Below are 72089 nucleotides of genomic sequence, written 5' to 3' on the forward strand. Positions count from 1 at the left end.
GTAACTTTTTCCAACAATGAACGCAGAAGAGAAGGTTGCTCCTTCTTACGAAGAACCGAAAGTATACTCTCTGAAGCAATACATTCATCTTCAAAGATCTTGTGCTTTGAACCTTTTGGATTGCTTGTGCCTTCACCTGGTTGCAAAATAGTTGCTGAGCCATTCAAGTCACTCTCAGAGGAGGAGCTCGAGATATGAACATGGGTGTTTTGTGTCCCTAATTCTTTATCCACTGAACTCTCCAAATGTCGGACATCTTGGGCAATGTCGTCAGCACTAGAATCAAGACTATCAGCAGCACAAAGAGGACTACATTGTAGCATATATGTTTTACTTCGAGAAATATCTATGAGGTAGTTTTTATTGCCCTCCATATCATAAGGACGATGATTTCCTGTAGGCTTCCATCGGTCCTAGTAGCTTTCACTCCAGAAAGGGCGTGTGAAGAAGGCAAAAACCCTTGTAGATATCCGTGACTACTGACAAGCGTGGTCTGGTGGAGAAGTATTAAAGTTTGAGATTTTTTGCTACAGCCATCAAGCTCCCACTCAAAGGTAACAGTGTGCTCCATAGGGAAGGCAATCTGAAGATGCAGAAAGGACAGGAGAGACGAAAAAGTGAAACAGAAAGGACAGGAGAGACGAAAATGTGAAATGAAAATATAAAAACGAAGGAACAGGTGGAGCAATCATGATTGAGAATGAAGGAGGTTGAAATGATAAAACAAGGTGGAGCAATCACGATTGAGAATGTAGGTGGTTGAAATGATAAAACAAGGTGGAGCAATCACGATTGAGAATGACCACGATAAAATTTTTTAATAAAAAATATACAAATATATATGTATCTACAAATATATAAAAAAATACACAAATATATACATTTATTGATTCTAAGTGTTATTTTAATAAAAAGCTTATCTCTTTGTAAATACACACACACACATGTTTATATTTATATTATTATACTGTATATATTCTAGGCTAAGAACCCCAGATGGGGATATATGTAAATACACATACACACATGTTTATATTTATATTATTATATTGTATATATTCTAGGCTAAGAATCCCCTGATGAGGATATATGTATTTTAGTGTGTGTGTGTGTATTTACAAAGAGACTAGTCTTTTACTTATTTTAGGATATACAAATATATTAGATTATATATCTAGTAGGCTACAGACACACCACACACATTTATTAACATCAATATATATATACATATTTAAATAGCCTAAACTATAAAATGTACGTGTGTACAATAAAACACATATAGCTTAATACATTTTTAGACATATATATATGTGTGTGTATATGTATCTATTTTTAGGCTAAGTATGTTTTAGGCCACACACACATATGTGGTGCTTAGTTTAAAGGGTACACGAAGAAAAGAGATATTTAGGGTACATGAAGGATACTTTCAACTCAGCAAGCAGGCAGACGAATGCAAGAGAAGAGGTGAGTTTTTTTTTCATTTCTCAATTTTTCTCTGTTCTTCTTTTCTGTGCGCCGGCAGAGCGGCTTCGTTGGAGGTGTACGTTGTAGCTTTCGTAGGCGGTGAGACGGTGTTGAGGACATCCAGTTTGTGGCGTAGGCGAAGACGATGTTGAGGAGGTCAAGTGTGAGGAGACGGGGGCAGCGCTGGCCGCAACGCCTCCATCGCCTCTCCTCCAGCATGTCCACTCCCCCGGCAGAGCCTGGGGATGGTCTGCGCCGCTAGACCATCCCCAGGCTCTGCCGGGGGAGTGGACATGCTGGAGGAGACTAGCGCAGACCATCCCCAGGCTCTGCCGGGGGAGTGGACATGCTAGAGGAGAGGCGATGGAGGCGTGTATGAGCAAATGTAGAGGAGGAGCCGGTGGCGTTTGAGGAGGTGGAGGTGGTGCAGGAGGTGGAGGCGAAGACGCAGGCGTCGCTGGACGTTTTGTTGAGGAGGCGGAGTTTGAGAAACAGCTGGAGAAGACGACGTTAATAGCTGGAGAAGACGACTGTTAAAAGCCATGCTCGTGCATTTCCACCCCCACGGGCAGAGCCGGGGGATGGTCTGCGCTAGCGCAGACCATCCCCCGCCGGCTCTGCCGGGGGGGGTGGAAATGCACGAGCATGGTCGCTTATCCTTACATTTGGAAGGTTTCGCTTACCCTTGCGTTTGGAAGGTTCTCTGCAGAATGCGAGCAACATTTTTTTCCAGTGATATTTTTTCTTATCTCTAGCGTATTCCGAAAACATTGATATTTTTCCTTATCTCTAGCGTATCTCTAGCGTATTCCTTATCTCTAGCATAGGCGGGTATCTCTCCTTATCTCTAGCGTAGGCGGGTAACAATGGTTGAGAACTCTCCTTATCTCTTGCATTTGGAAGGTTGCTCTCTCGAATGCAGGTGTAGGGGCTATTGGAGCCCAATATTGTGCGTTGGTGCTCTAGATAAAGAGGGCACACATTGCCTGGGGTGGACGCATCAAGATGTACATAGGAGAGGGGAGGTGGGTGGGTGGGCACCTAAAGGAACCTAAATGTTAGGTACCTTATGTTTACCTTTTCCTATAAACATTAAGTACTTTAGTTCTACCACAACCTTTAGCCATATAATATATACATAGCATAGAGGTCATGTGAATTTATACACAACATAGAATTTTTTAACTCACATTCAAATGTTAGATACCTTAGGCTTACCTTTACGTCCATTGAAATGTTAGATACCTTAGGCTTACCTTTACGTCCTTAGGCTTAGCACCTTTACTCCCATTCAAATATTAGATACATTAGGCTTACCTTTACTTCTCCCAATAGGAATAGGAAACTTTAAAGCACAAGCTCACACAACAGAGAGTCGTGTAAGTCCCATTTGAATGGTGCATTTCTTGTATGCATTTATCATTGCTTGAACATATGGCACAATGAATTTGAGCTCACATTTGGCTATGGATCATCGTAATGATGATGACGAAGAAATGGGCAGACGAGTTCGGGTGCATTTCTCAGTAGAAGTAAGGCTTGCATAATGGTTCTTGCACCTGCACGTCCTTCTACGCTTATATCATGGTCCTCTCGGACGAAACACTGCAATGGGTTTGCATCACTGCTACCATGAACAGCCAATATATATTAGCTCCTTCAATGGCTCTTGTATTAAGCTAGGAATCTCAGTTTTATTGGTTTCTCCTCAAATGTGCACTCTAACCAGAAGAGCCCATTTTGCAACTCTAGCTCTTCAATATAATCCGTGGCTTCACTTCATGTCTATGCTATTCTCTCTCTCCCCACACACACACACACACACTAGTAGGAGATGTTTGTGTGTGAGGTTGATGTTTTCCTATATACATGAAGTAGGGTTTATGTGTGATTCAGCTCAAACTTTTTGCTACTCATATTCAGGGCAAAAGAAAGGAAGATGGCTCCAAGAAAAGTAGGAAAACAACAGGCAAAGACTAAGAAAGGTATATAATGTGAATAGCCAAGATTCTATTGAGATTGTGCTTTATTGTTTTAGATATGCTTACTTGGGCTTGGTGTGTGTGTCTTACAGACAACAGGGGATACTCACTAAGATCTGGGCGTGTTTGTTTGACTCTTAGTGAGGAAGCTCAATCACGGACACCTTTGTCCTCACATGTATCTCCTGTTAGAGAGGAAACAGAAGCGCATAATTCTCTTGGTCATGAGGAAGATGTGCTTGTGTTGGAGAACGAAATGAGCTCACCTCCTCCAACTCACACGGAGATTCCTGAATCTAGTACTGGTCAAGGGGAGACCCATAGAAGGCTTCTTGGAAAATCTATTGAATTGGGATTGCTTGGTGATGTATTCACTAAGTTTTTTGTGCAACGCAATTCCTCTACCCCATTGGTCCCTTTATGCAGGCTGATTCCAAATGAATCCATCCGTACAGTTTCTACCCAACTTGAGGTGTTTCGTGATTCTTTTGACTGCCATGGTTATGTCGAAGCATCTCCTCCTTTTTTAGTTTCACTTACACGTCCAAGAAGCTCTATGTATTTTGCGGTCACACAAATAGACTTGCAAGAATGGGGACCAAACTGGGTGGTACAACATGACAGATTTGAGGATGAAATCAGAGGAACTGAGTGGGAGGATCTCAGTGGTGGTAAGAAGTTTCTTGTATGGGATGGCAATCATCGTGTGAAGGCATGGATGTCTCGATTGCGCAAAGGTATGTTCTTTTGAATGTCATAGAGTGATTTTATGCAACATTAAAAGTAATATATTGTAATGTCTTTATTTTGCTTTCTCTAGCTTGGTCTCATAGCCCCTCATGCCATGTCCGGGTCAAATGTCAATTTTTGGTTGTGGACAAGAAGCAAGAAGGAGAATTGCTATTGGCTTTGCGATCTCAAAATGAGTAAGTGATCTCTCTCTACTTAATTATGGACATTGTGAAGTCATAGTTAAGTTCTTAGCTCATTGTGACTCTTTACAACACCGATTGGTGCGCACTAGTGTTACACCCACATTGTCACATGAGATCTTCATGTTTCAACGATTTGGAATGGCGGACAAATCATCCATATTGGACTACCTTGGTGAAGACGTAAGGAGGTGGGATTTAATGGAGCTTAGTTTGGAGCGACGAAGTGGAGAGCAATGGTACAATGCTCCAGCTACAATCTTGGCACAGCTTGTGTGGAAGGTAGTGTTTGCATTTTCCATCTTTTATTAATAAACGGATTATCAATGTTTTTTAATCGTGTGAGTGATAATGAGTCCTTTTCGTTATACATAGACACCGTTTGAAAATGCGGTGAAGCAAGCTATATCATGCATTGATAGACATGCCATGGGGTTGCAAGAATATGAGACAAAATGTGAGAAAGCCAGACGTGGTGTAGAGCAAACATTTCGAGATAGAGCGTACAAGATGCTCATAATTGCAAACCCATCCAATGGTGATGCATTCTTTCAACTCGTATATAACTATGATTGGTCCAAGAAGGGATTGGTTGCTCTGACCAAAGAAAAGCTCTACACAGTCGCCATATCTCGGATTTCAACTCAAAGGTATGTCATAAACTAACCTTAATATCTAATCTCTTATGGTTTTGGTATGATGCTGAAATAGGAAGACGGAATTGCTTCAAATGCTTATGACCGGGAGGGCAAAGGACAAGGTAATTTCAGAGATGTTTGGGGATAACAAAAAGACGTTGCTGCATATGAAGAAAGAGTTGTATTGGGAAGAGCTAATAGGGGAGGCAGACTCTATTTTGGAGGGTTTATTGGTATATGATGATGTTGTCTACATCCCACCATTTATGCAATGGGTGCAAGAGGAGCGATCGAAACACATACCATGGGCCTTCCATGAGGTGTGGGCAAAGATTGGAAAAGTAAAGGAAGGCCAAAAAGCAACCTGAGGTGGAGAATGCCGCAAAGAGGGTTGTCTATAGGTATATATTTCCTAATGCCATTACATTTTTGTAGAAAATACATATACGCTTTTTAAAAAATATTTTAGTACTGTTTGTTTTATTTTGGACATGTAGGTGGGTGCAGCTACTCATTGGCCAAGGTCTAATGGACGAAGAGACGGAAGCAACCAAAGAATGGGTAGATCCGAATTCCTCGGAAACAATGTACCCGAAGGAATGGGTTGAGAGAGGGGTTTCTGATTGGGAATTTAAGAGATGTCCTTGGTGGTTGGACTATCCTCTAAATCATGTGCCTCCAAGTGAGGAGCTCCTAGAAAAAGGTACTTTTTTGCTTTCTACTGAATTATATGCATGTAAATGTAAATGTATATGTTTATGTAAACCTTCCTACCTATACATATGTAAACTATCCATATGGTCAGAGCATGTTTGGGTTAGAAATTAGCGCCCAACGTCTAGATTTTTCAAGTCTCTTGGTACCTAAGAGGCCATGGAAAATATGGGTCTTCCCTATCATACGATCGTTTCCAAACATGCTCCTATGGGGACTAAACTTTGCAAGCATGTGGGAGGGGGGTGCCTACCCCCATATGCTTGCAAAGTTTGGTCCCCATCGGAGTATGTTTGGGTTAGTTAATTAGTGCCCGGTGTACGGATTTTTCAAGTCTCTTGGTGCTTAAGAGGCCATGGAAAATCCGGGTCTTCCCCATACCATCATACCTAAACATGCTCCAATGGGAACCAAGCTTTGCATGCATGTGGGGGAACCCACCCGCACATGCTTGCAAAGTTTGGTCATGATTGGAGCTTGTTTAGGTTAGTATTTAGCACGCCCAGTGTGGATTTTTCAAGTCTCTAGGTGTTTAAGAGGCCAAGGAAAATCCGGGTCTTTCCCATACCATCCTACCCAAACAAGCTCCTATGGGGACCAAACTTTGCAAGCATGTGGGAGGGGCCCACCCCCACATACTTGCAAAGTTTGGTACTCATCGAAGCATGTTTGGTTTAATAATTAGCGCCCAGTGCGGATTTTTCAAGTCTCTTGTTGGTGCTTAAGAGGCTATGGAAAATCCGGGTCTTCCCCATACTATCATACCCAAACATGCTCCGATGGGAACCAAACTTTACAAGCCTGTGGGAGGGCCCATCCCCACATGCTTGCAAAGTTTGGTCATGATCGGAGCATGTTTGGGTTAGTAATTAGTGACCGGATTCTTCAAGTCTCTTGGTGCTTAAGAGGCCATGGAAAATCCGGGCCTTCCACACACCATCGTACACAAACATGCTCCCATGGGGACCAAACTTTGCAAGAATATGGGGGGGTCCTACCCCCATATGCTTGCAAAGTTTGGTCTCCACTATCAAAGCATGTTTGGGTTAGTAATTAGCGCCCAGTGGAGATTTTTCAAGTCTCTTGGTGCTTAAGAGGCCATGGCAAATCCAGGTCTTCCTTATACCATCGTACCCAAACATGCTCCGATGGGGACCAAACTTTGCAAGCATGTGAAGGGTACCCTTCCCCACATGCTTGCAATGTTGATATATCGATCTCCTCTAGTGAGGCGGTGGCCACTGATGACCCGCGTGGGGGATAGGCCCCACACTCACACCACTGGCATGGTTGGTGAGATCATGGGAGATATGCGGCCAGTGGGATGACAGGCTGTGTGACAGCCATTCTAGAGACTGGCATAGTTATAGCGCCAGCTCATTTTAGTCAGGTTCACACTATAGAGAACCCGTGTATGTATTGGTTGAGTACCTTTCATATTGTGTGTACTCTTATCTTGTATATGGTGTGTTGAGTGTTGAGTAGAGAAGAAGAAGATTTTCAGCCTCTCACCTTGTGTGTTCTCTATTAGGGTTTTGTGAGTGTGTGTGTGCTTGCAAGAGCTCAAGCTCTCTTCCCCCTGCATCTTTTCATGGTATCAAAGCCTGGTTCGTGCTAAGGGCTGAGCTGCAAGCAAGAGAACTACAGGAAGCGGTACGAGGGTAAGAGCTTCAACTACTCTTCCCTATTGTGTTGGTGACTACACCCTTGTCGGGAGCTCTACGAGAGGCACCGGCAAACGGTCTCTGATTGAGGAGCTTTCTTTGCGGGAGTAAAGCTATAGGGAAACTATACAGTCCTATCGGACTACATTTTTTGGGCCGAAAACGCATTTCGGGCGCGTCTGGACCTCCGTTTTTCAGAAAGCATGCGATTTCGAGCACTGCGGGTAAGTCATCGATTCTCTGCAGAACTCTGTTTTAAGAACTGCAGGAAGACAGATTGACTGTGCATACACTGTGGGTGCTGCAAAGAGGTCTACAGTTGCCATTGGGTGTATGTATGCACATTGAAGTCACTGGTTGTGACATTTGAGAGTACTACAGTAGTGCTTTGCAGAAAATACAGCAGTTTGTGCAGAAAAACCAGAGTGCAGTTTCTGGTAAAATTGTGTGTTTGGTAAGATGTCTAATGATGGCATAACACAGATTGTGGCCTGAGAAGCTGGATAAGAATAACTTCCATGCTTGGAGGTTCAAGTTGACGAATTTCCTGATGGGAAAAGGCTATTGGGACTACATAGAAGGTGAGCATGAAGAGGCACCGAAGATACTGGATATAAATCCGACTGCTGCAGATGTGAAAGAGTTTAAAGATTGGAACCAAGGAGCGAGGAAGGTTATGTATTGGCTTTCCATTAGTATACAGGACACCATGATTGGGCACATTCAGGATGCCAAGTCCCCCAAGGAGGCGTGGGACACCTTGGTAAAGCTCTATGAAACAAATACCAAGGCACGTAAGATATAGTTGAAGAATGAACTTCATACTGTGGAGAAAAAGAGCATGTCTGAATGACTATGCGCTGAAGAGATAAAGGGTATTGTGGAATCCCTTGCATCTATTGGTGTGTCAGTAGATGATGATGACAAGGTGGAAGTCTGTCTACGTGGTCTCGGGCCACAATACAAGGCGTTCAAGACGTCCATTCAGACTCGGGAAAACATTCCCAACTTTATAGATTTGGTGTCTATGCTGATTATCAAAGAGAAGAGCTTGGGTGAAGACCAACAGTCTTCATAAAGCAAAAACAGCTCAGAGCAACAGGCCTTCTACATGAGTTCAGGAAGAGGATGAGGTAGAGGAGGCCGTGGACGTGGTCAAGGAGGTGGCCAAACAGGTAATCAGAATTATGGCCAGCAGCAGCAGCAACAACAACAGTCCCAGAATCAACAACAACAACAACAACACGTAGGTGGAAGAGGCAAATTCAAAGCAGGGGAGTCAAAGAGGCCGTGGAAATTGGCAAAGGCAATATAATGATGCACGTGAATGCTATTATTGTGGTAAGCCTGGACATGTGCAGTCAGAATGTTATAAGAAGCAGGCTGACATGCAAAATGGGAAAGTGCAGCAAAACAACTATGCATCCTCAAGCAAAAATAATGAGGATAATGAAAGGTTGTTTGTTATGCAGCGTGTTGTGAATGCCATGTCTGAAAATGTTGATGCAGCACAAAAAGATAATGTATGGTATGTGGATTCAGGCGCTTAGAACCACATGACGAGTCATGGGAAGTGGTTCAAGGAGATGAAAAACCCGAAAAGACCACGTTTTGTGGAAACAGGGGATGACACTGCTCATCCAATTGCCCACGTTGGAGATGTGCCATTGTCTATGCAGGATGGCAAAGTGAAGTACCTTGCACATGTACTTCATGTACCGAACATAACAAAGAATCTGGTTTCAGTTGGCCAGATGATTGAGCAGGGTTTGCAGGTTCGGTTTAACCCTGATGGTTGTTATGTCGAAGACTTCAAAGACAAGTGCAGGTTGGTTGCAAAAGGTAACAGAGTGGGCAGAATGTTTACATTGAATGTAGACATGCCTGAAATGAGTGCTGCGATGTTTGCAAATGGTTCAGGAATTGTTGCAGACACAGACATTTGGCATAAAAGGATTGGTCATGTGAATGTGCAGAGATTGAAGACTATGCAAACAAAAGGAATTGTGACAGGGCTGCCAAAATTTAAAGTGGAGGCAGATTCTTCAAGTCTTTTGATGCTTAAGAGGCCATGGAAAATCCAAGACCTCCACACACCATCGTACCAAACATGCTCCGATATGGGGACCAGACTTTGTAGGCATGTGGGGGGGGCACCCCCACATGCTTGCAAAGTCTGGTCCCCATTGGAGCATGTTTGGGTTAGTATCCTGGTGCTTAGGATATGAAAAATCCGGGTCTTCCACATACCATCATACACAAACATGCTCCAATGGGGACCAAACTTTGCAAGCATGTGGAGGGATCTCACCCCCACATCCTTGCAAAGTTTGGTCCCCATCGGAGCATGTTTGGGCACCCACCAGTGCGGATATTTCAAGTCTCTTGGTGCTTAAGAGGCCATGGAAAATCCGGGTCTTCCCCATACCAGCATACCCGAACATGCTCCGATGGGGACCAAACTTTGCAAGCATGTGTGGGAGGGCTACCCACCTCCACATGCTTTGCAAAGTTTGGTCAAAATCATAGCATCTTTGGGTTAGTAACTAGTGCCTGGTGCAGATTTTTATAGTCTCTTGGTGCCTACGAGGCCATGGGAGATCTAGGTGTTCCCCATAGCATCATTTCAAAACATGCTCCTATGGGGACCAAACTTTGCAAGCATGTGGGGGGGTTCACCCCCAGATGTTTGCAAAGTTTGGTCATGATCGGAGCATGTTTGGGTGAGTAATTAGTGCCCGGTGTGCGGAGTTTTCAAGTCTCTTGGTGCTTGAGGCCATGGAAAATCCTGGTCTTCCCCATACCATCGTACCCAAACATGCTCCGATGGGGACCAAACTTTGCAAGCATGTGGTGGGCCCACCCCCACGTGCTTGCAAAGTTTGTTCATAATCAAAGCATGTTTGGGTTAGAAATTGGCGCCCGCCGGTGTGTGGATTTTTCAAGTCTCTTAGTGCCTTAGAGCCCATGGAAAATCTGGGTTTTTCCCTACGATCGTTTCCAAACATGCTCCTATGGGGACCAAACTTTGCAAACATGTGGGAGGGGGGTGCACAGATTTTTCAAGTCTCGTGGTGCTTAAGAGGCCATGGAAAATCCGGGTCTTCCACATACCATCATTCCTAAACATGCTCCAATGGGAACCAAACTTTGCAAGCATGTGGGGGAACCAGTCCCCACATGCTTGCAAAGTTTGGTCACAATCCGAGCATGTTTGGGTTAGTAATTAGAGTCCGGTGTGCGGATTTTTCATGTCTCTTAAGAGGCCATGGAAATTCGGGTGTTCCCCATACCATCGTTTCCAAACATGCTCCAATGGGGAGAAAACTTTGCAACCATGTGGGGGGCCCACCCCCACACGCTTGCAAGGTTTGGAGCATGTTTTCGTTACGCCCAGTGTGGATTTTTCAAGTCTTGGTGTTTAAGAGGCCACCCCCACACGCTTGCAAGGTTTGGAGCATGTTTTCGTTACGCCCAGTGTGGATTTTTCAAGTCTTGGTGTTTAAGAGGCCATGGAAAATGCAGATCTTTCCCATACCATTGTACCCAAATAAGCTCCTATGGGGACCAAACTTTGCAAGCATGTGGGGGGGGCCATCTGCACATACTTGCAAAGTCTGATACTCATCGGAGCATATTTGGTTTAGTAATTAGCGCCCAGTGCGGATTTTTCAAGTCTCTTGTTGGTGCTTAAGAGGCCATGGAAAATCCGGGTCTTCCCCATACCATCGTACCCAAACGTGCTCCGATGGGGACCAAACTTTGCCAGCGTGTGGGGGGGCCCACCCCCACATGCTTGCAAAGTTTGGTCATGATCGGAGCATGTTTGGGTTAGTAATTAGCACCCTGTGAGGATTCTTCAAGTTCTGTTGGTGCTTAAGAGGCCATGGAAAATCCGGGTCTTCCACACACAATCATACCCGATGGGGAATAAACTTTGCAAGAAGGTGGGGGGGGCCACCCCCACATGCTTGCAAAGTCTAGTCCCCACCATCGGAGCATGTTTGGGTTAGTAAATAGCGCCCAATGAGGATTTTAGAAGTCTCCTTGTGCTTAAGAGGATATGAAAAATCTGTGTCTTCCACATACCATCGTACCCAAACATGCTCCGACGGGGACCAAACTTTGTAAGCATGTGGGGGGGGGTCCCACCCCCACATGCTTGCAAAGTAATTAGGAACCAGTACGGATTTTTTAAGTCTCTTATTGCTTAAGAGGCCATGGAAAATCCGGGTCTTCCCCATACCGTCATACCCAAACATGCTTCGATGGGGACCAAACTTAGCAACCAGTGCGGATTTTTTAAGTCTCTTATTGCTTAAGAGGCCATGGAAAATCCGGGTCTTCCCCATACCGTCATACCCAAACATGCTTTGATGGGGACCAAACTTTGCAAGCATGTGGGGGGTACGCACCCCCACATGCTTGAAAAGTTAGGTCAAAATCAAAGCATGTTTGTGTTAGTAACTAGTGCCCGGTGGGGATTTTTATAGTCTCTTGGTGCCTAAGAGGCGATGGAAAATCCGGGTCTTCCCTATACGATCATTTCCAAACATGCTCGTATGGGGACCAAACTTTGCAAGCATGTGGAGGGGCCCACCCCCACATGCTTGCAAAGTTTGATCATGATCGGGGCATGTTTGGGTTAGTAATTAGCGCCCGGTGTGGATTTTTCAAGTCGCTTGGTGCTTAAGAGGCCATAGAAAATCTAGGTCTTCCCGATACTATCGTACCCAAACATGCTCCGATGGGGACCAAACTTTGCAAGCATGTGGCGGGGCCCACTCCCACATGCTTGCAAAGTTTGGTCATAGATAGGAGCATGTTTGGGTTAGTAATTAGCGCCCGGTTCAGATTTTTCAAGTCTCTTGGTGCTTAAAAGGCTTTGGAAAATCCGAGTCTTTCCCATACCATCGTACCCAAAAATGCTCCAATGGGGACCAAACTTTGCAAGCATGTGGCAGGCGGCGCACCCCTACATGCTTGCAAAGTTTGGTCATGATCGGAGAATGTTTAAGTTAGTAATTATCATCCCGTGCGGATTTTTCAAGTCGCTTGGTGCTTAAGAGGCCATGGAAAATCTGGGTCTTCCCCTTACCATCGTATCCAAACATGCTCCGATGGGGACCAAACTTTGCAAGCATGTGGCGGGGCCCACCCCCACATGCTTGCAAAGTTTGGGTTCGTAATTAGTGCCCGGTTCAGATTTTTCAAGTCTCTTGGTGCTTAAAAGGCCTTGGAAAATCCGAGTCTTCCCCATACCAACGTACCCAAACATGCTCTGATTGGGAACCAAACTTTGCAAGCATGTGGTGGGGCAAACCCGAACATGCTTACAAAGTCTAGTCCCCATTGGAGCATGTTTGGGTAAGTAATTAGCGCCGAGTGCGGATTTTTATAGTCTTGTGGTACTTAGAGGATATGAAAAATTCGGGTCTTCCAATATCATCGTACCCAAACATGCTCCGATGGGGACCAAACTTTGCAAGCATGTGGGGGGGTCCAAACCCCACATCCTTGCAAAGTTTGGTACCCATCGAAGCATGTTTAGGTTAGTAATTAGTGCCCAGTGCGGATATTTCAAGTCTCTTGGTGCTTAAGAGGCCATGAAATATCCGGGTCTTCCCCATACCAGCGTACCCAAACATGCTCTGATGGGGACCAAACTTTGCAAGCATGTGGGGGGTACCCACCTCCAGATGCTTGCAAACTTTGGTCAAAATCCGAGCATGTTTGGGTTAGTAACTAGTGCCTGCTCTCTGCGGATTTTCATGGAAAATCCAGGTGTTCCCCATAGCATCGTTTCCAAACATGCTCCTATGGGGACCCAACTTTGCAAGCATGTGGGGGGGTTCACCCCTACATGCTTGCAAAGTTTGGTCATGATCGAAGCATGTTTGGGTAAGTAATTAGCGCCTGGTGCGGATTTTTCATCAAGTCTCTTGGTGCTTAAGAGGCCATGGAAAATCCGGGTCTTCCCCATACCATCGTACCCAAACATGCTCCGATGGGGACCAAACTTTGCAAGCATGTGGTGGGGCCCAGCCCCACATGCTTGCAAAGTTTGGTCACAATCAAAGCATGTCTGGGTTAAAAATTATCGCTCGGTGTGCGGATTTTTCAAGTGTGCCTAAGAGGCCATGGAAAATCCGGGTCTTCCTCGTCGTACGATCGTTTCTAAACATGCTCCTATGGGGACCAAACTTTGCAAGCATGTGGGAGGGGGGTGCCCACTTCCACATGCTTGCAAAGTTTGGTCCCCATCGAAGCATGTTTGGGTGTTAGTTAGTTAGTGCCCGGTGTACGGATTTTTCAAGTCTCTTGGTGCTTAACAGGCCATGGAAAATATGGGTCTTCCCCATACCATCATACCTAAACATGCTCCAATGGAACCAAGCTTTGCAAGCATGTGGGGAAACCAACCCCCATATGCTTGCAAAGTTTGGTCACAATAATCGAAGCATGTTTGGGTTAGTAATTAGCGCCCGGTGTGCGGACTTTTCATGTCTCTTGGTGCCTAAGAGGCCATGGAAATCCGGGTGTTTCCCATACCATCGTTTCCAAACATGCTCCAATGGGAAGAAAACTTTGCTACCATGTGGGGGGACCCACGTCCACATGCTTGCAAATTTTGGTGATGATCCGAGCATGTTTGGGTTAGTAATTAGCGTGCCGAGTGTGGATTTTTCAAGTCTCTTGGTGTTTAAGAGGCCATAGAAAATCCGAGTCTTTCCCATACCATCCTACCCAAAAAAGCTCTTATGGGGACCAAACTTTGCAAGCATGTGGGGGGGCCCACCTCCATATACTTGCAAATTTTAGTACTCATCGAAGCATGTTTAGTTTAGTAGTTAGCGCCCAGTGCGGATTTTTCAAGTCTCTTGTTGGTGCTTAAGAGGCCATGGGAATCCTGGTCTTCCTCATACCATCATACCCAAACATGCTCCAATGGGGACTAAACTTTGCAAGCGCGTGGGGGGGGGTCCCATCCCCACATGCTTGCAAAGTTTGGTCATGATCGGAGCATGTTTGGGTTAGTAATTAGCGCCCGGTTTGTGCAGATTCTTCAAGTCTCTTGGTGCTTAAGAGGCCATGGAAAATCTGGGTCTTCCACACACCATCGTACCCAAACATACTCTGATGGGGACCAAACTTTGCAAGCATGTCGGGGGGTCCCACCCCCATATGCTTGCAAAGTTTGGTCACTACTATCAAAGCATGTTTGGGTTAGTAATTAGCGCCCAGTGCAGATTTTTCAAGTCTCTTGGTGCTTAAGAGGCCATGGCAAATCCGGGTCTTCCTTATACCATCGTACCCCCGATGGGGACCAAACTTTGCTATCATGTGGCTTCCCCACATGCTTGCAACGTTACATCAAAATCAGAGCATGTATGGGTTAGTAATTAGCACCCAGTGCAGGTTTTTAAAGTCTCTTGGTGCCTAAGAGGCTAGTGTGGATTTTTTCAACTCTCTTGGTGCTTAAGAGGCCATGGAAACTCTGGGTCTTCCCCATACCATCATTTTCAAACATCCTCCTATGGGGACCAAACTTTGCAAGCATGTGGGGGGGGGGGCACCTCCACATGCTTGCAAAGTTTGGTTATGATCGGAGCATGTTTGGGTTAGTAATAAGCGCCTAGTGATGATTTTTCAACTCTCTGGTGCTTAAGAGGCCGTGGAAAATCGGGGTCTTCTCCATACCATCGTACCCAAACATGCTCCACTGGGGACCAAACTTTGCAAGCATGTGGGGGGGCCACCCCCACATGCTTGCAAAGTTTGGTCATGAACAGAGCATGTTTGGGTTAGTAATTAAGAGGCCATAGAAAATCCGCGACTTCCACACACCATCGTACCCAAACATGCTCCGATGGGGGACCAGACTTTGCAAGCATGTAGGGGTGCCCCCCTCCCATAGGCTTGCAAAGTCTGGTCCCCATTGGAGCATGTTTGGGTTAGTCTCCTGGTGCTTAGGAGGATATGAAAAATCCGGGTCTTCCACATACCATCATAGCCAAACATGCTCCGATGGGGACCAAACTTTGCAAGCATGTGGCGGGGGTCTCACCCCCACATCCTTGCAAAGTTTGGTCCCCATCGGAGCATGTTTGGGTTATTAATTAGCGCCCAGTGCTTGCGGATATTTCAAGTCGCCATGGAAAATCCAGGTCTTCCCCATACCAGCATTCTCGAACTGAATAATCTTGAATTTGAGTGAGATTTATAGGCATTAAGGAAGGGTTAAATGCAAAATGATGATTTTCACAAATTTATCAGTACAATTTTACCAGAAATTACACTAAATCAAGGGTAACCAATTTGTACGGGATGGTTGGAGTATTAAACCAACTCCAATTTACAATCTAAAGTTATAGGGATCTGTATCAGATACCTAATGGTTAATTTGAACCCTCAATTGCACCAAAATGCAATGATTAGCATTGATTAATCACTGATTAGCAAATTAATGCTCTGTTTTGTGTGCAAAAAACAGAGTATGCGGGGAGTCCAGATCTGGTGCCTTCCACTTCAAATGAGCTCAAATGCTTTCAAAGGCATCAATAGCAATGAGTTTAGTAGAGGATTAATCCAAGAAACACAAGATTTGACCAAATATTGAAAGCTTCTGTTTTACCAAAGTCACTTGCAGATTTGATGAAGAGCTTGGATCTTACTGTAGACTTGATGAAATTGAATTCTGTCTTCACCAGCTTCTTGTAGAGCATGCTTGAAAACCCTCGGGGCTAAGAGGAATTGAAGCAATTTGATTTGATGAGCACAAGATCTGCAGTTTCATCAGAAAAGTCTACGCTGGAAAAAACGTGAAAATCTTCTGAATGCGCCGGCGGTTTGCTGCGTTTTTTGCATAGGCTGGAGCCCCTTGAGGTTAGCTACCTTGGGCTAGAATGGTTTGGCAAATGATTGAGTATGCAAGGTGCTAGGGCTCCTCCACCAGCTGGGGGTGAAGTGAAAACTTACTAAAAATTTGATTATTTGCTAATTATCTACTAATCCTAATTAATTAACTAATGGGCTCATAAACCTAATTGATTCTAGGCATGGCTCTGATACCATGTTGAAATTTGAGCATAATGATGAGCTATGTTGGATCAAACACTAGAATCAACATTATTAACAAGGTGATTAGCAAATAATTAAGATGTAATTAGTGGGTAATTAGCAAATAGATTAATGTAGGCATGGATACTCAAAAACCAGCAAATTCTCATTAGGGCTATGCCTCAATTTATAGAGTTTACATCAAGAATCAAATCCCATTGATTTCTCCATGATTCACTCCCAGAATATCTCCACCTTTTGCCTGATTCTCTCCACCTCTTCTCTTTTCCCTGAATATCTCCCAGAATAACTCCGCACTCCTAAATTCTCTCATGCTACCCTTTATTCTCTCCCAGTAGATTCTTCTCACCTTTTCATAGGTTCTTTCACATTTACTCAATCTCTTTTACAGCATCTATCCAAGAGCTTGTTCCCGTACACACCCTATTCACTTGTATTTTCAACACTTAAGAGGCCATGGAAAATCCGGGTCTTCCCCATACCAGCATACCCGAACATGCTCAGATGGGTACCAAACTTTGCAAGCATGTGGGAGGGGTACCCACCTCCACATGCTTGCAAAGTTTGGTCAAAATCAGAGCATGTTAGGGTTAGTACCTAGTGAATGGTGTGAGGATTTTTATAGTGTCTCTTGGTGCCTAAGAGGCCATGGGAAATCCGGGTGTTCCCCATAGCATCGTTTCCAAACATGCTCCTATGGGGACCAAACTTTGCAAGCATGTGGGGAGGTTCACCCCCAGATGCTTGCAAAGTTTGGTCATGATCGGAGCATGTTTGGGTGAGTAATTAGCACCCGGTGTGCGGATTTTTCAAGTCTCTTGGTGCTTAAGAGGCCATGGAAAATCCGGGTCTTCCCCATACCATCGTACCCAAACATGCTCCGATAAGGACCAAACTTTGCAAGCATGTGGTGGGGCCCACCCCCACATGCTTGCAAAGTTGGTTCATAATCAAAGCATGTCTGGGTTAGAAATTAGTGCCCGTCGGTGTGCGGATTTCTCAAGTCTCTTGGTGCCTTAGAGCCCATGGAAAATCTAGGTCTTCCCCCTACGATCATTTCCAAACATGCTCCTATGGGGACCAAACTTTGCAAACATGTGGGAGGGGATGCCCACCCCCACATGCTTGCAAAGTTTGGTTCCCATCGAAGCATGTTTGGGTTAGTAAATTACCGCCCAGTGTACGGATTTTTCAAGTCTCGTGGTGCTTATTAAGAGGCCATGGAAAATCCGGGTCTTCCACATACCATCATACCTAAACATGCTCCAATGGGAACCAAACTTTGCAAGAATGTGGGGAACTAGCCCCCACATGCTTGTAAAGTTTGGTCACAATCGGAGCATGTTTGGGTTAGTAATTAGCACCCGGGGTGTGCAGATTTTTCATGTCTCTTGGTGCCTAAGAGGCCATGGAAATCCGGGTGTTCCCTATACCATCGTTTCCAAACATGCTTTAATGAGACGAGAAAACTTTGCAATCATGTGGGGGGCCTACCCCCACACGCTTGCAAAGTTTGGAGCATGTTTGGGTTAGTAATTAGCGCCCAGTGTGGATTTTTCAAGTCTTGGTGTTTAAGAGGCCATGGAAAATCCAGGTCTTTCCCATACCATCGTACCCAAACAAGCTCCTATGGGGACCAAACTTTGCAAGCATGTGGGGGAGGCCACCTCCACATACTTCCAAAGTCTGGTACTCATCGGAGCATATTTGGTTTAGTAATTAGCACCCAGTGTGGATTTTTCAAGTCTCTTGTTGGTGCTTAAGAGGCCATGGAAAATCCGGGTCTTCCCCAAACCATCGTACACAAACATGCTCCGATGGGCACCAAACTTTGCCAGCGTGTGGGGGGCCCACCCCCACATGCTTGCACAGTTTGGTCATGATCGCAACATGTTTGGGTTAGTAATTAGCACCCGGTGTGGATTCAAGTCTCTTGGTGCTTAAAAGGCCATGGAAAGTCCGGGTCTTCCACACACGATCATACCCAAACATGATCCGAGCATGTTTGGGTTAGTAAATAGCACCCAATGTGGATTTTAAAAGTCTCCTTGTGCTTAAGAGGATCTGGAAAGTCTGTATCTTCCACATACCATAGTATCCAAACATGCTCCGATGGGGACCAAACTTTGTAAGCATGTGAGGGGGGGGTCCCACCCCCATATGCTTGCAAAATTTTATCCCCGTCGGAGCATCTTTGGGTTAGTAATTAGCACCCAGTGTGGATTTTTCAAGTCTCTTGGTGCTTAAGATGCCATGGAAAATCCGGGTCTTCCCCATACCATCATACCCAAACATGCTCCGATGGGGACCAAACTTTGCAAGCATGTGGGGGGTACGCAGCCCCACATGCTTGCTAAGTTAGGTCAAAATCAGAGCATGTTTGTGTTAGTAATTAGTGCCCAGTGCGGATTTTTAGTCTCTTGGTACCTAAGAGACGATGCAAAATCCGGTCCTCCCAATACCATCATTTTCAAACATGCTCCTATGGGGACAAAACTTTGCAAGCATGTGGAGGGGCCCACCCCCACATGCTTGCAAAGTTTGGTCATGATCGGAGCATGTTTGGGTTAGTAATTAGCGCCCAGTGCGGATTTTTCAAGTCGCTAGGTGCTTAAGAGGCCATGGAAAATCTGGGTCTTCCCGATACCATCGTACCCAAACATGCTCCGATGGGGACCAAACTTTGCAAGGATGTGGCAGGTCCCACCCCCACATGCTTGCAAAGTTTGGTCATGGATAGGAGCATGTTTGGGTTAGTAATTAGCGCCCGGTTCAGATTTTTTCAAGTCTCTTGGTGCTTAAAAGGCCTTGGAAAATCCGAGTCTTCCCCATACCATTATACCCAAACATGCTCCGATGGGGACCAAACTTTGCAAGCATGTGGCGAGGCCCACCTCCACATGCTTGCAAAATGTGGTGATCGGAGCTATGTTTGGGTTAGTAATTAGTGCCCGGTGTGGATTGTTCAAGTCGCTTAGTGCTTAAGACATGGAAAATCTGGGTCTTCCTCATACCATCGTACCCAAACATGCTTCGATGGGGACCAAACTTTGCAAGCATGTAGCGGGGCCCACCCTCACATTCTTGCAAAGTTCGGTCATGATAGGAGCATGTTTGGGTTAGTAATTAGCGCCCGGTTCAGATTTTTCATCAAGTCTCTGTGCTTAAAAGGCCTTGGAAAAAAATTCTCAATAGGCCAATGCCTCAATTTATAGAGTTTACATCCAAGCATCTAATCCCACTGATTTCTCTCCACCTCTTTTGCTTGATTCTCTCCACCTCTTCACTTTTTCCAAAATATCTCCACACTTCCTAAATCTTCTCATGCTACCCTTTATTCTCTCCCAGTAGATTCTTCTCACCTTTTCACAGGTTCTTTCACATTTACACATTATCTTTTACAACCTCTAACCAAGGGCTTGTTCCCGCACACACCCTATTCACTTGTATATTTCAACACCTCCCCTCAAGTGAATACTCCTAGAACACCTAGACCCTGTACCAAGTTTCCCTCTTACTTGTCTGCAACTAGTGTCTAGCACACCTCCCCTCAAGTTATTTTAGCACACTTGGACCCTATACCAAGTTTCTCTCTTATTTGATAGCCTGCGACCAGTGCCTCAAGTCCCTAAACTCATAGTCCTTGACGCACTCTCTCTCTATGTGTCCAAGGCTTACTACAAGTGCCCGCGACCTTGACTAAGGTGCTCACACATACATCTATCTACCACGTGGCCTACATCATCGGTGGCTCAGAGGTGGTTTTACTTTGTTGCGGCAGGTTACATTGGGTTATGGGGTCTCTCTCTCTCTTTCTCTCAGATATTTTCACATGGCTCCTCACTCTTTGGAGCGCCTCACATCTTCTCTTGTCTTCAGTCTTCTTGTCGTGGTGGCACCTTCTCTTCACGCGTCCGTCTCTTCTTTCAATCTTCTTGGGACAGCTTCTCTTCTCGTGTCCATGTCTTCCTTCAATGCTTCCTCTAAATCTTCTTCTCGGTGTGGATCTTCTTCTTAGAAGGAGATGTTCTTCTTCTTTTATGGTTGGGGCTATGAGCTTGTCCGTCAGGTCTTCTTGCTCCATGTGAGCAACATGTTTAACCATTTTGTCAACAGTTCTTTTGGGCTTTTAATGTTTATCTTGTATCATTATGCAATGCAAACCCAAATTTATGCGGGAGGTCTTACCTCTTGCCTTATTCTGGACAAGGCCAGTGTCTCTAATCCCATATTTACACTGATATAATGTGCCCAATACATAATGCGTATAGCATTCATTCTTATGCACATTCCCAAATGCAACTTTGGCTGTGAATAACCTTGAATTTGAGTGAGATTTACAGGTATTAACCAAGGGTTAAATACAAAATGATGATTATCATAAATTTATCAGCACAATTTTACAAGAAATTACATTAAATCAAGGGTAACCAATTTGTACAGAATGGTTGGTGTATCAAACCAACTCCGAATTGCAATCTGAAGTTATAGGGATCTGTAAATTCATCAGAAAAACTTGCGTTGCAAAAAATCGCAATTTCTTCCTCATGCGCCGACGGTTTACGCTTGTGATTGGCTTGGTTGGAGCTCCTATGGGTGTTGGCTATCTTGGGTTAGAAGGGTTTGGGCAATGGTTGAGTGTGCAAAGAGCTAGAGCTCCTCCACCAGCTGGGGGTACAGAGGTGAGTTGAAAAATAACTAAAAATTTGATTATTTTCTAATTATCTACTAATCCTAATTACTTAGATAATGGGCTCATAAACCTGATGGATTCTAGGCATGGCTCTGATACCGTGTTGAAATTAGAGCAATGTGATGAGCTATGGTGGATCAAATAATAGAATCAACATCATTAACAAAGTAATTAGTAAATAATTAAGACGTAGTAATTAGAAAATAGCTTAATGTAGGCATGGATAATAAAATACTATAATCAACATCATTAACAAAGTGATTAGTAAATAATTAAGACGTAATAATTAGCAAATAGCTTAATGTAGGCATGGATAATCAAAAACCAGCAAATTCTCATTAGGCCAATGCCTCAATTTATCGAGTTTACATCCAAGCATCTAATCCCACTGATTTCTCCTTGATTCACTCCACCTCTTTTGCTTGATTCTCTCCACCTCTTCACTTTTCCTAGAATATCTCCCAGAATATCTCCACACTTCCTAAATCTTCTCATGCTACCCTTTATTCTCTCCCAGTAGATTCTTCTCACCTTTTCATAGGTTCTTTCACATTTACACATTCTCTTTTAAGGCCTCTGACCAAGGGCTTGTTCCCGCACACACCCTATTCACTTGTATATTTCAACACCCCACATACTTGCAAAGTTTTATAGTCTCATCAGAGCATGCTTGGTTTAGTAATTAGTGCCCAGTGCGGATTTTTCAAGTCTCTTGTTGGTGCTTATTAAGAGGCCGTGAAAAATTTGGGTCTTCTCCATACCATCTTACCCCCATATGCTTGCAAAGTTTGGTCATGAACGGAGCATGTTTCGGTTAGTAATTAGCGCCCGGTGCGGATTCTTCAAGTCTCTTGGTGCTTAAGAGGCCATGGAAAATCCGAGACTTCCACACACCATCATACCCAAACATGCTCCGCGATGGGGACCAGACTTTGCATGCATGTGGGGAGGCACCCCCACATGCTTGCAAAGTCTGGTCCCCATCTATCGGAGCATGTTTGGGTATGATGGTGTGTGGAAGTCTCGGATTTTCCATGGCCTCTTAAGCACCAAGAGACTTGAAGAATCCGCACCCCCACATGCTTGCAAAGTCTGGTCCCCATCTATCAGAGCATCTTTGGGTTAGTAATCAGCGCCGCCCTGTGCGGATTTTTAAAGTCTTATGGTGCTTAAGAGGATATGAAAAATCTGGGTCTTCCACATACCATCGTACCCAAACATGCTCTGATGGGGACCAAACTTTGCAAGCATCTGCTTAAGAGGATATGAAAAATCCGTGTCTTCCACATACCATCGTACCCAAACATGCTCCGATGGGGACCAAACTTTGTAAGCATGTGGGGGGGGTCCCACCCCCACATTCTTGCAAATTTTTGTCCCCATTGCAGCATCGGTTAGTAATTAGCACCCAGTAAAGATTTTTCAAGTCTCTCGGTGCTTAAGAGGCCATGGAAAATTCGGGTGTTCCCCATACCATCGTACCCAAACATGCTCCGATGGGGACCAAACTTTGCAAGCATGTGGGGGGTACCCACCCACACATGCTTGTAAAGTTAAGTCAAAATCGAAGCATGTTTGGGTTAGTAACTAGTGCCCGGTGGGGATTTTTATAGTCTCTTGTTGGTACCTAAGAGAGGCGATGGAAAATCCGGGTGTTCCCCATACCATCATTTCCAAACATGCTCCTATGGGGAACAAACTTTGCAAGCATGTGGAGGGGCCTACCCCCACATTCTTACAAACTTTGGTCATGAGATCGGAGCATGTTTAAGGATTTTTCAAGTCTCTTGGTGCTTAAGAGGCCATGGAAAATCCCGGTCTTCCCCATACCATCGTACCCAAACATGCTCCGATGGGGACCAAACTTTGCAAGCATGTGGAAGGGCCCACCTCCATATGCTTTGAAAGTTTGGTCATATTCAAAGCATGTTTGGGTTAGAAATTAGCGCCCGACGTCTGGATTTTTCAAGTCTCTTGGTGCCTAAGAGGCCATGGAAAATATGGGTCTTCCCTATCGTACGATTGTTTTCCAAACATGCTCCTATGGGGAACAAACTTTGCAAGCATGTGGGAGGTGGGTGCCTACCCCCATATGCTTACAAAGTTTAGTCCCCATCAGAGCATGTTTGGTTTGTTAATTGGTGCCCGGTGTATGGATTTTTCAAGTCTCTTGGTGCTTAAGAGGCCATGGAAAATCTGGGTCTTCCCCATACCATCATACCTAAACATGCTCCAATGGGAACCGAGCTTTGCATGCATGTGGGGGAACCCACCCGCACATGCTTGCAAAGTTTGGTCATGATCGGAGAGCATGTTTGCGTTAGTATTTAGCACGCTCAGTGTGGATTTTTTGAGTCTCTTGGTGTTTAAGAGGCCAAGGAAAATCCGGGTCTTTCCCATACCATCCTACCCAAACAAGCTCCTATGGGGACCAAACTTTGCAAGCATGTGGGAGGGGCCCACCCCCACATACTTGCAAAGATTGGTACTCATCGAAGCATGTTTGGTTTAATAATTAGCGCCGCCCAGTGCGGATTTTTCAAGTCTCTTGTTGGTGCTTAAGAGGCCATGGAAAATCCGGGTCTTCCCCATACCATCATACCCAAACGTGCTCCGATGGGGACCAAACTTTGCAAGCCTGTGGGAGGGCCCATCCCCACATGCTTTCAAAGTTTGGTCATGATCGGACCATGTTTGGGTTAGTAATTAGTGACTGGATTCTTCAAGTCTCTTGGTGCTTAAGAGGCCATGGAAAATCCGGGTCTTCCACACACCATCGTACCCAAACATGCTCCCATGGGGGTCAAACTTTGCAAGAATATGGGGGGGTCCCACCCCCATATGCTTGCAAAGTTTGGTCCCCACTATCAAAGCATGTTTGGGTTAGTAATTAGCGCCCAGTGCAGATTTTTCAAGTCTCTTGGTGCTTAAGAGGCCATGGCAAATCCGGGTCTTCCTTATACCATCATACCCAAACATGCTCCAATGGAGACCAAACTTTGCAAGCATGTGGGGGGTACCTTCCCCACTTGCTTGGAAAGTTACGTCAAAATGAGAGCATGTCTAGGTTAGTAATTAGCACCCAGTGCGGGTTTTTAAAGTCTCTTGGTGCCTAAGAGGCTAGTGCGGATTTTTCAACTCTCTTGCTGCTTAAGAGGCATGGAAACTCTGGGTCTTTCCCATACCATCATTTCCAAACATGCTCCTATGGGGACCAAACTTTGCAGGCATGTGGGGGGGGCCAACTCCACATGCTTGCAAAGTTTGGTTTTGATCGGAGCATGTTTGGGTTAGTAATTAGCGCCCAGTGTTGATTTTTCAACTTTCTTGGTGCTTAAGAGGCCGTGGAAAATCTCGGTCTTCTCCATACCATCGTACCCAATAATGCTACAATGGGGACCAAAATTTGCAAGCATGTGGGGGGGCCCACCCCCACATGCTTGCAAAGTTTAGTCATGAACGGAGCATGTTCGGGTTAGTAATTAGCGCCCGGTGTGGATTTTTCAAGTCTTTTGATGCTTAAGAGGCCATGGAAAATCGAGGGCCTCCACACACCATCGTACCCAAACATGCTCCGATGGGGACCAGACTTTGCAAGCATGTGGGGGGGGCACCCCCACATGCTTGCAAAGTCTGGTCCCCATCACCCCCACATGACTGCAAAGTCTGGTCCCCATTGGAGCATGTTTGGGTTAGTCTTCTCGTGCTTAGGAGGATATGAGAAATCCGGGTCTTCCACATACCATCGTACACAAACATGCTCCGATGGGGACCAAAATTTGCAAGCATGTTGGGGGTCTCACCCGCACATCCTTACAAAGTTTGGTCCCCAACAGAGCATGTTTGGGTTATTAATTAGCGCCTAGTGCGGATATTTCAAGTCTCTTGGTGCTTAAGAGGCCATGGAAAATCCGGGTCTTCCCCATACCAGCATACCCGAACATGCTCCGATGGGGACCAAACTTTGCAAGCATGTGGGAGGGCCCACCTCCACATGCTTGCAAAGTTCGGTCAAAATCAGAGCATCTTTGGGTTAGTAACTAGTGCCTGTGCAGATTTTATAGTCTCTTGGTGCCTAAGAGGCCATGGGAGATCCGAGTGTTCCCCATAGCATCGTTTCCAAACATGCTCCTTTAGGGACCAAACTTTTGCAAGCATGTGGGGGGGTTCACCCCCAGATATTTGCAAAGTTTGGTCATGATCGGAGCATGTTTAGGTGAGTAATTAGCACCCGGTGTGCGGATTTTTCAAGTCTCTTGGTGCTTAAGAGGCCATGGAAAATCCGGGTCTTCCCCATACCATCGTACCCAAACATGCTCCGATGGGGACCAGACTTTGCAAGCATGTGGTGGGGCCCACCCCCACATGCTTATAAAGTTTGTTCATAATCAAAGCATGTTTGGGTTAGAAATTGGCGCCCGGTGTGCGGATTTTTCAAGTCTCTTGGTGCCTTAGAGCCCATGGAAAATCCGAGTTTTCCCCCTACGGTCGTTTTCAAACATGCTCCTATGGGGACCAAACTTTGCAAACATGTGGGAGGGGGGTGCCCACCCCCACATGCTTGCAAAGTTTGGTCCCCATCGGAGCATGTTTGGGTTAGTAATTAGTGCCCGGTGTACGGATTTTTCAAGTCTCGTGGTGCTTAAGAGGCCATGGAAAATCCGGGTCTTCCTCATACCATCATACCTAAACATGCTCCAATGGGAACCAAACTTTGCAAGCATGTGGGGGAACCAGCCCCCACATGCTTGCAAAGTTTGGTCACAATCCGAGCATGTTTGGGTTAGTAATTAGCGCCCGGTGTGCGGATTTTTCATATCTCTTGGTGCGCCCCCTAAGAGGCCATGGAAATCCGGGTGTTCCCCATACCATCGTTTCCAAACATGCTCCAATGGGGAGAAAACTTTGCAACCATGTGGGGGGCCCACCCCCACACACTTGCAAGGTTTGGAGCATGTTTAGGTTAGTAATTAGTGCCCAGTGTGGATTTTTCAAGTCTTGGTGTTTAAGAGGCCATGGAAAATTTGCAAGCGTGTGGGAGGGCCCAGGGTTAGTAATTAGCACCGCCTAGTGCAGATTCTTCAAGTCTCTTGGTGCTTAAGATGCCATGGAGAATCTGGGTCTTTCTCATACCATCGTACCCAAACATGCTCGGATGGGGACCAAAGTTTGCAAGCATGTGGAGGGTACCCTTTCCCACATGCTTGCAAAGTTATGTCAAAATCAAAGCATGTTTGGGTTAGTAATTAGCGCCTAGTGCGGGTTTTTAAAGTCTCTTGGTGCGCAAGAGGCCAATGCGGATTTTTCAACTCTCTTGGTGCTTAAGAGGCCATGAAAACTCTAGGCCTTCCCCATACCATTGTTTCCAAACATGCTCCTATGGGGTCCAAACTTTGCAAGCATGTGGGGGGGGGCACCTCCACATGCTTGCAAAGTTTGGTCATGATTAGAGCATGTTTGGGTTAGTAATTAGCGCCATGGAAAATCCGGGTGTTCTACACACCATCGTACCCAAACATGCTCCCATGGGGACCAAACTTTGCAAGAATATGGGGGGCTCCCACCCCCATATGCTTGCAAAGTTTGGTCCCCACTATCACAGCATGTTTGGGTTAGTAATTAGCGCCCAGTGTAGATTTTTCAAGTCTCTTGGTGCTTAAGAGGCCATGGAAAGTTCGGGTCTTCCTTATACCATCGTACCCAAACATGCTCCGATGGGGACCAAACTTTGCAAGCATGTGGGGGGTACCCTTCCCCACATGTTGCAAAGTTACATCAAAATCAGAGCATGTCTGGGTTAGTAATTAGCACCCACCAGTGCAGGTTTTTAAAGTCTCTTGGTGCGTAAGAGGCTAGTGCGGATTTTTCAACTCTCTTGGTGCTTAGAGGCCATGGAAACTCCGGGTCTTTCCCATACCATCGTTTCCAAACATGCTTTTATGGGGACCAAACTTTGCAAGCATGTGGGGGGGGCCACCTCCACATGCTTGCAAAGTTTGGTTATGATTGGAGCATGTTTAGGTTAGTAATTAGTGCCCAGTGTTGATTTTTCAACTCTCTTGGTGCTTAAGAGGCCGTGGAAAATCTCGGTCTTCTCCATACCATCGTACCCAATAATGCTCCAATGGGGACCAAAATTTGCAAGCATGTGGGGGGCCCACTCCCACATGCTTGCAAAGTTTGGTCATGAGCGGAGCATGTTTGGGTTAGTAATTAGCGCCTGGTGTGCGGATTCTTCAAGTCTTTTGATGCTTGAGGCCATGGAAAATCCCAGACCTCCACACACCATCGTACCCAAACATACTCCGATGGGGACCAGACTTTGCAGGCATGTGGGGGGGGCACCCCCACATGCTTGCAAAGTCTGGTCCCCATTGGAGAATGGTTGGGTTAGTCTCCTGGTGCTTAGGAGGATATGAAAAATCCAGGACTTCCACATACCAACGTACACCCAAACATGCTCCGATGGGGACCAAACTTTGCAAGCATGTGGGGGGTATCCTTGCAAAGTTTGGTCCCCATCAGAGCATGTTTGGGTTATTAATTAGTGCCCAGTGCGGATATTTCAAGTCTCTTGGTGCTTAAGAGGCCATGGAAAATCCGGGTGTTCCCCATACCAGCATACCCAAACATGCTCTGATGGGGACCAAACTTTGCAAGCATGTGTGGGAGGGGTACCCACCTCCACATGCTTGCAAAGTTCGGTCAAAATAAGAGCATCTTTGGGTTAGTAACTAGTGCCTGGTGCGGATTTTTATAGTCTCTTCGTGCCTAAGAGGCCATGGGAGATCTGGGTGTTCCCCATAGAGTCATTTCCAAACATGCTCCTATGGGGACCAAACTTTTCAAGCATGTGGGGAGGTTCACCCCCACATGTTTATTGCAAAGTTTGGTCATGTGATCGGAGCATGTTTGGGTGAGTAATTAGCACCCGCCGGTGTGAGGAGTTCTCAAGTCTCTTGGTGCTTAAGAGGCCATGGAAAATTTGGGTCTTCCCCATACCATCGTACCCAAACATGCTTCGATGGGGACCAAACTTTGCAAGCATGTGGTGGGGCCCACCCCACATGCTTGCAAAGTTTGTTCATAATCAAAGCATGTTTGGGTTAGAAATTGGCGCCCGGTGTATGGAATTTTCAAGTCTCTTGGTGCCTTAGAGCCCATGGAAAATCCGGGTCTTCCCCCTTCGATCGTTTCCAAACATGCTCCTATGGGGACCAAACTTTGCAAACACGTGGGAGGGGGTGCCCACCCCCACATGCTTGCAAAGTTTGGTCCCCATCGGAGCATGTATGGGTTAGTATATAGTGCCCGGTGTACGGATTTTTCAAGTCTCGTGGTGCTTAAGAGGCCATGGAAAATCCAGGTCTTCCACATACCATCATACCTAAACATGCTCCAATGGGAACCAAATTTTGCAAGCATGTGGGGGAACCATGGGGACAAAACTTTGCAAGCATGTGGAGGGGCCCACCCCCACATTCTTGCAAACTTTGGTCATGATCGGAGCATGCTTGGGTTATGCTCGATGCGGATTTTTCAAGTCACTTGGTGCTTACGAGGCCATGGAAAATCTGGGTATTCCCCATACCACCCAAACATGCTCCGATGGAACCAAACTTTGCAAGCATGTGGCAGGGCCCACCCCCACATGCTTGCAAAGTTTGGTCATGATAGGAGCATGTTTCGGTTAGTAATTAGCACCCGGTTTAGATTTTTCAAGTCTCTTGGTGCTTAAGAGGCCTTGGAAAATCCGAGTCTTCCCCATACCAACGTTCCAAACATGCTTCGATGGGGATCAAACTTTCCAAGCATGTGGCAGGGCCAACCCAAACATTCTTGCAAAGTCTGGTCCCCATCGGAGCATGTTTGGGTTAGTAATTAGATTTTTAAAGTCTCCTGGTGCTTATACGAGGATATGAAAAATTCGGGTCTTCCAATACCATCGTACCCAAACATGCTCCGATGGGGACCAAACTTTGCAAGCATGTGGGGGGGTCCCACCCCCACATGCTTGCAAAGTTTCGTCCCCATCAGAGCATGTTTGGGTTAGTAATTAGTGCCCAGTGTGGATATTTCAAGTCTCTTGGTGCTTAAGAGGCCATGAAAAATCTGGGTCTTTCCCATACCATCGTACCCAAACATGCTCCGATGGGGACCAAACTATAAAAATCCGTAGAGTAGGAACTAGTAGTTACTAACCCAAACATGCTCTGATTTTGACCAAACTTTGCAAGCATGTGGGGGGTACCCACCTCCACATTCTTGCAAAGCTCCATCAAAATCAGAGCATGTTTGGGTTAGTAACTAGTGCCTGCTGGCGGATTTTTATAGTCTCTTGGTGCCTAAGAGGCCATAAGAAATACAGGTATTCCTCCCCATAGCATCGTTTCCAAACATGCTCCTATGGGGACCAAACTTTGCAAGAAATACAGGTATTCCCCATAGCATCGTTTCCAAACATGCTTCTATGGGGACCAAACTTTGCAAGCATGTGGGGGGGTTCAACCCCACATGCTTGCAAAGTTTGGTCATGATCAAAGCATGTTTGGTGAAGTAATTAGCACCCGGTGTGCAGATTTTTCAAGTCTGTTGGTGCATAAGATGCCATGGAAAATACGAGTCCTCCCCATACCATCATACCCAAACATGCTCCGATGGGGACCAAACTTTGCAAGCATGTGATGGGGCACCCCCACATGCTTGGAAAGTTTGGTGTCACAATCAAAGCATGTTTGGGTTAGAAATTAGCGCCCGGTGTGCGGATTTTTCAAGTCTCTTGGTGCCTAAGCGGCCATGGAAAATCCGGGTCTTCCCCATCATACGATCATTTCCAAACATACTCCTATGGGGACAAAACTTTGCAAGCATGTGGGAGGGGGGTGCCCACCCCCCCACATGCTTGTAATGTCTGGTCCCCATCGGAGCATGTCTGGGTTAGTTAATTAGTGCCCGGTGTAAGGATTTTTCAAGTCTCTCGGTGCTTAAGAGGCCATGGAAAATCCGGGTCTTCCCCATACCATCATACCCAAACATTCTCCGATGGGGACCAAACTTTGCAAGCATGTGGAAGGGCCCACCCCCATATGCTTGGAAAGTTTGGTCATATTCAAAGCATGTTTGGGTTAGAAATTAGTGCCCGACGTCTGGATTTTTCAAGTCTCTTGGTGCCTAAGAGGCCATGGAAAATATGGGTCTTCCCTATCGTACGATTGTTTTCCAAACATGCTCCTATTGGGACCAAACTTTGCAAGCTTGTGGAGGTGGGTGCCTACCCCCATATGCTTGCAAAGTTTGGTCCCCATCGGAGCATGTTTGGTTAGTTAATTAGTGCCCGGTGTACAGATTTTTCAAGTCGCTTCGTGCTTTAAGAGGAGATGGAAAATCTGGGTCTTCCCCATACCATCATACCTAAAGATGCTCCAATGGGAACCAGGCTTTGCATGCATGTGGGGGAACCCACCCGCACATGCTTGCAAAGTTTGGTCATGATTGGAGAGCATGTTTGGGTTAGTATTTAGCACGCCCAGTGTGGATTTTTTAAGTCTCTTGGTCTTTAAGAGGCCAAGGAAAATCCGGGTCTTTCCCATACCATCCTACCCAAACAAGATCGGGGGACCAAACTTTGCAAGCGTGTGGGAGGGGCCCACCCCCACATACTTGCAAAGATTGGTACTCATCGAAGCATGTTTGGTTTAATAATTAGCGCCGCCCAGTGCGGATTTTTCAAGTCTCTTGTTGGTGCTTAAGAGGCCATGGAAAATCCGGGTCTTCCCCATATCATCATAACCAAACATGCTCCGATAGACTAAACTTTGCAAGCCTGTGGGAGGGCCCATCCCCACATGCTTGCAAAGTTTGGTCATGATCGGACCATGTTTGGGTTAGTAATTAGTGACCGGATTCTTCAAGTCTCTTGGTGCTTAAGAGGCCATGGAAAATCCGGGTCTTCCACACACCATCGTACCCAAACATGCTCCCATGGTGGGGACCAAACTTTGCAAGAATATGGGGGGGTCCCACCCTCATATGCTTGCAAAGTTTGGTCCCCACTATCAAAGCATGTTTGGGTTAGTAATTAGCACCTAGTGCAGATTTTTCAAGTCTCTTGGTGCTTAAGAGGCCATGGCAAATCCGGGTCTTCCTTATACCATCATACCCAAACATGCTCCAATGGGGACCAAACTTTGCAAGCATGTGGGGGGTACCTTCCCCACATTCTTGCAAAGTTACGTCAAAATCAGAGCATGTCTAGGTTAGTAATTAGCACCCAGTGCAGGTTTTAAAAGTCTCTTGGTGCCTAAGAGGCTAGTGCGGATTTTTCAACTCTCTTGGTGCTTAAGAGGCCATGGAAACTCCGGGTCTTTCCCATACCATCATTTCCAAACATTCTCCTATGGGGACCAAACTTTGCAAGCATGTGGGGGAGGCCAACTCCAAATGCTTGCAAAGTTTGGTTTTGATCGGAGCATGTTTGGGTTAGTAATTAGCGCCCAGTGTTGATTTTTCAACTCTCTTGGTGCTTAAGAGGCCGTGGAAAATCTCGGTCTTCTCCATACCATCGTACCCAATAATGCTCCAATGGGGACCAAAATTTGCAAGCATGTGGGGGGGCCCACCCCCACATGCTTGCAAAGTTTTGTCATGAACGGAGCATGTTTGGGTTAGTAATTAGCGCCCGGTGTGGATTCTTCAAGTCTTTTGATGCTTAAGAGGCCATGGAAAATCCAGGGCCTCCACACACCATCGTACCCAAACATGCTCTGATGGGGACCAGACTTTGCAGGCATGTGGGGGGGGCACCCCCACATGCTTGCAAAGTCTGGTCCCCATTGGAGCATGTTTGGGTTAGTCTCCTGGTGCTTAGGAGGATATGAGAAATCCTTGTCTTCCACATACCATCGTACACAAACATGCTCCGATGGGGACCAAACTTTGCAAGCATGTGGGGGGGTCTCACCCGCACATCCTTACAAAGTTTGGTCCCCATCGAAGCATGTTTGGGTTATTAGTTAGTACCCAGTGCGGATATTTCAAGTCTCTTGGTGCTTAAGAGGCCATGGAAAATCCGGGTGTTCCCCATACCAGCATACTGGAACATGCTCCGATGGGGACCAAACTTTGCAAGCATGTGGGAGGGGTACCCACCTCCACATGCTTGCAAAGTTCGGTCAAAATCAGAGCATCTTTGGGTTAGTAACTAGTGCCTGGTGTGCAGATCTTATAGTCTCTTGGTGCCTAAGAGGCCATGGGAGATCCGAGTGTTCCCCATAGCATCGTTTCCAAACATGCTCCTATAGGGACCAAACTTTGCAAGCATGTGGGGGGGTTCACCCCAAGATGTTTGCAAAGTTTGGTCATGATCAGAGCATGTTTGGGTGAGAAATTAGCACCCGGTGTGCGGAGTTTTCAAGTCTCTTGGTGCTTAAGAGGCCATGGAAAATCCGGGTCTTCCCCATACCATCGTACCCAAACATGCTCCGATGGGGACCAAACTTTGCAAGCATGTGGTGGGGCCCACCCCCACATGCTTGTAAAGTTTGTTCATAATCAAAGCATGTTTGGGTTAGAAATTAGCGCCCGGTGTGCGGATTTTTCAAGTCTCTTGGTGCCTTAGAGCCCATGGAAAATCCGAGTTTTCCCCCTACGGTCGTTTTCAAACATGCTCCTATGGGGACCAAACTTTGCAAACATGTGGGAGGGGTGTGCCCACCCCCACATGCTTGCAAAGTTCGGTCCCCATCGGAGCATGTTTGGGTTAGTAATTAGTGCCCGGTGTACGGATTTTTCAAGTCTCGTGGTGCTTAAGAGGCCATGGAAAATCCGGGTCTTCCACATACCATCATACCTAAACATGCTCCAATGGGAACCAAACTTTGCAAGAATGTGGGAGGGGCCCAGCCCCCACATGCTTGCAAAGTTTGGTCACAATCCGAGCATGTTTGGGTTAGTAATTAGCGCCCGGTGTGCGGATTTTTCATGTCTCTTGATGCGCCCCGTAAGAGGCCATGGAAATCCGGGTGTTCCCCATACCATCGTTTCCAAATATGCTCCAATGGGAGAAAACTTTGCAACCATGTGGGGGGCCCACCCCCACACACTTGCAAGGTTTGGAGCATGTTTAGGTTAGTAATTAGTGCCCAGTGTGGATTTTTCAAGTCTTGGTGTTTAAGAGGCCATGGAAAATTTGCAAGCGTGTGGGAGGGCCCAGGGTTAGTAATTAGCACCGCCTGGTGGATTCTTCAAGTGTCGGTGCTTAAGAGGCCATGGAAAATCCGGGTCTTTCTCATACCATCGTACCCAAACATGCTCGGATGGGGACCAAAGTTTGCAAGCATGTGGGAGGGGCCCACCCCCACATACTTGCAAAGATTGGTACTCATCGAAGCATGTTTGGTTTAATAATTAGCGCCGCCCAGTGCGGATTTTTCAAGTCTCTTGTTGGTGCTTAAGAGGCCATGAAAAATCCGGGTCTTCCCCATACCATCATACCCAAACATGCTCCGATGGGGACCAAACTTTGCAAGCCTGTGGGAGGGCCCATCCCCACATGCTTGCAAAGTTTGGTCATGATCGGACCATGTTTGGGTTAGTAATTAGTGACCGGATTCTTCAAGTCTCTTGGTGCTTAAGAGGCCATGGAAAATCCGGGTCTTCCACACACCATCGTACCCAAACATGCTCCCATGGGGGCCAAACTTTGCAAGAATATAGGGGGGTCCCACCCCCATATGCTTGCAAAGTTTGGTCCCCACTATCAAAGCATGTTTGGGTTAGTAATTAGCGCCCAGTGCAGATTTTTCAAGTCTCTTGGTGCTTAAGAGGCCATGGCAAATCCGGGTCTTCCTTATACCATCATACCCAAACATGCTCCAATGGGGACCAAACTTTGCAAGCATGTGGGGGGTACCTTCCCCACATTCTTGCAAAGTTACGTCAAAATCAGAGCATGTCTAGGTTAGTAATTAGCACCCAGCGCGGGTTTTTAAAGTCTCTTGGTGCCTAAGAGGCTAGTGCGGATTTTTCAACTCTCTTGGTGCTTAAGAGGCCATGGAAACTCCGGGTCTTTTCCATACCATCATTTCCAAACATTCTCCTATGGGGACCAAACTTTGCAAGCATGTGGGGGAGGCCAACTCCAAATGCTTGCAAAGTTTGGTTTTGATCGGAGCATGTTTGGGTTAGTAATTAGCGCCCAGTGTTGATTTTTCAACTCTCGTGGTGCTTAAGAGGCCGTGGAAAATCTCGGTCTTCTCCATACCATCGTACCCAATAATGCTCCAATGGGGACCAAAATTTGCAAGCATGTGGGGGGGCCCACCCCCACATGCTTGCAAAGTTTTGTCATGAACGGAGCATGTTTGGGTTAGTAATTAGCGCCCGATGTGGATTCTTCAAGTCTTTTGATGCTTAAGAGGCCATGGAAAATCCAGGGCCTCCACACACCATCGTACCCAAACATGCTCTGATGGGGACCAGACTTTGCAGGCATGTGGGGGGGGGCACCCCCACATGCTTGCAAAGTCTGGTCCCCATTGGAGCATGTTTGGGTTAGTCTCCTGGTGCTTAGGAGGATATGAGAAATCCTTGTCTTCCACATACCATCGTACACAAACATGCTCCGATGGGGACCAAACTTTGCACATGGAAAATCCAAGTTTTCCCCCTATGGTCGTTTTCAAACATGCTCCTATGGGGACCAAACTTTGCAAACATGTGGGAGGGGGGTGCCCACCCCCACATGCTTGCAAAGTTCGGTCCCCATCGGAGCATGTTTGGGTTAGTAATTAGTGCCCGGTGTACGGATTTTTCAAGTCTCGTGGTGCTTAAGAGGCCATGGAAAATCCGGGTCTTCCACATACCATCATACCTAAACATGCTCCAATGGGAACCAAACTTTGCAAGAATGTGGGGGAACCAGCCCCCACATGCTTTCAAAGTTTGGTCACAATCCGAGCATGTTTGGGTTAGTAATTAGCGCCCGGTGTGCGGATTTTTCATGTCTCTTGGTGCGCCCCCTAAGAGGCCATGGAAATCCGGGTGTTCCCCATACCATCGTTTCCAAATATGCTCCAATGGGAGAAAACTTTGCAACCATGTGGGGGGCCCACCCCCACACACTTGCAAGGTTTGGAGCATGTTTAGGTTAGTAATTAGTGCCCAGTGTGGATTTTTCAAGTCTTGGTGTTTAAGAGGCCATGGAAAATTTGCAAGCGTGTGGGAGGGCCCAGGGTTAGTAATTAGCACCGCCTGGTGGATTCTTCAAGTGTCGGTGCTTAAGAGGCCATGGAAAATCCGGGTCTTTCTCATACCATCCTACCCAAACATGCTCGGATGGGGACCAAAGTTTGCAAGCATGTGGGGGGTACCCTTCCCCACATGCTTGCAAAGTTATATCAAAATCAAAGCATGTTTGGGTTAGTAATTAGCGCCTAGTGCGGGTTTTTAAATTCTCTTGGTGCCTAAGAGACCAATGCAGATTTTTCAACTCTCTTGGTGCTTAAGAGGCCATGGAAACTCTAGGCCTTCCCCATACCATTGTTTCCAAACATGCTCCTATGGGGTCCAAACTTTGCAAGCATGTGGGGGGGGGCACCTCCACATGCTTGCAAAGTTTGGTCATGATTGGAGCATGTTTGGGTTAGTAATTAGCACCATGGAAAATCCGGGTCTTCCACACACCATCGTACCCAAACATGCTCCCATGGGGACCAAACTTTGCAAGAATATGGGGGGCTCCCACCCCCATATGCTTGCAAAGTTTGGTCCCCACTATCAAAGCATGTTTGGGTTAGTAATTAGCGCCCAGTTTAGATTTTTCAAGTCTCTTGGTGCTTAAGAGGCCATGGCAAATTCGGGTCTTCCTTATACCATCGTACCCAAACATGCTCCGATGGGGACCAAACTTTGCAAGAATGTGGGGGGTACCCTTTCCCACATGTTGCAAAGTTACGTCAAAATCAGAGCATGTCTGGGTTAGTAATTAGCACCCAGTGCAGGTTTTTAAAGTCTCTTGGTGCCTAAGAGGCTAGTGCGGATTTTTCAACTCTCTTGGTGCTTAGAGGCCATGGAAACTCCGGGTCTTTCCCATACCATCGTTTCCAAACATGCTCCTATGGGGGGACCAAACTTTGCAAGCATGTGGGGGGGGGCCACCTCCACATGCTTGCAAAGTTTGGTTATGATTGGAGCATGTTTGGGTTAGTAATTAGTGCCTACTGTTGATTTCTCAACTCTCTTGGTGCTTAAGAGGCCGTGGAAAATCTCGGTCTTCTCCATACCATCGTACCCAATAATGCTCCAATGGGGACCAAAATTTGCAAGCATGTGGGGGGGCCCACTCCCACATGCTTGCAAAGTTTGGTCATGAACGGAGCATGTTTGGGTTAGTAATTAGCGCCCGGTGCGGATTCTTCAAGTCTTTTGATGCTTAAGAGGTCATGGAAAATCCCAGACCTCCACACACCATTGTACCCAAACATGCTCCGATGGGGACCAGACTTTGTAGGCATGTGGGGGGGGGGCACCCCCACATGCTTGCAAAGTCTGGAGCATGTTTGGGTTAGTCTCCTGGTGCTTAGGAGGATATGAAAAATCCAAGACTTCCACATACCATCGTACACCCAAACATGCTCCGATGGGGACCAAACTTTGCAAGCATGTGGGGGGTTCTCACCCCCACATCCTTGCAAAGTTTGGTCCCCATCAGAGCATGTTTGGGTTATTAATTAGCGCCCAGTGCGGATATATCAAGTCTCTTGGTGCTTAAGAGGCCATGGAAAATCCGGGTGTTCCCCATACCAGCATACCCGAACATGCTCGGATGGGGACCAAACTTTGCAAGAATGTGTGGGAGGGGTACCCACCTCCACATGCTTGCAAAGTTTGGTCAAAATAAGAGCATCTTTGGGTTAGTAACTAGTGCCTGGTGCGGATTTTTATAGTCTCTTGGTGCCTAAGAGGCCATGGGAGATTTGGGTGTTCCCCATAGAATCATTTCTAAACATGCTCCTATGGGGACCAAACTTTGCAAGCATGTGGGGGGGTTCACCCCCAAATGTTTGTTGCAAAGTTTGGTCATGTGATTGGAGCATGTTTGGGTGAGTAATTAGCGCCCGGTGTGAGGAGTTTTCAAGTCTCTTGGTGCTTAAGAGGCCATGGAAAATTCGGGTCTTCCCCATACCATCGTACTCAAACATGCTTCGATGGGGACCAAACTTTGCAAGCATGTGGTGGGGCCCACCCCCACATGCTTGCAAAGTTTGTTCATAATCAAAGCATGTTTGGGTTAGAAATTGGTGCCCGGTGTACGGATTTTTCAAGTCTCTTGGTGCCTTAGGGCCCATGGAAAATTCGGGTCTTCCCCCTACGATCGTTTCCAAACATGCTCCTATGGGGACCAAACTTTGCAAACATGTGGGAGGGGGGTGCCCACTCCCACATGCTTGCAAAGTTTGGTCCCCATCGAAGCATGTTTGGGTTAGTAATTAGTGCCCGGTGTACGGATTTTTCAAGTCTCGTGGTGCTTTAAGAGGCCATGGAAAATCCGGGTCTTCCACATACCATCATACCTAAACATGCTCCAATGGGAACCAAACTTTGCAAGCATGTGGGGGAACCAGCCCCCACATGCTTGCAAAGTTTGGTCATAATCCGAGCATGTTTGGGTTAGTAATTAGCGCCCGGTGTGTGGATTTTTCATGTCTCTTGGTGCGCCTAAGAGGCCATGGAAATCCGGGTGTTCCCCATACCATCGTTTCCAATGGGGAGAAAACTTTGCAACCATGTGGGGGGCCCACCCCCACACGCTTGTAAGGTTTGGAGCATGTTTTGGTTAGTAATTAGCGCCCAGTGTGGATTTTTCAAGTCTTGGTGTTTAAGAGGCCATGGAAAATCCAGGTCTTTTCCATACCATCGTACCCAAAAAAGCTCCTATGGGGACCAAACGTGGGGGGAGCCACCTCCACATACTTGCAAAGTTTGGTACTAATGGGAGCATATTTGGTTTAGTAATTAGCGCCCAGTGCGGATTTTTCAAGTCTCTTGTTTGTGCTTAAGAGGCCATGGAAAATCCGGGTCTTTCTCATACCATCGTACCCAAACATGCTCCGATGGGGACCAAACTTTGCCAGCATGTGGGGGGCCCCACCCCTATAGGCTTGCAAAGTTTGGTCATTACCGGAGCATGTTTGGGTTAGTAATCCCTGTGTGGATTCTTCATCAAGTTCTCTTGGTGCTTAAGAGGCCATGGAAAATCCAGTTCTTCCACACACAATCGTACCCAAACATGCTCCGATGGGGACCAAACTTTGCAAGAAGGTGGGGGGGGCCACCGCCACATGCTTGCAAAGTCTGGTCCCCACCATCGGACCATGTTTGGGTTAGTAAATAGCGCCCAATGCGGATTTTAAAAGTCTCCTTGTGCTTAAGAGGATATGGAAAATCTGTGTCTTCCACATACCATCGTACCCAAACATACTCCGATGGGGACCAAACTTTGTAAGCATGTGGGGGGGGTCCCACCCCCACATGCTTGCAAAGTTTTGTCCCCATCAGAGCATCTTTGGGTTAGTAATTAGCACCCAATGTGGATTTTTTAAGTCTCTTATTGCTTAAGAGGCCATGGAAAATCCGGGTCTTCGCCATACCATCATACCCAAAACATGCTTCAATGGGAACCAAACTTTGCAAGCATGTGGGGAGTACGCGCTCCCACATGCTTGAAAAGTTAGGTCAAAATCAAAGCATGTTTGTGTTAGTAAATAGTACCCGGTGGGGATTTTTATAGTCTCTTGGTGCCTAAGAGGCGATGGAAAATCCGGGTCTTCCCCATACCATCATTTCCAAACATGCTTGTATGTGGACCAAACTTTGCAAGCATGTGGAGGGCCCACCCCCACATGCTTGCAAAGTTTGGTCATGATCGGGGCATGTTTAGGTTAGTAATTAGCGCCCGGTGTGCGGATTTTTCAAGTCGCTTAAGAGGCCATTGAAAATCTAGGTATTCCCGATACTATCGTACCCAAACATGCTTCGATGGGGACCAAACTTTGCAAGCATGTGGCGGGGCCCACCCCCACATGCTTGCAAAGTTTGGTCATAGATAAGAGAATTTTTGGGTTCCCGGTTCAGATTTTTCAAGTCTCTTGGTGCTTAAAAGGCTTTGGAAAATCCGAGTCTTCCCCATACCATCGTACCCAAACATGCTCCAATGAGGACCAAACTTTGCAAGCATGTGGCAAGTGGCCCACCCCTACATGCTTGCAAAGTTTGGTCATGATCGGAGCATGTTTGGGTTAGTAATTAGCATCCGGTGTGCGGATTTTTCAAGTCGCTTGGTGCTTAAGAGGTCATGGAAAATCTGGGTCTTCCCCTTACCATCGTACCCAAACATGCTCCGATGGGGACCAAACTTTGCAAGCATGTGGTGGGGCCCACCCCACATGCTTGCAAAGTTTGGGTTAGTAATTAGTGCCCAGTTTAGATTTTTCAAGTCTCTTGGTGCTTAAAAGGCCTTGGAAAATCCGAGTCTTCCCCATACCAACATACCCAAACATGCTCCCATTGGGAACCAAACTTTGCAAGCATGTGGTGGGGCGGCCAACCCGAACATGCTTACAAAGTCTAGTCCCCATCGAAGCATGTTTGGGTTAGTAATTAGCGCCGAGTGCGGATTTTTATAGTCTCATGGTGCTTACGAGGATATGAAAAATTCGGGTCTTCCAATACCATCGTACCCAAACATGCTCCGATGGGGACCAAACTTTGCAAGCATGTGGGGGGATCCCAACCCCACATGCTTGGAAAGTTTAGTACCCATCGGAGCATGTTTAGGTTAGTAATTAGCGCCCAGTGCGGATATTTGAAGTCTCTTGGTGCTTAAGAGGCCATGAAATATCCGGGTCTTCTCCATACCAGCGTACCCAAACATGCTCTGATGGGGACCAAACTTTGCAAGCATGTGGGGGTAGGGGTGGAAAGTTGGAATTACTTCCCTGGGCTTGGAATCTTTTAAAGTTAGAGGGTGCAGGCTTTGGCAGGACCTTTACTACAAAGGCTTTGGCAAAATCCTTTGCCATTCTTACAGCTTCAGCCATGGACACTGGCTTGGCATTTTTTACTAGTGTGTCCAAGGGTTCGTTCATTCCCGCGAATGAACCTGGCCATGAGTTGTTCTTCATCTAGAGGTGGTGAATATTTGAGTAGAAGAGCAAAGGCTTGATGATATTCCTCGATGGTTTTGCTCCCTTGCTTTAGCTCTAAGAATTCGTTCATTTTGATTTCCAAAAATCCAGGGGGACAAAATCTCTTTCTCAAATAGGTTTTTAGGTCATTTCAGGACTGAGTATTTCTGTCTAGGCAGTTGGTGTCACAGTGGTTCCTCCATGCTACCCTGGTTGTTTCCACTATTTTCAGCCTAGCAAGAGCCATTTTGCTCCGCTCATTGTAGCTCGTGACGTCAAAATATTCTTCCATGGCTTCCACCCATTTCTCCACAGCCTCGCCTAGGTTCTCTCCTTCTCCTTTGAAGGGTCGTGGCTGAGTCCTATGAAGAGCCTTGTGAACACATCAGGGTCAAGCTCGTCATCTTCAGAGAGAGGGTCTGGCTCTGACGGCCACGGTTTCCTCGTCTCATGATTCTGCCAAAAATTTATATATTACTGAATTTTTATTTTGATATCATCCACGAGATCCTAAGAATTATGAGGTTCAGAAAACAATTTCTTAAACAAGATAATGATCTTATTGGAGATCTATGACATATGTCCGATAACAGTTTTTTCTTTATCAGATCATCCACATAAACAATCACTTATACAACAGGGAATTTTTTTCTCCGGAAAACATTTCTTTATTTATATAAAAGTTGCAATATGTACATAGAGCAGCTCGGCTCCAGAATTCAAAATCTCCCCAGGAGTCGCATAAGACGACGGTACTGGGCCATAGCCATGCCCTGATACAAACGTTCACTTACTGACAAGGGAGCTATTATTTTCTCCTTAGGAATAAAACAACTAAGGAGTCTGTAGACTTGGCATGAAATTCTGAAATTTCGAGGCGTCGAATGATATAGAATGACGCTACACACCATTTTCAGCTTTAACAGAATCATTGCCAAGGAGATGTTCTGCCACAGCATTGCATGGCGGTCGCAAGAGGCGTGGACATACTGCCCTGCAAACCACTTATGCTGTTGTCTCTCTGTTGGGTTAGGAAAATATAAATCCTCGAAATGGCGTGCGAATCTTGCTCGGCTTGTTCGAGTTGAAGCGGAAGAAATGAGATGCTCGAAGGTGAATGCAGTCATATCTTGAGACTGGGTGAGGTCGAGAATACCAGATAAATAGGGAACTTCCATCTAGAAAAACAATTTATTTGATTAAAAAAATTCTTCATTAAAGAAGCTTACAGATGAAAATACATTATGAAAAATGCTTTTTCTGAGTTCAATTTCTAATAAGAATTTGTTTATCCTTATTAGCTTTCAACAAAGCTCTGATACCAACTGTGAGGTCCCTCTGCCCCCTCCACGCACCGGACTCCTGGTATAGCTGACAGCAGAGCGGAAGCAACCCCTCATGCGCGGGGCAGGGTTTCTCACTCGGGGCCTCGCCCAGGAATATCCGGGCACGAAACTAGGCTGGTGGTCACTCCGAAAACCGAAACGGGGAAAATTTCCCATGCCCGGAAAGTGGGGACGATTCCACCTTTTTGAATTTTCTTAACGAATTTTTCTAACGAGATCAAAACCTAAACTATCCTTCACCTGAATAAACCAGATAGAAGGAAACTATCGCTGATATAATTTGATCATCTGAGCAATTCAATGCTTTTTTCCTAATCAAGATTAGGCACAGCCGTTGATCCACTCAATTGAGAAATTTATCAGGGAATTAACTAACTAATCGAACACAACGTTCTAAGATTTTTCAGTTTGAATATTAAAACTCCATTGATTCCAGCCTAACCCCATCCCAGCCCATGGGTTAGCCACCACCCTACCACTGGAATCGGTAAACCAAACAAGTACTCACCCACCGATAAATGAATGCCTTTCTTAACTTTAGCTTTAGAAAATAGGTATGCACACACTCCTCTTTAAAACTTTAATATAAAAATAATCCATTGATAAAACAGATATGGTCACAGATTTCATAACTCAAAATTTCCATTCAATCCCTTGTTTCACAAAAAGAGTACCACTCTGGACTCTCAGTTGGGACCACCTGGTCAGCAATCCAGTAACAGATTACAATAATCATTTCGTCAACATTCATATATATATCTTCCATGACATACGCATGGGTGTCCTAAGCATCGCGAGCCCGTGCATCGCCTGGTTAGAACCCTCCAGGATCCTCCTTAGGTGTCCTGGTACTTCACTCAGGGACCGCTTTGTCGGCCCTTGCCCATCGTACTACGAAAGCACACCATTTTTCACCATACCCAGGCTGGTCAAGACCTGGGCAGGTTTTTGCCGCGTGAGCTGTCCCTTGAACACTCCCCGCCAACTGTTGCAACCGAACTTCCCTTAAACACATATGCAAAAATTCTCCCTCCAGCATTCTGGCGTAAGACAGTCCTTTAAGAAAATAGGGTTTCTATGCAAGTTTTCAGTTTTGATTTTGTTTTTGTTTTTGAATACAATGGTTTTATCTTAATTCCGTATCCCAATACTTCTAGATCACAGGTATGGATTCCCAAGCAGAATTCTTCGAATTCTGTAATCTTGATCCTCAGATCAAAATCAAAGGTCTCAACTTAGTTTCAGATTCGGTTAGTGATTTGAGTGCACTTTTCCTGAATTGGGCACATCGTCATTGATCGAAACTGATGAAGGAATAAGGTCTTGGTCAATAGTCTGAATTAGAGTTTGGGTCTGGAAAGGTTCTTCCTAAACTATCTTTCTTGAAAGGTAATATTTCAATTTCTCTTTTTCTAAATTTCGTTCATTGAATATTTGCTTACAGATTTCTAAACTAAAAAAGGATTCCTATGAGAAAAAAACTAATCATTTATCTTTGATAGTTTATTTGAATTTTCTCATTAGTGAATATGAAATGGTAGAATTTCCTCTCACAGATTATCTACTTATTCATTTTTCCAATTTTTGCGGAAATCAAACAGAGGATTAAAGAGAAGCCTTATTTAAATATAAAAATTTCTTTTATGCATTCATTTATGCATAAAATCATTTATGATGAAAATCACACTTTTAAATAAAAATATCTTTTATGCATATGTTTATGTATACAAATCATTTATGACGAAAATCACTCTTTTAATAGAAAAGAATTTCTTTTTTGCATCCATTTATGCATAAAAATCATTTATGATGAAAATCACACTTTTAATATAAAAATATCTTTTATGCATATGTTTATGCATACAAATAATTTATAACGAAAATCCCTCTTTTAATATAAAAGAATTTCTTTTATGCATCCATTTATGCATAAAAGTCATTTATGATAAAAATCACACTTTTAATATAAAAAAATATCTTTCATGCATCCATTTATGCATAAAACTCATTTATGATGAAAATCACACTTTTAATATTAAAAAATATCTTTTATGCATACAAATCATTTATGATGAAAATCACTCTTTTAATATAAAAGAATTTCTTTTATGCATCCATTTATGCATAAAAATCATTTATGATGAAAATCACACTTTTAATATTAAAAAATATCTTTTATGCATATGTTTATGCTTACAAATCATTTATGATGAAAATCATTCTTTTAATAAAAAAGAATTTCTTATATGCACCCATTAATGCATAAAAATCATTTATGATGAAAATAACACTTTTAATATAAAAAAATATCTTTTATGCATATGTTTATGCATACAAATCATTTATGATGAAAATCACTCTTTTAATATAAAAGAATTTCTTTTATGCATCCATTTATGCATAAAAATCATTTATGATGAAAATTACTCTTTTAATATAAAAGAATTTCTTTTATGCATCCATTTATGCATTAAAATCATTTATGATGGAAATCACACTTTTAATATAAAAAAATATCTTTTATGCATATGTTTATGCATACAAATCATTTATGATGAAAATCACTCTTTTAATAGAAAAGAATTTCTTTTATGCATTCATTTATGCATAAAAATCTTTTATGATGAAAATCACACTTTTAATATAAAAAATTATCTTTTATGCATATGTTTATGCATATAAATCATTTATGATGAAAATCACTCTTTTAATATAAAAGAATTTCTTTCATGCATCCATTTATGCATAAAAATCATTTATGATGAAAATCACACTTTAAAAAGAATATCTTTTATGCATACAAATCATTTATGATGAAAATCACTCTTTTAATATAAAAGAGTTTCTTTTATGCATCCATTTATGCATAAAAATCATTTATGATAAAAATCACACTTTTAATATATATATAAAAATATCTTTTATGCATATGTTTATGCATACAAATCATTTATGATGAAAATCACTCTTTTAATATAAAAGAATTTCTTTTATGCATCCATTTATGCATAAAAATCATTTATGATGAAAATCACACTTTTAATATATATATATATAAATATCTTTTATGCATATGTTTATGCATACAAATCATTTATGTTGAAAATCACTCTTTTAATATAAAAGAATTTCTTTTATGCATCCATTTATGCATATTTATGATGAAAATCACACTTTTAATATTAAAAAAATATCTTTTATGTATACAAATCATTTATGATGAAAATCACACTTTTAATAATTTTAAAAAAATATCTTTTATGCATGTGTTTATGCATATAAATCATTTATGAACGAAAATCACTCTTTTATGATCAAAATAAAATTTCAATAAGTTTCCTTATATACATAGAATTTAATTCTAAAGAAAGTAACACTTTTTTTTATAAAATATTTTTAGAAACATTTTTCTATACCTAGGATGAAAAATAACACTTTAAGAATACATATACGATGGGAATTACTCTTTTTGAATAAAAAAAGTAAAACTTATTTTTCACAATTTTAGAAAATTTTACCATAACCTCCTTTGTATGGCTGACCATTTTTTAATTTTTAACTCTCTAAAATTAATTAGAAGTTCACCAAGAGTATTTAAATCATTCTAATGTAAACATTTTCTACTTATCAAAGAGAAACATTATGAAAAACTTGATTTTATCTATTAATCATTCATCTAGGATAAAGAATGGTTGGATTTACTAAAGAAGAGAGGGGAATGCCTTTTTTTAATGAGGCATAACATCATATTCATATTAGAGAAGACAAAAATCATAAAAAAAACCATAAAATGAAATAGAAAAGAGAAGAATCTTTAACTTACAAGGATAATTTGAGAGCTTTCCTTTGGCTTGATGGTTTGAGGGATCTACTCTTGCTTGAAACAAGAGTGGCCACCAATCTTTAGAAGAGGGAAGGTCAAAAACTAATGAATTATGAGTAAATTCATAGTTTTTGGCTCTTGGAAGAAGTAGGGTAATAGTGCTAAAACACTATTGAGCTTCAACAAAGGGTAAGACTTCTATTTATAGGAGAAAGTGAGCTTCTAACCAAGCCAATTGATTCTAGAATTTTCCAGATTAGTTTGGTCAATTTTTGACCATTTTTGGGTCAGTTTAGTCCACTTTTTGGATATAGTTGAAATAGGAGAGAGGAGAGATAAAAATATCTCATTATTTGGGAGTTTAAAACTCTCCCACACATGTGAAATAGGTGCCTCCTTCATGAGGGGAATTCCCCCATACCGAGGAGTCAAAAATGCATCATTTCTTCTAAATATCTCTCTTTTTTAAACTATTAACCTTGTCCTTAGTCAACTCTTCATCTTATGTGATTATTTACTCATTTTTGGGGGATTTTCCTTTTATTCTTCCATTTATCTCGTCCCTACATTTGGATGAATCTTATTGGTCCATAGGAACCTTAATTTAAAATTTTGTAAAAATCTTGACTCCTAGGATAAGGCCTCTTGAACAGATTGTACTTGATTTCTAATGCACCTTCTGAAAATATTTTTGAACTTCTATTTTGGGGGAACTTATTTTAATAAGAAGAGATATTTTTCCATCCAAAAATATTTAAGAACTGAATTACCATTCTCTAGAAGATTTTCTCTCTCTAGGTCAAAACTAGTAGAAACAAGATCTTTTATATTTCTGAAGAGGGATTTGATTAGAGGGGAAGATGTTGGACATCTTGAGAGGCTGGGGAGGAATCTTACACACAAGGTCACTGCCTTTTCATCTATCACCAGGCTACATTCACGCGTGCTTCTTCTTTTGCATCCGCATTCTGCAGACAACTTTGATTGCAGCTCTCAATGCTTGCATGCTATCTTTTTATTTTTCCACATAGCAAGAGCTTCTATCCTTTGGGTGTTTTTTTCTCTGACATCCAAATCTTGTGGCTACTTTGTATCCCATGAAAGTGAACTCCTACTCCATGTTCTCTATGTTGAGATTCAAGCTCTGATACCATGTTGAAAGAACGGTAGAGGGGAAGGAGACACACACATAGGAGCAAACCCTAATGTATATTGCAAACCCTAGCCATAGAGGGAAGCCATCTCCTCTCTCACACAAAGCATAATGCCATAATCCATAATCCACACAACACACTATGAGTTGTGTCCACACTCATCTAACCCTAGCTAATGTCCACACATTATGACCAGCTGGACACGCGGTCATTTATGTCTCACACATGTTCCTACCTAATCTGCCATCACATAGCATAGCTAGCAAAGAGTTTGATATGAAAGACCTTGGTGATTTAAGGTTCTTTCTTGGCATTGAGGTGATTAGAACAAGCAAGGGTATATGGCTGGTGCAAAGGCAATATGCACTTGACATGCTGGCAAAGTATGGTATGACAGCATGCAAACCAATGTTGACACCATTAGAGCAAAACATGAAGCTTAGGGCTGATTTGGGTGATGAGCTTGATGATATCACCATGTACAGAAAAATGGTTGTGGTAGCCTTATCTACATGACCATTACGAGGCCAGATCTCAACTATGCACTTGGTTTGGTAAGTCAGTTTATGCAGAGTCCTCGTAAACCTCACTTGGATGCTGTGAGACGTATTATGAGATACGTCAAAACTACCGTGCATTATGGTCTTTTCTATGAGGCAGGAAAAGACATGCATGTCTATGGATATACAGATGCAGATTGGGCCGGTAGTGCATATGACAGGAGGTCTACCAGTGGCTATGTTTTCAGCCTTGGTAGTGGAGCTGTGAGTTGGAGCAGTAAAAAGCAGCCTACAGCTACTTTATCTACCACAGAGGCGGAGTATCGTGGAGCAGCCATAGCTGCATGTGAGGCTATGTGGTTGAAGAAGTTGCTAGATGATGTCAAGTTACAGAGTGATATGAGAGTTGTCATTCATTGTGAACATGAGTAGTATTCAGTTTGCTAGCAACCCAGTTTATCATGCTAGGACCAAACATATGAGGTCCACTATCATTTCATCAGAGAGAAAGTGCTAGATGGGCATGTTGATTTGACATATGTACAGTTGATCTTCAGTATGTGAAGACTGATGAGCAGGTGGCTGATATCTTCACAAAGCCACTTAGCAGGGAGAAGTTTGAGTACTTCCTAACTATGTTGGGAGTACATGGGATGAGCTTGAGGGGGAGTGTTGAGAGTCTTAATATCCCAAGCTTATCTACATCTTGCCAGCTCATCAAAAACCACATCTCGTGAGATGAGAACCTGCCTACTAGTGATTGGGTTGAAACATTTATATGCCTTTCTATCTTGTGCATAACCAATGAACATTCCTGTAATCATCCGAGATGAACTGACTCACGCAGTGCGGGATACCCTGAAATGACACGCCTTCCAAGGCTCCAAATCGCAATGTAATGGTGTAATCAAGTATAGGCAACTTGCATTGACACCTAATGAACCTCAATGTTGAGTATCAACTCCATCTGACATGTGTAATTATCAATTTTTGAAAACCCCTTTTTCTGTTTTTGGAAAAACCAGAAAAACCAGTAGAAAATTTGCTCTAATTTCTTCAATATCTCACCAAATTGAGCAACCAGGCATTCATTGGCTTAGCAATAGTGTCCATCAACTCCATGTAAGAGGAATTTGTCCAATTGTAAAACACCAAAGATTAATTGCTCGATTAAAATGCTCTGTTTCTCTGCAACCCAGTGGACAGCCTGTTTTAATCAGCTCATTCCTAGCTCAATTAAGCATCATTGACCAAACAAATCACATAGCCCTCTTCTACAAGATGTAAAGCATCCAATTGCTAAGAAATTTGTGGAAGATCTCAAGTACCAAGTGAGAAATCAACCTCCTCGTAGTCAAAAAACCAGATTTCTGCCCTGTTTCCTCTGTATGGGCTGCGCCGCCTGCAAATGAGGCCTTTGGGAGCAATTAAATTACTAATTGATGAGCCAAGCAAGTCCCCAAGACACCTAGGTACATGTGCAATCCACCAATGCTTGGATTTTTGCAAAAACCTCACTCCAAATGCATCAAATTTGGGCTTCTTTTTCACTGTTTTGTGAGAGCTCAAAAAACCAGAATTTTCACTCAATCAAATACATCCAAATTGCTCCAAACTTTGTTCAAGGCTTGCTTATGGGTTGCCAATACATCCCTCTTTGACAAATGCATATGTCTTTTGCCAGAAATCACGCGTATTTTCACCATACATCAATGTTGCCAAGCTTTAATGGAAAGCTTCAAAAACCAGAATTTTGCTTTGCTTTGATTTGCTCTAAAATGCTTTGCTTTTGCCTGTTTCACCTGCAATCCGCTCAAGGATGTTTAGAAGACCTTACCTGGTAGGCCTAGCTTCCAGATCTGATAGTATTTGGTGTGCTCTAAGCTTCACAGCTCCAATGGCAGCTTCACAGCTTCTTTTCACAGCTTCTTCTTCTCCCTCTTCACTCACTCACTCATAAACCCTAATAAACAGCACAAGGCTCTGATACCATGTTGAAAGATCGGTAGAGGGGGAGGAGACACACACACAGGAGCAAACCCTAATGTATATTGCAAACCCTAACCATAGAGAGAAGCCATGTCCACTCTCACACAAAGCATAATGCACTAATCCATAATCCACACAACACACAATGAGTTGTGTCCACACTCTACTAACCCTAGCTAATGTCCACACACTATGACCAGCTGGACACGCGGTCATTTATGTCTCACACATGTTCCTACCTAATCTGCCAGCACATAGCATAGCTGGCTCACACTGACATCGAGCTTGAATCTCAACAATCTTAACTCATCTTATCACATCCTAACTCATCCCATATGTATCTTATCACATCTTAACTCATCTTATCACATCCTAACTCATCCCATAAGTATCTTATCACATTTCATCACATCTCATACACCTCTTATCATATCATAACTCATCCCATAAGTATCTTATCACATCTCATCACATCTCATACACCTCTTATCACATCCTAACTCATCTTATCACATCCTAACTCTTCTCATATACATCTTATCGCATCTTATCACATCTCATGCATCTCTTATCACATCCTATCCCTTCATATATCTATTTATAGAATACAAGGGAATTCTTATATTTGATATAAGATTTCTTTACACATCTAATTATGCATAAATTCCATTTAAGGAGACTAACACTTTTGAAATAAAAATAAATCTTTTATGCATCTTTCTATGCATAAATTCATTTTAAATGACAATGACACTTTGAATTAAACTTCAATCTTTTATGCATCTTCCTATGCATAAATTCAATTTAGATGAGAATGACACTTTTGAATTAAAATCAATCTTTTATGTATCTTCTTATGCATAAGTTCAATTTAGATGAGAATGACACTTTTGAATTAAAATCAATATTTTATGCATCTTCCTATGCATAAATTCAATTTAGATGAGAATGACACTTTTGAATTAAAATCAATCTTTTATGCATCTTCCTATGCATAAATTCAATTTAGTAGGAATTACACTTTTAGAATAAAAGAATTTCTCTTATGCATCTAATTCAAAAGAAGATACATTTATGATGAAAATCACATTTTTAGTATAAAAATATCTTTTATGCATACCTCTATGCATGAAATCCAATTATGATAAAAGTATCATTTTTACAATATAATAATCATCTTTTATGCATACCTCTATGCAAGAATTTCAAATGTGATAAAAGTAACACTTTTACAATAAAATAATTATTTTTTTTGTAATATTTTTATAATAAAATAATAATTATTATTTTTTCCACCTCTATGCACAAAATTCAATATGATAAAAGTAACATTTTTATAATAAAATAATCATTTTTTTTCTTTACAGTTTTATAATAAAATAATCATTTTTTTTTCGTACCTCTATGCATGAAATTCAATATGCTAAAAGTAACACTTTTATAATAAAATATTCATCTTATATGCATACCTCTATGCATGAAATTCAATTAAGCTAAAAGTAACACTTTTATAATAAAATATTCATCTTTTATGCATACCTCTATGCATAAAATTCAATTATGTTAAAAGTAACACTTTTACAATAAAATATTCATCTTTTATGCATACCTCTATGCATGAAATTCAATTATACTAAAATTAACACTTTTATAATAAAATAACCATCTTATATGCATACCTCTATGCATGAAATTCAATTATGCTAAAAGTAACACTTTTATAATAAAATAATCATCTTATATGCATACCTCTATGGATGAAATTCAATTAAGCTAAAAGTAACACTTTTACAATAAAATATTCATTATTAAAACTTGACATTAATCAACTAACCATTTACCTAGAATAGAGAATGGTTGGTTTTGTTAGAAAAGAGAGGGAAATACTTTTTTGTAATGAGGTATAACATTTTCAGAGAAAACATAAAGCATAAAAACCATTTAAAGTCATAAAAACCATAAAATAGGTGAAAAGAAGAATCACCAACTTACTAATGACTTTGAAAGCTTTCCTTTGGCTTGATGGTTTGAGGGTTCAACTCTTGTTTGAACCAGAGTGGCCAACCAATCTTTGGAAGAGGAAAATGTCAAAACTAATGAATTATTAATAAATTCATAGTTCTTGGCTTGGGTGAAATAGAGTAACAATGCATTAAACACTATATTTTTTTAACAAAGGGAAGGCATCTATTTATAGGAAAAATTGAGCTCCTAACCAAACAAACTGATTCTAGAATTTTCCAAATCAGTTTGGTCAATTTTTAACCATTTTTAGGTCAGTTGAGCTAACTTTTTGAAACTAGACTTGAATGAGGAGAGAGGAGAGATAAAATATCACATTATTTATGAGTTTAAAACTCATTCAAGCATGTGAAGTAGGCGCCTCATTAAAGGCTCTCCCCCTTCCTTACATATGTGTCAAAATGGAATCATTATACCCAAAATATCTCATATTTTTAATATCACTCATAGTTTCTTACTAAACCTTGTACATTTTCAACTCTTCACCTTATGTGAGCATTGAAGGGACTCCCCTTCCTTACATATGTGTCAAAATGAATCATTATACCCAAAATATCTCATATTTTGAATATTATTCATAGTTTCTTACTAATAAACCTTGTACATATTCAACTCTTCACCTTATGTGAGCATTTACTCATTTTTGGGTATCTTCGTTTATAAAATTGGATTTATCTCCTCCCCACACATGGATTGATCTTATTGGTCCATAGCAATCTTAATTGGACCATAATCCAAAATTTTCTGAAAATTTAGACCCTTAGGCTAAGGTCCTTCATACCCATTTCCAATTAATTCCAATTGCACATTGGAAAGTTCTTTTTGAATTTCTGTTTCAGGGGAACTCATTTTAATAATATGAGAAATTTTTCTATCTAAAAATATTCAAAATCTGAATATTCTCTCTCTAGAATATTTTCTCTCTCTAGGTTAAAATAGTTAGAAATAAGATCTTTTATATTTCTGAAGAGGGGATTGATTACAGGGGAAGATGTTGGATATCTTGAGAGGCTGGCGAGGAATCTTACATCTAGTGTAAACCTAACTAAATGAGCTGGCGCTATAACTATGCCAGTCTGTAGAATGGCTGTCACACATCCCACTGGCCGCATATCACCCATGATCTCACCAACCATGCCAGTGGTGTAAGTGTGGGGCCTATCCCCCAGCAGGTGGGTCATCAGTGTCCACTGCCTCACTAGATGAGCTCGATATCTCAACAGCATAGCCAATCTGTCTTCCTGCAGTTCTTAAAACAGAGTTCTGCAGAGAATCGATGACTTACCCGTAGTGCTCAAAATCGCCTGCTTTTTGAAAAACGGAGGTGGTGACGTGCCTAAAATGTGTTTTCGGCCCAAAAAACATTGTCCGATAGGACGGTATAGTTGCCCTATGGCTTTACTCTCGCGAAGAAATCTCCTCAATCAGAGATCATTTGCCACCATAGTGCCTCCCGTAGAGCTCCCGACAAGGGTATAGTCACCAGCACAAATAGGGAAGAGTAGTTGAATCTCTTACCCTCGTACCGCTTCCTGTGTTTCTCTTGCTTGCAGCTCAGTCCTTAGCATGAACCAAGCTTTGATATCACACTCACAAAACCCTAATAGAGAAGAACACACAAGGTGAGAGGCTGAAAACCTTCTTCTTCTTCACTCAACACTCAACACACCATATACAAAGATAAGAGTATACACATATGAAAGGTACTCAACCAAATACATACTAGGGTTCTCTATAGTGTGAACCTAACTAAATGAGCTGGCGCTATAACTATACCAGTCTGTAGAATGGCTGTCACACAGCCTGTCATCCCACTGGCTGCATATCACCCATGATCTCACCAACCATGCTAGTGGTGTAAGTGTGGGGCCTATCCCCCAAGCGAGTCATCATTGTCCACACCGCCGCACTATCCCCCAAGCGAGTCATCATTGTCCACACCGCCGCACTAGATGAGCTCGATATCTCAACATGTTTTCATCAAAAATCTATAATTGAGATGTGGCACAAACTTATCGGGCATGTGAACATACAGAAGTTGAAGAATATGCAAGCAAGAGGCATAGTTGGTGGACTTCCCATATTCAAATATGATGGGAGTATGCATGTATGTGATGCTTGCTAGTTTGAAAAACAGGCAAGGTTGCCATTCCCTAGAGAAGGAAACATGACCACTAGGCCACTTGAGATTATTCACATTGATGTATGGGGGGCTGCACAAAGCCCATCCATTAGTGGAAGCAGGTACTATATGTAACCTTCATTGATGATTATAGCAGGATGACTTGGATCTATTTTCTCAAAGAGAAGAGCAAAGTGTTAGCAAAGTTCATGGATTTTAAAGAATTTGCAAAAAAGAAATATGGTTTTTAGATCAAATGATTGAGGATAGATGGAGGTGGTGAATACACCTCACATGCATTTGAGGGCTTCTTGAGGAAGAATGGCATTAGAAGGTAGCTTTCATGCAGCTACACACCTCAGCAAAACGGTGTTGCTGCTGCTGCTGAGAGGAAAAATAGGGTCATTTGGTGATGTGGCTTGGGCAATGCTAAATTGAGAAGAGCATGCCAAATGTTTATTGGGCAGAAAAAGCATGTGCCATAGTGGTGTATTTGCTTAACAAGACACCTACAACTGCCATACATGAAAGTTCCCCCCGAGCTGCGTCTTACTAGATATAAGATAGACATTGGGCATCTCAAAGTGTTTGGTAGCATTGCTTATGTGCATGTGCCAGATCAGAAGCGAAAGAAGCTCGATTCAAAGGCAGAAAAGTGCATCTTTGTTGGGTATGCACAGGATCGCAAAGCATACAAATGTTACAATCTAGATACTAAGCAAGTGCTCATTTCACGAGATGTGGTGATTGATGACTTGCTAGTTGGTACACAAAGTAAAAGATGAGGATGCCAATGATTCCAGTGCTGATGCTGTGCATGTGGACTTGCCACAAGAAAGTTCTACTTCTATTTCTGGGCCACAAATGTCAAGTGGTAGCAGTGTGCGTCCATGATCAGGGCGTTTGAGGCATGATAGTGGCAGCACTAGTAGTAGTGTTGTGGACAAAGGAAAGAAGAAAATTGAAGGTATTGGCATTACAGGATATGAGTCATGTAGTTTGGAGAGTTTGGATGAGGAAATTGGCATACCAGTCTTAGGTGCGAAGAAAGAGAGATATGTACCTCCACATGCTAGAGTCATAGGTATACAGAGTGATCCACAAGCTTTACGGAGATCACAGAGAGTCAGGTATCTAGTTGACAGGTTGACATACTGTGATTTTTCTATGCACTATGCATATATGACCTCTTTGGTAAAGCATGTGGAACCTACATGCTATGCATAAGCTATTGGAAAGCATATAAGGGAAAAGGCAATGGATGAGGAAATGGGTGCATTAGTTCATAATAATACTTGGGATTTAGTTGCCTTACCACAAGGAAAGAATGTCATTCGTTGTAAATGGGTTTATAAGGTGAAATGCAAGTCATATGGCTTGATTGAGCATCATAAGGCATGTTTGGTTGCTAAGGGTTATGCACAAACCCAAGGTTTGGATTATGACGAGACGTTTAGTCCTGTTAGCTCTTGAAAGGGAAAGGATTTTGGAATCTCATTACAGGTGCTGAGCCAGAGCCTGAGCTACCTTGGCAACCTACACAGCAGCAGCTTATTGCTCATAAGCAATGGTCAGAGAGAGCATTCAAAGTGCTGCATTATTTGTCTATATGCATTTCTGATGCTATGCTCATACACATTCAGGATGCTGAGAATCCCAAAGATGCATGGGATACTTTGGTCAAGATGTTTGATACAGATACAAGTGCTCGCAAGTCTCAGTTGCGACAGCAGATACATAATGTGAAAAGGAATAAAAGGAGCATACATGATTATGTGCAAGAAATCAAGAAGTTTGCAGATGCATTGGCCACAATAAATGCCCCCATGCCTGATGATGATTTGGTGGATATTACCTTGCGTGGTCTTGGCAAGGAATACAAATCTTTTGATACATCTATCTCAGTGAGGAGTACAGGTCTACCCGACTTCGATGAGTTGGTTTCACTCTTATTGGTTGAGGAAATCAAGCTCAGTGATTCATTTTTGGATGCATCTACTAGCCACGATGATGGCAGAAATCAGGCTTTCTACTCGCAGAGAGGCTTTAGAGGCAGGGGGAGATTTGCATCACGTGGACGTGGTGGTAATGGTCGTGGATGGCAGGATAGGCCTCCACAACAGAATTTTCAGCCTTCATATGGTGCTCGAGGTGGTCGTGGATATGCACCACAAAGAGGCAGAGGTACCCCCCGTGGTCGAGGACGTTGGCAAGGCCAACAAAATTCTATGCAAGATGTGGAATGCCATTATTGTGGCAAATATGGTCATATGGCGAGAGATTGCTTTCGCAAACAGAATGATTTGGGAGGGGGAAGAGCACAACGTGGTGGTCATTATGGTGGAAACTATGCACGACATGGTGGCAACTATGCATCAAGTAGCAATGATGGAACTGTAAATCATTTGTTTGCCATGAAGAATGTTGTGGGTTCTATGACGACAAATGCTGAGAATGATGATACATGGTATATGGACTCAGAAGCATCAAATCATATGACATGCCATGGTGAATGGTTTGAGCACATGAAGCCAATGGATGTCAAAGGCTATGTGGAAACAGGTGATGATACCCAGCGTGTCATTACACATGTTGGAAGTGTACCATTGGTCATGCATAATGGTCAGACAAAGTCTATGTCAGATGTGCTGTATGTGCCTTCAATCACTAAAAGCTTGGCCTCAGTTGGTCAAATGGTGGAACAGGGATTACAGGTTTGCTTCAATGAGCATGGATGCTTCGTTGAAGATTTTAAACATGGATGTAGAGTGATTGCTAAAGGCAAGAAAGAAGGAAGATTGTTTAAGCTGGATGCTGGAATTCCTGAGCTAAAATCAGCCATGTTCTCAAAGAGCAGGAATGTGGTACAGGATATTGATATGTGGCACAAGAGGATTGGCCATGTAAATATACAGAGATTAAAGAACATGCAAACAAGAGGCATTGTCAATGGATTGCCTAGGTTCAAATATGATGGACATATGTATGTTTGTGAAGCCTGTCAGTTTGGGAAGCAGGCAAGATTGAGATTTCCTAGAGAAGGAAATATGAGTAACAGGCCACTTGAGATAGTACACAGTGATGTATGGGGTCCTGCACAAAACCCATCTATCAAAGGCAGCTTATACTATGTTACATTCATTGATGACTTTAGCAGGATGACATGGATATACTTTCTCAAAGAGAAGAGTGAAGTATTGGAAAAATTCATGGATTTCAAAGCCTTTGCAGAAAAGCAGTATGGCTGTTGGATTAAATGTCTGAGGACAGATGGAGGTGGTGAATACACCTCAAAGGCCTTTGAGCATTTCTTGAGGAAGCATGGAATAAGGAGACAGCTGACTTGCAGGTATACACCTCAGCAGAATGGTGTGGCTGAGAGAAAGAATAGAGTTATATGTGAAGTGGCAAGGGCAATGCTTAATGAAAAGAGCATGCCAGATTACTATTGGGCAGAAGCATGTGCTACTGCAGTATACATATTGAACAAAACACCTATAGTAGCCATTCATGGAAGCACGCCAGAGATGCGGCTCACAGGTTACAGGCCAGACATTGGACATCTTAAAGTTTTTGGATGCATAGCTTATGTGCATGTGCCTGATGAAAGAAGAAGGAAGTTGGATCCTAAGGCAGAGAAATGTATATTTGTTGGATATGCACAGGATCGAAAGGCCTACAAGTGTTATAATCCACAAACTAGACAAGTGGTCATCTCACGTGATGTGGTGTTTGATGAGCTTGCTAGTTGGTATAAAGCAAAAGATGAGGGTGTTATTGAGTCACTTGAGGCTGATGTACATGTGAACTTGCCACCACAAGCAAGTTCTAGTTCTACCACTATGTCTGGGCCAGCAGCAGAAGCTGAGAGTAGCAGTGTACGTCCATGGTCAGGACGTCTGAGGCATGAGAGTGTAAGCACTAGGAGTAGTGCTATGGATAAAGGCAAAAAGAAAGTCGAAGGAATTGGAATCATAGGATATGAGTCATCTAGTTCTGAGAGTTTGGATGAGGAGCTTGGCATACCTGTTTTACGCACACCTGGTGCGAGGCAGGACAGATATGTGCCACCACATGCGAGAGTTACAGGTGTACAGAGTGACCCGCAGGCATTGCGGAGATCCCAGAGAGTCAGATATCCTGTTGACAGATTGACATATAGAGATTTTGCTATGCACTATGCATACATGACATCTATGGTGAAGCATGTGGAACCTACATGCTATACAGAGGCTATTGGAGAGCATGTATGGGAGAAAGCAATGGATGCTGAGATGGACGCATTGGTCCATAATGATACATGGGACTTGGTTGCACTACCAAAGGACAAGAATGTTATTGGATGTAAATGGGTTTACAAAGGGAAGTGCAAATCTGATGGTTCTATTGAAAGACAAGGCAAGATTGGTAGCAAAGGGTTATGCACAGACCCATGGATTGGATTATGATGAGACGTTTAGCCCAGTGGCTAAGATGGGCACAGTGAGAGCAGTCATTGCTATGGCTGCAGCTAATGGCTGGGAAATGCATCAGATGGATGTCAAGAATGCATTTCTGAATGGAGATCTACAAGAGGAAGTATACATGGCACAGCCAGAAGGGTATGTACACCCTAGATATCCCACTCACGTATGCAGGTTGAAAAAGGCATTGTATGGTCTAAAGCAAGCACCTTGTGCTTGGAGTGATAAGATGAGCAGATATCTTATCTCACTTGGTTTTCAAACTTCTACAGCAGATTCTTCACTGTATGTGAATAAGACACAGCATGGGATTGTTTTACTAGTCATCTATGTGGATGACTTGATTATTACAGGTGATCATAGTGCAAATGTGATACATGTCAAGAAATCTTTGAGTGGGCAATTTGACATGAAAGATCTTGGTGAGTTGAGATACTTCCTTGGCATTGAAGTGGTGAAAGATCATGCAGGTACTTGGTTAGTACAGCGCCAGTATGCCTTGGATATGTTGGCAAAGTATGGCATGACAGGGTGTAAACCTATGAGTACACCATTGGAGCAAAATGTAAAGTTGCGGTCTGATTATGGCGAGGAATTGGATGATCCTTCCATGTACAGGAAGATGGTTGGTAGTCTCATATACATGACTATCACACGCCCGGATTTGAGTTATGCGGTGGGGCTAGTCAGCCAGTTTATGCAGAGCCCCAGGAAAACACATTTGGATGCAGTGAGACGCATCATGAGATATGTGAAGACCACAGCACATTATGGTCTATTTTATGAGAGTGGTAAAAGCTTGGACATACATGGCTACACAGATGCTCATTGGGCAGGTAGCGCATATGACAGGAGGTCTACTAGTGGATATGCTTTTACACTTGGAAGTGCCGTGGTGAGTTCGAGTAGCAAAAAGCAACCTACAGTTGCTTTATCCAGTACAGAGGCTGAGTACAGAGGAGCAGCCATTGCTACTTGTGAGGCTATATGGTTAAAGAGCCTCTTGGCAGATTTATGTGAGCCTCTTGATGGCAAAGTTGTCATACATTGTGACAACATGAGCAGTATGCAGTTGGCAAAGAATCCAGTGTTTCATGCGAGGACCAAACACATAGAGGTCCATTATCACTTTGTCAGAGAAGGTGCTGGATGGTACAGTTGATCTTCACTATGTGAAGACTGATGAGCAGGTGGCTGATATCTTCACGAAGCCACTTAGCAGGGAGAAGTTTGAGTACTTCCGGACTATGTTGGGAGTACATGGGATGAGCTTGAGGGGGAGTGTTGAGAGTCTTGATATCCCAAGCTCATCTACATCTTCATCGGCAGTACATCATGAGCTTGAGAGGGGCTGTTGAGATTCAAGCTCGATGTCAGTGTGAGCCAGCTATGCTATGTGCTGGCAGATTAGGTAGGAACATGTGTGAGACATAAATGACTGCGTGTCCAGCTGGTCATAGTGTGTGGACATTAGCTAGGGTTAGTAGAGTGTGGACACAACTCATTGTGTGTTGTGTGGATTATGGATTAGTGCATTATGCTTTGTGTGAGAGTGGACATGGCTTCCCTCTATGGTTAGGGTTTGCAATATACATTAGGGTTTGCTCCTGTGTGTGTGTCTCCTCCTCCTCTACCGTTCTTTCAACAAAGATGTGATAAGATGTGTATGGGATGAGGTAAGAAGTGTATGTGATGGGATAAGATATATATGAGATGAGTTAGGATGTGATAAGATGAGTTAGGATGTGATAAGAGGTGTATAAGATGTGATAAGAGGTGTATGAGATGTGATAAGATGTGATAAGATGCATATGAGATGAGTTAGGATGTGATAAGATGAGTTAAGATGTGATAAGATGTGTATGGGATGAGATAAGAAGTGTATGTGATGAGATAAGATGTATATGGGTTGTGATAGGGCGAGAATGGATGTGATGTAAAAGAATAGATGTAAAGGCGTATGGGGCTATATGAATGGGAATGTGGAAATGGATGTATGTATGTGGATGTGTGGATGTGGAAATGGGAGTGTGGATGTATGAATGTGAAAACAGATGTATACATGTAGATGTAGATGTAGAGATGTGATTATGGATGTGGATGTATGCATGGAGATGTGGATGGATGGTTATGTATGTGGATGTGGATGTATGAATGAGGATGTGAAAATGGAGGTATGCATGGATGTGTATGTAGAATAATGAACGTAAATGTGTATGGAAAATAATGTGTCATCAATATGAGTAAATGGATGAAAATGAATACACATTGAATGGAATGTGGATTAAGTAATGTGGATTGAGGAGGGATAATGTGGAAAGACGAGAGTTCGATATAGAAATTGTATTTTGTGACTGTTTGTAAATGACTGTTTTATGTCGAGAATGCTAGGGAAGCATTTTGACCGTCTTGTGGATTAAGGTCAGGAAGACCTAACTGATAAAGTTGCAACTGCTGACAGAGAGTCAATGGAGGACATCTCGCGTAGCAAGGTCAACCAAGGTCTTGACCAGCCTCGGTTCGATTTAAATGGTGAGCTTCCAATACGATGGATGAGGGACCAAGTAAGCGGCCTATGAGTGAAGCGCTAGGTCACCTGCGAAGGATCCTAGAGGGTGCTGATCATACGGTGCTCGGGCTCTGGGTCGCCGAAGATACCTACACGTGCGTCGTGGAAGATACTGGAACAAGGAATAAGAGTTGTTTTCTGAAACCGGGCATGGATCTGGTTGATTGACCTTGCTGGTCCTCAACAGATGAGTCTATGGCTCTTTTATATGGATCTATGGGTTGATCTTGCTGATCTTCAACGGAGATTCCATTCTGTTATGTGAATATATTGCCGGTTACTATGAGCTAGGAACTATGGAAAAGGCCCCTGAGTGAACAGGTGGTGAGCGTTTTGGTTGCCAATGATGCCATAAGTACACCGATGATGAATGAATGACTGGAAATAAGGATTCAACCAGAGACTTTGAGGATTGTCATCAGTGACATAATGGTTTCATTAAAGGATTATTTTAAAGTTAGTTGATGCTGAGAAAAAGGCAATTTCATATTGGGTGTGTAAGTGGTGTGACTAGTTTTATGTTTGCATAAACTTCCGGCTAGGGGGCCTTGGAACTCTTTTCCTTGGTACCCGGGACAAAACCTAACCAAATTCAAAATTGGATCGCATCACTACAGTGGTTGGGAGGTTGGCTAACCCATGGGACTGGATGGGGTTAGGCTGGACTGATGGATCCGTAAACCGAGACTCAATTTTTGTTATTATGATAGATGAAGTAAATCCCGGATAATAATTGTTCTATGGATATAGGAATCTACGGCTGTGCCTCTTGATGGGGAAAAAAGCGTTGATCCCAATGATCCAAGTGCAAGTTTCTTCCTTGATCTGACCGAGTATCTTTATAGGTGCAGTCGGATCAGTTTGATCAGTAATGGTCTTGACTACGTTAGAGTAAAAAGTTATCCTGGTGGAATCGTCCGTGCTTTCCGGGTAAAGGAAGTTTTTTTTTCGGGTTCGGTTTTGGAAAAACCGACGGATTAGTCTCTTGTCCGGATATCCGTGGACGAGGCCCCGAGTGTGGGACCTTGCCCCGCGCATGATGTGCTACTTCTGCTGCTAGCATCCCGAATCCGCCGTTGCGCGGTGGGGGACATGGATCTCACACTAGAGAGAACCCTAGTATGTATTTGGTTGAGTACCTTTCATATGTGTGTACTCTTATCTTTGTATATGGTGTGTTGAGTGTTGAGTGAAGAAGAAGAAGAAGGTTTTCAGCCTCTCACCTTGTGTGTCCTCTATTAGGGTTTTGTGAGTGTGTGTGTGCTTGCAAGAGCTCAAGATCTCTTCTCCCCTACATCTTTTCAAAACATAGACAATTTCAACTATGGAATACTTGCATCCAATTTGAATAATATGCCTTCCTTCTTGCCCTTGGGCAATAACTCTACATCAATTCTTAAAGTCTTCAATGAAGCAACCATGCTCGTTGAATCGTACCTCTAATCCTTTCTCAACCATTTTTCCAACAGAAGCCAAACTTTTTTTAATGGAAGGCACATACAAAACATCTGACATAGACTTCACCTCGCCACTTTTTTATCCATTGGTTTCATGTTCTCAAACCACTCACCATGGAAAGTCATATGATTTGACGCTCTTGAATCCATATACCATGTATCATCACTGTCTCCATGTGTCATCATGGAACCCACTACATGCTTCATTTTGCAAACAAGTGATTTGCACTACTATCATGAGTGCTGGATGCAAAATTACCACCATGTACTCTACCTCCTCTCAAATCATTATGTTTGCGATAATAGTCACATGCCATGTGACCAAACTTCCCACAATAGTGACATTCCACATGCTACATAGATGATTGTTGGCCTTGCCAATGACCTCTTCCACGAGCATTACCTCGACCTCTTTGAGGTGCATAACCATGACCACCTCTAGCACCCATACCATGATAAAAGATAGACAGGGAGAGAGAACACACACACAAGACCAAACCCTAATAGATTGATATGTAACCCTAACCATAGAGGGAAGCCATATCCACACTCACATAATGCATAATAGAAAAAGAGCAGACAACCACACACTACATGTGTTCTTTTCACACACCAAATAACCCTAACTAATGTCCACACACTGTGGCCAATTGGACGCGGTCATTTATTGCCACACACATGCTACTTTCTACCATGCCAGCACATATCGTGTCTGGCTCTAGCTCTAATTGAGCTTGTAATTTCAACAGATACGACATGTTTCCCTTTCCATCCTTGCATCCTTTTTTGGGGTGGAAACCTTGAATTTCTCGCCACCTCCACGCTCCTAGTTGGATCCTCAATTTTTGTGCACACTACAATCATATTTACATATGTATGTCCTAATTTTGTATTTTGTTCTCTTCTCTTTTTGTTTACTCCAAAAGCTTGTATGGATTCCAATTCTTGATCCTCAATGCTTCTTCTTCTTGGAGATTCTCTGGATCTGGATCTGGACACACTTTTCCGTTTGGACATACTTTTCTTGCTAGTTCTTGTATTCTTACGCGGGGGATAAGGCTTCACCAAAAACCATTCACCAGTTTCCTTAGGCTTTCTCCATCTAGACTTGCCAGCTCAAATGTTCCTTTCTCCATTTTTCTAAAAATTTTAAATGGGCCCGTCCATCTATTTTTCAAATTTGCTAGGTGGGGTCTCATTCTTGATGAGCAGCAAGATTGCATCTCCTTCTTTGAATATCTTGAATTTTGTGTTCCTGTCCACCTGTAACTTTCTCCTTTTCTATACAATCTAGGCTACCCATGCAATGTGTAGTCTTGTTTCATCTAGCTTAAGGATTTTCTCCATCCTGTGCACCTCTGATTCTTCCAAGAGAGCCTTTATGATATAGATATCCTGAGGCTCTGTGTGAGATCCCACTATCGAAGAGCGGAAGCAGCTCCCTCTTGCGCGGGGCAAGGTTTTCCACTCGGGGCCTCGCCCTCGAATGTTCGAGCACGAGGCTAAGTCGGTGGTTATTCCGAAAACCAAAACCGAGAAAATTTCCCATGCCTGGAAAGCGGGGACGATTCCACCATTTTGAATTTCTTAACGAATTTTTGTAACGAGGTCAAGACTGAACTAACCTTCATATAAACCAGATAGAAGGGAAACTATAATAGACTTAACTTGAAGGAATCAACGCTTTTTCCTAATTGAATTAGGCACAGCCGTTGATATATTCATTTGAGAAGTCTTCAGGTTATTATTTAACTATTTGCATTCTAAGCATAATCTTATTAATCAATTTTATTATTAAAACTCTTTTGATTCCAGCCTACCCCCATCCGGCCCATGGGTTAGCCACCGCCCAACCAGTGGAATAGTAGAACCAGACAAGTACTCACCCACCCATAATTGAAAGCCTTTCTTAACTTTTGCTTTAGAATACAGATACTCACACACTCCTCTTTAAACTTTAATTTATAAAACAATCCATTGATAAACAATTACTGGGTACAGATGTCACAACTCAAAATTTCCATTCAATCCTTGTTTCTCACAAAACAGTACCACTCTGGACTCTCTGTTGAGACCAGCAAGTCAGCAACAAGATCCAGTAAAACAGATTACAATAAGTTTCTCGTCATCATACATATATATCTTCCACGACATACGCATGGGTGTCCTCGGCAACGCGAGCCCGTGCATCTCCTGACCCTCCAGGATCCTCCTTAGGTCTCCTGGCCACTTCACTCAGGGACCGTTTCGTCGGCCCTCGCCCATCATACCGGATGCACACCATTTTACACCATACCTAGGCTGGTCAAGACCTGGGCAAGTTTTTTGCTGCGTGAGCCGTCCTTTGAACACTCCCCAGCTATTGCAATCAAACTTCCCTTAGAACACACATATACCAAATGCTCCCTCCAGCATTCTGGCGTAAGACAGTCCTTTAAGAAAACAAGGTTTCTATGCAAGTTTTCAGTTTTGTCTTTCTTTTGAATACAATGGATATATCTTAATTCAGTATCCCAAGACTTCTAGATCACAGGTCTCATATCCCAAGCAAAATTCCTTGAATTCTAAATTCTTGATCCTTAGATCAAAATCAAAGGTCTCAACTTAGAAGTTTCAGATTCGGTGGTGATTTGAGTGTAGATTACTAAACTGGTCACATCGTCTATTCTTGAAACTGTGATGAAGGAGTTATGTCTTGGTCATAGTCTGATTCAGAGAGTCTGGAAATATTCTCCTTGGTCTATCTTTCTCGAGGGTAATGATTCAATTACTGCTTTACTGAATTCAAAACTAAACACGAATTCCTATGAGGAATAAATTAGTCATTTATTTAAAATTCTGACTTCGTCGATAGTTTTTCTGAATTTTCTCATTACCATCCTAGAGAATATGAAACACTAAAATTTTCTTTTACTACAGAGTATTTACTTAATTTATTTACCCATATTCATGGGATTTAAACAAGGATTAAAGAGAACTTTTATTTTGATATAAAATTTTTGTATGCATCTATTTATGCATAAAAATCCATTTTGATGAAAGTAACACTTTTATAATAAAAAATATTCTTTTATGCATCTATTTATGCATAAAATCCATTTTGATGAAAGTAACACTTTTATAATATAAAAGTATTCTTTTATGCATCTATTTATGCATAAAAATCAATAATGATAAAAGTAACACTTTTATAATAAAAAAATTATTCTTTTATGCATCTATTTATGCATAAAAATCCATTTTGATGAAAGTAACACTTTTATAATAAAAAAATATTCTTTTATGCATCTATTTATGAATAAAAATCAGTAATGATGAAAGTAATTTTTTTATTAAAAAAAATTAACCAATATGCATCTTTCTATGCATAGAATTTATATCTAATGAAAATCACTCTTTTATAATAATAAAAATAACCAATATGCATCTTTCCATGCATAGAATTTATATCTAATGAAAATAACTCTTTTATAATGATAAAAAAATAACCAATATGCATCTTTCCATGCATAGAATTTATATCTAATGAAAATCACTCTTTTATAATAAAAAAATTAACCAATATGCATCTTTCTATGCATAGAATTTAAATCTAATGGAATTAACACTTTGAATAAATATATTTCTACTATGCATAGAATGAAAATGACACTTTTAGAATACACAAACGATAGGGATTATTCTTTTAGAATAATAAAAGATGAAACTTATTTCACAAAATTTTAGAAAATTTTACCATAACCTCCTTTGTATGGCTGACCATTTTTCAAATTTTCCTATCTTAAAATTACTTAAAAATTATCCCTAAATGGTTTTAAGCACTCTAAACTAATCAAATTTCACTTTTAAAAAAGAAACAATATGAAAAGTTTAATTCCAACTATTAGATTACTTAACTAGGATAAAGAAGGGCTGATTTTAAGAGTGAGAAAGGGGGAAAGCCTTTCCAGCAAGGCATAGCATCAAATTATCATTTCAAACAAAACAAAAATTAGAAAACCATTAAAAGAATAAAGAAAAATATAATATTTCTAACTTACATGAATACTGGGAGCTTTCCTTTGGCCTGATGGTTTGAGGGATCTACTCTTGTTTGCAACAAGAGTAGCCACCAATTCGTTAGAAGAGGGAATGGTCAAAAACTAGTAAATTATTAAGAAATTCACAGTTCTTGGCTCTTGGGAGGAGTAGAGTAACAGTGCATAAAACACTATTAAACTTCAACAAAGGGGGAGGCTTCTATTTATAGGAAAAAGTGAGCTCCTAACCAAGCAAACTGATTCTAGAATTTTCCAGATCAGTTTGGTCAATTAAAACGCGAGATGTCCTCATCTCACAAAAACTAGGGATAATCCCGCAACAGTTCGGCTTCTTTCTTCGAGGTGGCATCTTCAAAAGGATAGAACTTCTATTTGACCAATATGTCTCTCAGAATTCTATTCCTGAGAACCTTTTCTCTCGAACATCAAGGATTTCTTCAGGTTGGAGTTCCGTCTGCCCTTGGGTTGAAGAAGTTAAGATTTTATCCATCAAGCACATGATTCGGGCTTGGTACATACTTTTTAAGAAGGCTGACATGAAATACATTATGTACTTTGAGATGAGGAGGCTGAAGAAGCTCGCAGGCTGTCACCTACTTTCTTTGTAATCAGAAATGGCTTACAGTATCTGGGGGATAACTTCTTGTACTTCCCAAGAGATAGAGAACTTCTTTTGGGGCGTACTCGAAAGAAGACTATATTTGCTTCTTCGAATTCTTTGTCTATCCTCTTCTTATCTGCATACTGCTTCTGTCTATCCTGAGCAGATTTTAAATCTTTGAGATTTGACTGCATCTACTGCTCCATGTCGTCAAGCATCTATCGTCTGGATATCTCGACCCTAATCAATGGGTCGGACCAAGTTAATGGAGTTAAGCAATCTTGTCCATATAGAGCTTTGAAAGGGCTCATCCCAATACTTTGGTGATAAGAAGCATTGTAGGCGAACTCGACTAGGTGCATATAGCTTAGCCACTTCTTGGGTTCCCACAGCATGACCGAAGTATATCTTCGATTACTTGGTTTACCCTTTCTGTTTGACCATCGGTCTCAGGGTGGTAAGCTGTGCTGAGATCCAAGAAAGTTCCTACTGTTTCAAAAAATGCAATCCAGAATCTTGACGTGAATTTGGGATCTCAATCACTTACTATTCTTCTGGGTAGGCCATGCAATCCGAGGAACACTCTGGCCACATCCACTGCAGTGTAGGTTTCTTTTACTGGAATCAGATGGGCAACTTTGGTTAGTCTATCAACTACCACGAAGATGGAGTTGTAACCTGATTGCACTGAAGGTAATCCAGTAATAAAATCCATATTGATGCATTCCCACTTCATCTGGGGGATGTCTAATGGATGTAACTTCCCAGGCATTTTTACTCTCTCGGCCTTGACTTTATGACAGGTCAGACATTGATGTACATGATGAAAAGATGCAGGGGGAAGAGAGCTTGAGCTCTTGCAAGCACACACACACACACTCACAAAACCCTAATGGAGAACACACAAGGTGAGAGGCTAAAAATCTTCTTCTTCTCTACTCAACACTCAACACACCATATACAAGAATAAGAGTACACATAATATGAAAGGTACTCAACCAAATACATACACAAGTTCTCTATAATGTGAACCCGACTAAATGAGCTGGCGCTATAACTGTGCCAGTCTCTAGAATGGCTGTCACACAGTCTGTCATCCCACTGACCGCATATCTCCCATGATCTCACCAACCATGCCAGTGGTGTAAGTGTGGGGCCTATCCCCCAGGCGGGTCATCAGTGGCCACCGCCTCACTAGATGAGCTCGATATCTCAACACTCCCCCTCGAGCTCAACTCCATCTCATGTACACCAAGCGAAGCCCTGAATCTGCGGAGCTTCTCTATACCCAATGCTTTGGTGAAGATGTCAGCTACTACCTGATCCTCTGTGGTGACATAAACAAGGTCAAGGTCTCCTGCTAAGACCTTCTCTCTGACAAAGTGGTAGTGGACCTCTATGTGCTTCGTACGAGCATGAAAGACTGGGTTCCTGGCCAACTGTATACTGCTAATGTTGTCACAGAAAATGACAACTTGTCTATCCACTGATAGACCCAAATCTGTAAGTAGCTTTCTCAACCAAGCTACCTCACATGCTACCATAGCAGCTCCTCTGTACTACTCGGCCTCTGTACTCGATAGAGCAACCGTAGGCTGCTTCTTGCTGCTCTAAGTCACAGTAGCACTCCCCAAAGAAAACATGAATCCATTGGTAGATTGTCTATCTGAGATACTACCAGCCCAATCAGCATCTGTGTACCCATGTACACATATCTCTGTCCCAGTCTCATAGAATAGTCCACAATGCAAAGTAGACTTCACATACCTCAGTATGCGTCTCACTGCATCCAAATGCGGTTTCCGTGGAACCTGCATAAACTGACTCACCAACCCAACAGCATAGCTCAAATCTGGTCTGGTGATCGTCATGTAGATCAAACTTCCTACTATGCATCTGTACATAGTAGGATCCTCCAAGATCTCTCCTGAATCTGCACTCAACTTGCCATTCTGATCCAATGGCACAGAAATAGGCTTACAGCTTGTCATACCATACTTGGACAACATGTCCAAGCCATACTGTCTCTACAGTAATCCAATACCATGTGGTGACCTAATCACCTCAATGCCCAAGAAATATCTGAGCTCCCCCAGATCCTTCATCTCGAACTTCTGTCTAAGCAGGATCTTTACATCAAAGATCTCTGCATCATGGTCCCCCGTAATGATCAAGTCATCTACATAGATGACAACAAGCACAACTCCTCTATCACCATGTCTCACATACAGCGAGAAATCTGCATTGGCTACATGAAAGCCAATAGTGACAAGATATTCAGAAATCTTGTCAGACCATGCTCTTGGTGCTTGCTTTAAGCCATACAAGGCTTTCTTCAACCTGCAGACATACTCGGGGTGACCCACATCCTCATAACCAGGTGGCTGCAACATATACACCTCTTCTTGCAAATCCCCATGCAAGAATGCATTCTTTACATCCATCTGATGTAAAGACCATTGCTTTGACGCAGCCACCACTGCTATCACAACTTTCACCATTGCCATCTTGGCAACTGGGCTGAAAGTTTCCTCATAATCAATCCCATATGTTTGCGCATATCCTTTGGCTACCAATCTAACCTTGTACCTGTTTATGCTTCCATCACTGTTATGTTTAACTTTGTACACCCACTTGCATCCAATGGCTTTCTTGCCTTCAGGCAATTGCACTAAGTCGGTTTCATTTCCATATAGTGCATCCATCTCCTCATCCATAGCTTTCTCCCAACACACATTTCCAACAGCCTCATCAATGCATGTGGGCTCTACAACCTGCACAACCTTTGCCATATATGCATAGTGATGTGCCACATAACCATCATATGTAAATCTCTGCACAGGATTCTTCACTCTCCCTGATCTTCGCAGCTTTTCATTCATGGCTTCCATAGCCTTCTTTACACCAGGTGTTCTCATAGCTGGGATCCCAAGCTCCTCATCAAGGCTCATATCTGAGCCACTAGACTCTCCATCAACATGAGAATGCCCTACAGAAATGTCAAGCATACCAAGGGGCTCAACCACTTTCTCTTTTCCTTTACGTGATGTAGTAATCACATTTGCAGGATTGGTATTATGACGCAGCCTGCCACTCCATGGTCTATCAACTGACCCACTAGATGAGGACTCTCCTGGTCCACTCAAAGACTGTGATTGCTGACCTGCATTCTGTGCAACCACACTTCCACTCACATCAGCCCCAACAGCTTCTTTTTCAGCAGCATACTAGCTGCTCATCTCATCAAAGACAACATCCCTGCTTACCCTCAACTCACGTGTAGCAGGGTTATAACACCTGTATCCCTTTTGCTTAAGGGAGTATCCAATAAACACACATTTTTCAGCTTTTGGATCCAGCTTAGTTCTCAGCTCATCTGGCACATGCATATATGCAATGCATCCAAAGACTTTCAGATGAGACAAATCTGGTTTTCTGCCAGTAAACCTCTCCTCTGGAGTTACATCATGTATGGCTGCAGTTGGAGTCCTGTTCATGATGTATACTGCTGTAGAAACAGCCTCAGCCCAATAGCAATGTGGCATATTCTTCTCTTCCATCAATGCTCGCGCAATCTCAGCAATGTGCCTATTTTTCCGCTCAGCAACTCCATTTTGCTGCGGAGTGTATCTGCATGTGAACTGTCTCCGAATACCATTCTTCTTCAAAAATTCAGAGAACTCATTGGAGAAGTATTCTCCCCCTCCATCTGACCTTAGGCACTTGACATATTTCCCTGTTTGATTTTCAACCAAAACTCTGAAATTCTGAAAGTGAGTGAACACCTCACTCTTCTCCTTCATGAAATATACCCACACTTTCCTTGTGTGGTCATCAATGAAAGTCACATAATACCTGCAGCCTCCCATAGATATGGTCTTTGTAGGGTCCCATACATCTGAATGCACAACATCTAGTGCATTTCTGCTCACATATCTGTTACGTGGAAACACATGCTTTGTTTGCTTCCCAAATTGGCATGCTTCACATATTTTCTGCATACCTTCCACTTTAAATTTTGGCAGCCCTGTCACAATTCCTTTTGTCTCTGCATAGACTTCAATCTCTGCACATTTACATGTCCAATTCTTTTATGCCATATGTCTGTGTCTGCAACAACTCCTGAACCATTTGCAAACATCGCAGCACTCATTTCAGGCATGTCTACATCCAACGTAAACATTCTGCCCACTCTGTTACCTTTTGCAACCAACTTGCACTTGTCTTTAAAATCTTCAACATAACATCCATCAGGGTTAAACCGCGAACCTGCAAACCCTGCTCAATCATCTGGCCAACTGAAACCAGATTCTTTGTTATGTTCGGTACATGAAGTACATCTCCAAGGTACTTCACTTTGCCATCCTGCATAGACAATGGCACATCTCCAACGTGGGCAATTGGATGAGCAGTGTCATCCCCTGTTTCCACAAAACCTGGTCTTTCCGGGTTTTTTATCTCCTTGAACCACTCCCCATGACTCGTCATGTGGTTCGAAGCGCCTCCACATACCATACATTATCTTTTTGTGCTGCATCAACATTTTCAGACATGGCATTCACAACATGCTGCATAACAAACAACCTTTCATTATCCTCATTATTTCTGCTTGAGGATGCATAGTTATTTTGCTGCACTTTCCCATTTTGCATGTCAGCCTGCTTCTTATAACATTCTGCCTGCACATGTCCAGGCTTACCCTAATAATAGCATTCACGTGCATCATTATATTGCCTTTGCCAATTTCCACGGCCTCTTTGACTCCCCCTTCCTCTGAATTTGCCTCTTCCACCTGTGTGTTGTTGTTGTTGTTGATTCTGGGACTGTTGTTGTTGCTGCTGCTGCTGCTGGCCATAATTCTGATTACCTGTTCGGCCACCTCCTTGACCGCGTCCACGGCCTCCTGTACCTCGTCCTCTTTCTGAACTTGTGTAGAAGGCCTGTTGCTTTGAACTGTTTTTGCTTTGTGAAGACTGTTGGTCTTCACCCAAGTTCTTCTCTTCGATAATCAGCATAGACACCAAATCTGTAAAGTTGGGAATGTTTTCCCGAGTCTGAATAGACGTCTTAAACGCCTTGTATTGTGGCCCGAGACCACGTAGACAGACTTCCACCTTGTCATCATCATCTACTGACACACCAATAGATGCAAGGGATTCCACAATACCCTTTATCTTCAGCGCATAGTCATTCACAGACATGCTCTTTTTCTCCACAGTATGAAGTTCATTCTTCAACTGTATCTTACGTGCCTTGGTATTTATTTCATAAAGCTTTACCAAGGTGTCCCACGCCTCCTTGGGGGACTTGGCATCCTGAATGTGCCCAATCATGGTGTCCTGTATACTAATGGAGAGCCAATACATGACTTTCTTGGCTCCTTGGTTCTAGTCTTTAAACTTTTTCACATCTGCACAGCAGTCGGATTTATATCCGGTATCTCTGGTGCCTCTTCATGCTCACCTTCTATGTAGTCCCAATAGCCTTTTCCCATCAGGAAATTCATCAACCTGAACCTCCAAGCATGGAAGTTATTCTTATCCAGCTTCTCAGCCACAATCTGTGTTATGCCATCATTAGACATCTTGCCAAACACACAATTTTACCAGAAACTGCACTCTGGTTTTTCCTGCACAACTGCTGTATTT

The 72089-nt window shown here is 43.0% G+C and overlaps 1 protein-coding gene across 1 annotated transcript; it reads left to right on the forward strand.

Annotated features, from left to right (window-relative positions):
• Positions 1–4522: 4522 nt before the first annotated feature.
• Positions 4523–54205, forward strand: LOC147625901 (uncharacterized). The gene is made up of 4 exons (XM_086817755.1): positions 4523–4663; positions 4757–5031; positions 5093–5339; positions 54074–54205. The coding sequence occupies exons 1-4, from the start codon at positions 4523–4525 to the stop codon at positions 54203–54205; spliced, it is 795 nt and encodes a 264-aa protein (XP_086673881.1).
• Positions 54206–72089: the final 17884 nt, after the last annotated feature.

Source organism: Cibotium barometz, chromosome 23 (assembly GCF_041138505.1).
Source record: "Cibotium barometz isolate CiBa-2024 chromosome 23, ASM4113850v1, whole genome shotgun sequence".
Lineage (NCBI taxonomy): Eukaryota > Viridiplantae > Streptophyta > Polypodiopsida > Cyatheales > Cibotiaceae > Cibotium > Cibotium barometz.

Bases quoted from the DNA above. Each gene is read 5' to 3' on its own strand.
- LOC147625901 (XM_086817755.1), top strand. From the start codon at position 4,523: ATGGCGGACAAATCATCCATATTGGACTACCTTGGTGAAGACGTAAGG. The intron at 4,664-4,756 runs GTAGTGTTTGCA...CGTTATACATAG, and splicing joins TGGCACAGCTTGTGTGGAAG to ACACCGTTTGAAAATGCGGT. The intron at 5,340-54,073 runs GTGTGGGCAAAG...ATGACTTGCTAG, and splicing joins TACCATGGGCCTTCCATGAG to TTGGTACACAAAGTAAAAGA.